General features: G+C 42.2%; 1 protein-coding gene across 1 annotated transcript; it reads right to left on the bottom strand.

Moving 5' to 3' along the window:
* Window positions 1-43,566: 43,566 nt before the first annotated feature.
* Window positions 43,567-70,895, bottom strand: LOC147604307 (rhomboid-like protein 20). Its single transcript, XM_086795322.1, has 8 exons — window positions 70,721-70,895; window positions 49,331-49,431; window positions 49,066-49,206; window positions 48,904-48,970; window positions 48,641-48,792; window positions 48,456-48,557; window positions 44,398-44,526; window positions 43,567-44,312 (listed from the first exon to the last, which is right to left on the bottom strand). The coding sequence occupies exons 1-8, from the start codon at window positions 70,743-70,745 to the stop codon at window positions 44,139-44,141; spliced, it is 891 nt and encodes a 296-aa protein (XP_086651448.1). The 5' UTR covers window positions 70,746-70,895; the 3' UTR covers window positions 43,567-44,138.
* Between the last annotated feature and the right edge of the window lie 1,194 nt (window positions 70,896-72,089).

The raw sequence follows: 72,089 nt of genomic DNA, 5'->3' as shown, positions 1-72,089 counted from the left end.
TCTTATCATAGTGGTTTCTGGTAGGGAATAGCAAAGGTGTCCCTTGAGCTACCCAGGCTCACGTGTAAGAACTACAAGAAAATGTGGTAAAAAAGTTAGAACAAAAAGGGGGGAGCTTGTGAGGCCCTTCTTTTGGACATCCATTAGCCTAGGTCCATACTACCCTCAATGATGGTAGGTGATTTTTAGGAAGGCCCTTCGACCAATCTCTCCATTCTACCATGAACAAAGAGATCGTGCACGGTAGAATGGTCCTTGAGACATTTTGGAAGCACAATGATCTCTAGAGTGGCCCTAGGCCCATTCTACCTCTTGTGTGAAGTTTAGACATAAGTACTCTCTCTCTCTCTCTCTCTCTCTCTCTCTCTCTCTCTCTCTCTCTCTCTCTCTCTCTCTCTCTCTCTCTCTCTCTCTCTCTCTCTAACCCTCCTCGGTCGTGACGAGAGAGGTAGTGCTTCTAGGACTACTTCCAAGATCCAAGCACCAAGATTTATTATTTTAATACATTAGTGATATTTGTTGTGATATTATTTTAATACATTAGTGATATTTGTTGTGATGTATGGTGCCCCATTCTATGGGCCGCCAGACTTGGGAGATACAAATCAAAAGATTACCAAGAAATTATGATGTTTGCATGCATGATTGTGAGTAAGCCATCGGTACCACATGAAATTGTGCTTTTTGAGTTGGAAGTCCCCATTGGTCCTTGATGGTATTTTCAAGACCATTAACTATAGCTATATATATCAGGAGATGGTGGTTGTCCGTTGAGTTTGGGGAAGTCCCCATTGGTCCTTGTTGATGCTATTTTCAAGACCATCAAAACAGACTCTTCCATAATCCATACCAATAAAAAAGCTAAAAAACGTAATAAAAAACCCCTAGTTAAAAAAATACATCATGATACTCTAGAACCTTACAGAGCAGGAGAGATATAGAGTAGAGATAGAGTAAGAGTAGAACCATCCATGATGGGCATCAGAATGGCATGAGGGCCATTTTGAAGCATAACAAGAAGGTAGAGAATGCCCTTAGGGCCATTCTTGTAAGCACAATGTACCTTAGAATGGTCTTAGGACCATTCTCTACTAGTGAATGCATGAAATATCAAAAATGGTAGAATGGCCCTATGTCCCCATTGTGCATGGTATAATCTTTCACGCCCATTGTGCATGGTAGAATGGCCCTATGGCCATCCTAAATCACATTGTGGATGGCAGAATGGCCCTAGGACCATTCTAAAGCACATCATGAATGGTAGAATGGTCCTAGGTATTGGCATGCACATTAAGAGATTTGCCCAAGGACCATTCTAAAATTTACGCGAGTAGTCGATAGAGGAAGTGGATAAGGGAGCTAGGTCCATTCTTGAAAGTCTTAATATTTTAATAATTTATGCAAGCACATGTAGAGATTGGACCTAAGACTATTCTAAAATTTACCAACAACTAATACAAGGGGGTAGAGAATGGCCCTAGGACCATTCTCAAACACATTGTGTAGGTAGAATGGTCCTAGGGCCATTCTTTCAAGCACATTGTGCAGGTAGAATGGCCCTAGGGCCATTCTATAATTCACCATTAGTTGACATAAGGGAGTAGAGAATAGCCCTAGAGATTGGCATGCACATCAAGAGGTTGGCCCAAGTACCATTCTAAAATTTATGAGTAGTTGACAGCATGAAGTGGAGAATGGAGCTAGGTCCATTCTTGCAAGTCTTAATATTTTAATAATTTAATCAAGCACATGTAGAGATTGGCCTAGGGACCATTTTAAAATTTACCAACAGTTGATACAAGGGAGTGGAGAATGGCCCTAGGGCCATTCTCAAGCATATTGTGTAGGTAGAATGGTCCTAGGGCCATTCTTTCAAGAACATTGTGTAGGTGGAATGGCCCTAGGGCGATTGCATAATTCACCATCAATTGACATAAGGGAGTAGATAATGGGCCTATGGATTGGCATGCACATCAAGAGATTGATCCAAGGACCAAATTCTAAAATTTATAAGTGGTTGACACAAGGGAGTAGAGAAGAACGAAGCTAGGTCTATTCTTGCAAGTCTTAATATTTTAATAATTTATGCAAGCACATGTGGAACATTCACAAGCACATTGTGTAGGTAGAATGGCCCTAGGGCCATTCTTTCAAGCACATTATGCAGGTAGAATGGCCCTAGGGACTCACCATCAGTTGGCATAAAGGAGTATGGCCTCAGGGATTGGCATGCACGTCAAGAGATTGGCCTAAGGACCAAATTCTAAAATTTACAAGTAGTTGACAACAGGGAGTGGAGAATGGAGCTAGTCCATTTTTGCAAGTCTTAATATTTTAATAATTTATGTAAGTACATGTAGAGATTGGTCCAAGGACCATTCTAAAATTTACCAATAGTTGATACAAGGGACTAGAGAATGGCCCTAGGGCCATTCTGAAGCACATTGTGTAGGTAGAATGGACCTAGGGCCATTCCAAAGCACATTCTTCTTGCAAGAATGTCCGAAGGGACATTCTACCATGCACAATCTTGATATTTTATGCATGCACATGTAGAGATTGGTCATAGGGCCATCCTAATATTCATAATCATGGATAGTAGAATGGAACTACGTCCAATCTTTCAAGCACACTATATTATACATGCATGTATAGAGATTGGCCTTAGGGACATTCTTCCATGGACAATCTTGATGTATTTTGTATGCATATGTAGAGATTTCTAAGAGATTGGCCCTAGGAAGTTGACATAGAGAGTGGAGAATGATGCTAGGGTCATTCTTCTTAGCACAATGTGCATTGGAATGGCCCTAAGGCCATTCCAGCATGCATAATGTGCTTGAAAGAATGGCCATAGGGCCATTCTAAAGCACATCATGGAAGGTAGAATGGTCATAGGTCCATTCTTTCAAGCACATTATGCAGGTAGAATAGCCCTAGGGCCATTCTATAATTCACTGTCAGTTGCCATAAGGGAGTAGAGAATGGCCATAGGTATTGGCATTCACATCAAGAGATTGGCCCAAGGACCATTTTAACATTTACCAGTAGTTGACACAAAGGGAGTGGATAATGGAGCTAGGACCATTCTTGCAAGTCTTAATATTTTAATATTTTATGGAAGCACAATGTGCTATAGAATGGTCCTAGGGCAATTCTACCTACACAATGTGCTTGGAAGAATGACCCTAGGGCCATTCTACCATCCATGATGTGCTTAGAATGGCCATTATTACCAGATGGTGCTTGCAAGAATGGCCCTATGTCCATTCAATCTTGATATTTTATATATGCACATGTAGATAATGGCCCTAAGGCATTCTATTATACACCATCTATTGGCATGAGAGGGTAGAAATCACATTTTGGATTGTAGAATGGTCCTAGGGCCATTCTCTACCCTCTTGTGCCAATAGAGCTGGTGAATTTTAGAATGATCCTAGGGCCATTCTTGCAAGAACAATGTGCTTTAGAATGGCCATTCTAACATACACAATGTGCTTTAGAATGGCCATTCTAACATACACAATGTGCTTAAGAGATTGGCCTTAAGGCCATTCTACCATCCATGATGCTCTTTAGAATGGCCCTAGGTCCATTATTTCAAGCACATTGTACATGGTATAGTGGCCTTAAGACCATTCTAAAGCACATTATGCTTCCAAGAATGGCCCTTGGGCCATTCTACCTGCACAATGTGCTTGGAAGAATGGCCCTAGGGCCATTCTACCATCCATGATGTGCTCAGAATGGCCATAAGGCTATTCTTACCACATTGTGCTTGCAAGAATGGCCCTATGTATATTCAATCTAGATATTTTATACATTCACATGTAGAGAATGGATCTAAATCCATCCTAATATACACTAGCATTTGGCGCACTAGAGGGTAAGAATGGCCTACCCTCTTGTGCCAATAGTTGGTGAATTTTAGAATGGTCCTGGAGCCATTCTAAAGAACATCATGGATGGTATAATGAACCTAGGTCCAATCTTTCAAGAACATTTTGCATGGTAGAATGGCCCTAGTGGCCCTACGGCCATTCTCTCAAGCAAATCATGGATGATAGAGATTGGCCATTCTCACAAGAACAATGTGCTTTAGAATGGCCCTAGGGCCATTCTACCATACACAATGTGCTTAAGAGATTAGCGTTAAGGCCATTATACCATCCTTGATGTTCTTTTGAATGGCCCTACCAGGTCCATTATTTCAAGCACATTGTGTGGCTCGGAGAGTGGCCTTAGGGCCATTCTTAGAATAGCCCTAAAAGGTCCATTGTTTCAAGCACATTGTGGCTAGTAGAGTGGTCTTGGGTCCATTCTAAAGTACACTGTGCTTCCAAGAATGGCACTAGGAACATTCTCTAGTCTCTTGATTATGAATTTTAGCATGGTTTGAGGGCCAATCTCTACATGTGCATGGATAAAACATCAACATGTTGATGGTAGAATGGGGAGCCATTTTGGTAAGCACAATTTGTTATAGAATGGCCCTAGGGTCATTCTACCTACACAATGTGCTTGAAAGAATAGCCTTAGGTCCATTTTACCATCCATGATGTGCTTAGAATGGCCCTAGGGCCATTCTTACCACATTGTGCTTGTAAGAATGGCCATATGTCCACTTAATCTTGATATTTTATATATGTACATGTAGAGAATGTCCCTAATGTCATTCTAATATACACCAACAGTTGGCATGAGAGGGTAGAGAATGGCCCTAGGGCCATTCAACCATCCATGATGTGCTTTTGAATGGCCCTAGGGCCATTCTACTATCCATAATGTGCTTTTGAATTCCCCTAAGGCCATTGTTGCAGTCACATTGTGCATGGTAGAATGACCATGTGGTCATCCTAAAACACTTTATACTTGCAAGGTTGGCCATAGGGCCATTCTACCATGCATAATCTTGATATATTAGGCATGGACATGTAGAGAAATATCTTTAAAAGCAATATCTTTAAAATAAATAATTTACATTTGAAACCATAATAAAACACACCATATAGAAGAGATAAATATGAAAACATATGACAATACTTTATTGTTTTAATTATCAATGTAGAATGTGCATACTATATGAGAAAATCATAGTCTGCAAATAGCTCCTCCCCGACATAAATGTCACATAAGGTTTCAACACATATGTAGCCATACTCAACTGAATTGACATTTATGTCTGCTATACACCAAGGTAGTAATTCTGGGACAAGAGTGTAACATACATTTGGTCTCATCTTCGTGCCATGAGAGCTATTTATATATCCTGCCGCCACACACTTCTATATTGTACAACATCACCAACAATATACACCATATCATCCTCTTGAAATGAGTACTTCAAAGTCCTAGGATACACCTTGCACAATGCCTTCCAATCATTGTGACAATACTTATCTCCTCTCTAGTGGAGAATAGTTACATCTCTTGTAAGAGGAGTGTGCACAAATAGCCCAAGATGAGCACCTTGTATAGTTGAATGCACATGGACCATAAATGCTACACTATTTATCTCAAACATCTTACCAATTCAAATAGGGAAGATGGGGGTCCCAAGAGGATCATTCTTTCTCACATATCATGCAACACATGCATTTAATAGACCTATTTGATTTCTTGGGGTGCAAAAACAAGCAGTCCAAGTGTCGTTAGAGGTGATGAAGGCCATGCAATCGATGCTATACCATACCCTTGCTACTAATGTTATCAAATCAAAATCAAAATATATTAAAAAGTACATTGTCTACTCCTAATATGCCTATTTGGAAGAATGGCCCTATGGCCATTCTATACCTCTCTGTGTGCCAATAGGTGAATGTTGAAATTTCCTTAGGGCTATACTCTACTTGTGCATGCATAAATTGTCAAGATTGTACATGGTATAGAGATATTCTTGTAGGCACAATGTGATTTAGCGTTGCTAAATTGTCAATATTGTGCATGGTAGGGATATTCTTGCAAGCACAATGTGATTTAGCATGGCCCTAGGGCCATTCTTGCAAGCACAATGTGATTTAGAATGTCCCTAGGGCCATTCTACCATGCACAATGTGCTATAAAGAATGGCCATAAGGCTATTCTAAAGCACATTATGGATGATAAGCTAGCCTAAAGCTCACTCTGCACGAAGGAACCATAGTCATGTTAGAAAGTCCCTAGGGCCATTCTATAACCCATTCTTCCATGCTAGAATTATTCCAGGACCATTCTCTACACCTTGCATGCATGGATTATCAAGATTATGCTTGGTAAAATGGTCATGTGGCCATTCTAGCATTAGGGAAATTTTGGACTCAAAATGGGCCCTTTAAGGATTCCTACACGTTCTCTCTCTACAAAAAATGGGCGCATGGTGAAATTTTTGTAAATCAACTCAAAAGTGAGTGGATTTTGGACATTTAGAATCTACTCTTCAAGACCTTTCCAATGATATATAGCATGGTAGGCAATTTTGCATGTTCAAGAACTCCCCAAATTTGGTGATGATATGGCACGAATGGTCATGGGACCATTCTAGCATTAGGGAAAATTTGGACTCAAACTGGGCCCTTTAAGGATTCCTACACGTTCTCTCTCTACAAAAATGGGTGCATAGTGAATTTTTTGTAAATCAGCTTAGAAGTGAGCAGATTTGGACATTTGGAATCTACTCTTAGAGACCTTTCCAATGATATATAGCATGGTGGGTAATTTTGCATGTTCAAGAAGTCCCTAAATTTGGTGATAATCTGGCACGTAACTCTACTCTTCGAGACCTTTCCAATGGTATATAGCATGGTGGTCAATTTTGCATGTTCAAGAAGTCCCCAAATTTGGTGATGATGTGGCACGTAACGTGCCAAACTCCACTCACTTCTGAGTAATGTGCCATGTCATCACCAAATTTGGGAACTTCTTGAATATGCAAAATTACCGATCATGCTATATATCATTGGAAAGGTCTCAAAAAGTAGATTCCAAATGTCTAAACTCCTCTCACTTCTGAGTTGATTTGTAAAAATTTCACCATGTACCCATTTTTGTAGAGAGAGAACGTGTAGAAATCCTTAAAGGGCCCATTTTGAGTCTAAATTTTCCCTAATGGGCCATTCTACTATGCACAATATGCTAGAAAGATGCCCCTAGGGCCATTCTAAAGCACATTATGGATGATATATTGGCCATAATGACATTATTTAGCACACTGTGCATTGAAGAATGGCCATAGGACCATTATGTAACCTTGTTTCAACTATTGGTGCAAGTTAGAATGGTCCACTGGGTCAATTCTAAAGCTCATTGTGCATAGAAGAATGGCCCTTGAGCTATTCTATAACCCCTAGAGCGTGTTAGAATGGTAGGAAGGCCATTCTCTACCCTCAAATGCCACAATGTGAATGTAAGAATTTCCCTAGGGCCATCTTGTGCTAACTATTACAATAGTCTTAGGGCCATACTCTACCCCATGCATGAATAAAATATAAAGAATGTGTTTGCTAGAATGGCCCCAAGGCCATTCTATAAGACCTTATATCAACTATTGGTGCATGGTAGAAAAAAGTCTCTTAATGAGTATATTAAATTAAGTTATGTTCACCGACAACCTTGAACCTTTGTGGCAAGAGTTTTCTTAAACTTTGGTATACTTTTGTGGTATTTCATTGGACTAGAATCTAAGTCGGTGTGCATGCTACTCTAAGGGGACTCCTTTGATTTCAATACAAGAGTTGTTTATAAAAGATTCAATGTAAATACAACAAAACCATATATCTTATTATATCAAGTCATGTAACACCATTTAAATCACCATTCATGATCGAGAGACAAAGTATGTAATGAATGCTTACTTGTCAAGAAACACAAAGATGCTTAATGGATATTTGTACATATATTTAAGGACTATACATCCGTCATGATTCTCTATAATTGTGTACTCATTTGAGACCATGCACAACTTTGGACACATTCTAACATGTTCTATGTGTCTTGTTTGCTTGCATAAGAGAATGGCCCAAGGGCACTTCGACACTCCTTGTGCTTCTCTACAAAATAGTGCCCATGGTAGAATGGCCCTATGGCTATTCTCGAACCCCTTGCACTTTACAAGAAAAACAATGCGCATGGTAAAGTGGCCCTAGGACCATTCCATCATCTCCTTTATGCTACATTCAAGAAAGAGTGTGCATGGTAGAATGGCCCTAGGGTCATTCAATAATCTGGCATACATGGTAGATGTAGAATGGGCCTAGTAGGGAAATTCTTAACATCCTATTATTATACTGATCTCACTCTTGATTATTCAAGTTCTTGTTTCAAACCAAATCTTGTTTGGTAATGTTCACCTTACTAGCCTAAGAGACAAGTACTATAAAAACATTGTTAATGTGAATATTTTTTTAACACACGATTCTATAGATTGAGCGGCTGTATTTCCAATTTCTTATTGGGAAAGAAGAAAAATTTTAAAAAAACTCAAAAAATGGACCAATCTGGGAATGTGATTGTTCCTGTTTGATCTAATATGGTGTTCGAGTTTGTCCAATGACGGGTGCTATTATTGTGGTAAACCAGGGCACATGGCAAAGGGCTACTTAAAAAAAGAAGAATGACATAAAAAATGGAAAGTTACAGAAGCAAGGCAACTATGCGTCATCTAGTAAACAAGGTGGTGATGACATAAGTGAGAAACTATTTGTGATGCAGCACATGCTTAGCTCCATAACAGGAGATGTGTCAAGATCTCAAGATATATGATATGTGGATTCTGGCACCTCTAATCACATAACCAGTCATGGTGAGTGGTTCAGAGACATGTAGAAAATGGAAAAACCAAGCTATGTAGAAATAGGTGATGATACTGCGCATCTCATTGCATATGTTAGTAAAGTTCCATGGTCTATGCAGGATAGCAAAATGAAGTACATGGTAGACATACTTCATGTTCCAAATATTACAACGAACCTGGTTTCTATTGGATAGATGGTTGAGCAGGGTCTACAAGTGAGGTTTAATCCTCAAGGATGTTTTGTGGAAGGCTTCAAAAATCAGTGTCGCTTGGTTGCAAAGGGTAACAGAAATAGCAAGATGTTTACTTTGGATGTGAACATACCTGAGGTAAAGACAACCATGTTTGTGCATGGAACAGGTGTCATTACAGATATTGACATATGACACAAGTGTATTGGTTATGTGAATATACAATGTATCAGGTCTATGTAGGTCAAAAATATTGTTACAGGTTTGCCAGAGTTTAAGGTTAATGGTATGCATAAAGTATGTGAAGCATGCTAGCTTCGTAGCTATAGCTATATATATAAGGAGATGGTGGTTGTCCGTTGAGTTTGGGGAAGTCCCCATTGGTCCTTGTTGATGATATTTTCAAGACCATCAACATACTCTTCCATAATCCGTACCAATACATAAGTTAAAAAATGCAATAAAAAACCCCTAGTTCAAAAATACATCATAATACTCTAGAACCTTTTAGAATGGGAGAGATATAGAGTAGAGAGAGAGAGAGAGAGTAAGAGTAGAACCATCCATGATGTCCATTTCGAAGCGTAACAAGAAGGTAGAGAATGCCCTTATGGCCATTCTTGTAAGCACAATGTAGCTTAGAATGGCCTTAGGATCATTCTCTACTAGTGCATGTATGAAATATCAAAAATGGTAGAATGGCCCTATGTTCCATAGTGCATGGTATAACCTTTCAGGGCCCATTGTGCATGTTCAACAACATCGTGCATGGTAGAATGACCCTATGGCCATTCTAAATCACATTGTGGATGGTAGAATGGCCCTAGGGACATTCTAAAACACATCATGAATGGTAGAATGGTCCTAGGTATTGGTATGCACATTAAGAGATTTGCCCAAGGACCATTCTAAAATTTACGCGAGTAGTTGATAGAGGGAGTGGAGAAGGGAGCTAGGTCCATTCTTGAAAGTATTAATATTTTAATAATTTATGCAAGCACATGTAGAGATATTTACCAACAGTTGATACAAGGGAGTGGAGAATGGCCCTAGGACCATTCTCAAGAACATTGTGTAGGTAGAATGGTTCTCGGGGGGGGGGGGGGGGGGGGGGGGGGGGGGGCCATTCTTTCAAGCACATTGTGCAGGTAGAATGGCCCTAGGGCCATTCTATAATTCATCATTAGTTGACATAAGGGAGTAGAGATTGGCATGCACATCAAGAGGTTGGCCTAAGGACCATTCTAAAATTTACCAACAAATTTGATACAAGGGAGTGCAGAATGGCCCTAGGGCCATTCTCAAAGCATATTGTGTAGGTAGAATGGCCCTTGGGCCATTCTTTCAAGAACATTGTGCGGGTGGAATGGCCCTAGCGATTGGCATGCACATCAAGAGATTGATCCAAGGACCAAATTCTAAAATTTACCGAGTGGTTTACATAAGAGATTGGAGAACGGAGCTAGGTCTATTCTTGCAAGTCTTAATATTTTAATAATTTATCCAAGCACAGGTAGAGATTGGCCCAATGACCATTCTAAAATTTAACAACAGCTGATACAAGGGAGTGGGGAATGGCCCTAGGGCCATTCTCAAGCACATTGTGTAGGTAGAATGGTCCTAGGGCCATTCTTTGAAGCACATTGTGCACATCATGGATGGTAGAATGGTCCTACGTGTTGGCATGCACATCAAGGATGGTAGAATGGTCCTAGGTGTTGGCATGCACATCAAGAGATTGGCCCAAGAAACATTCGAAAATTTACAAGTAGTTGACAGCAGGGAGTGAAGAACGGAGCTAGGTCCATTCTTAATATTTTAATAATTTATGCAAGCACATGTAAAGATTGGACCATTCTAAAATTTACATACATTTGATACAAGGGAGTGGAGAATGGCCCTAGGGCCATTCTATAATTCACAACCAGTTGACATAAGGGAGTAGAGAATGGCCCTAGGGATTGGCATGCACATCAAGAGATTGGCCTAAGGACCAAATTCTAAAATTTACCAGTACTTGACACAAGGGAGTGGAGAACAGAGGTAGGGATATTCTTGCAAGTCTTAATATTTTAATAATTTATGCAAGCACATGTAGAGATTGGCCTAGACACCATTCTAAAATTCACCAACAGTTGATACAAGGGAGTGGCAAATGGCCCTAGGGACATTCTCAAGCACATTATGTAGGTTGAAAGGTCCTAGGGCCATTCTTTCAAGCACATTGTGGAGGTAGAATGGCACTAGGGTGATTCTATAATTCACCCACGAGTTGACATACAGGAATAGAGAATGTCCCTAGGGATTGGCATGCACATCAAGAGATTAGCCCAAGGACCAAATTCTAAAATTTACGTGAGTAAGGGAGTGGAGAATGGAGCTAGATCCATTCTTGCAAGTTTTAATATTTTAATAATTTTTGCAAGCACATGTAGAGATTGGCCCAAGGGCCATTCTTGCAAGTTTTAATATTTTAATAATTTATGCAAGCACATGTAGAGATTGGCCTAAGGACCATTCTAAAATTTACCAACAGCTGATACAATGGAGTGTCCAGAATGGCCCTAGGGTCATTCTCAAGCACATTGTGTAGGTAGAATGGCCCTAGGGCCATTCTTTCAAGCACATTATGTAGGTAGAATGGCCCTAGGGCCATTGTATAATTCACCATTAGTCGACATAAGGGAGTATGGCCTTAGGGATTGGCATGCACATCAAGAGATTGGCCCAAGGAACAAATTCTAAAATTTACGAGTAGTTGAGAACAAGGAGTAGAGAACGGAGCTAGGTCCATTCTTGCAAGTCTTAATATTTTAATAATTTATGTAAGCACATGTAGAGATTGGTCCAAGGACCATTCTAAAATTTACCAACAATTGATACAAGGGAATGGAGAATGGCCCTACGGCCATTCTCAAGCACATTGTAGGTAGAATGGACCTAGGGCCATTCTAAAGCACATTGTGCTTGCAAGAATATCCCAAGGGACATTCTACCATGCACAATCTTGATATTTTATGCATGCGCATGTAGAGATCGGTCCTAGGGCGGTCCTAGGGCCATCCTAATATTCACAATCATGGATGGTAGAATGGAACTATGTCCAATCTTTCAAGGACACTGTATTATGCATGCATGTGTAGAGATTGGCCCTAGTGCCATTCTTCCATGGACAATTTTGATGTATTTTGCATGCATATGTAGAGATTGCTAAGAGATTAGACCTAGGAAGTTGACATAAGGGAGTGGAGAATGGTCCTAGGGCCATTCTTGTTAGCACAATGTGCATTGGAATGGCCCTAAGGCCATTCCACCATGCACAATGTGCTTGAGAGAATGGCCATAGGGACACTCTAAAGCACATCATGGATGGTAGAATGGTCATAAGTCCATTCTTCAAGCACATTGTGTATGTAGAATAGCCCTAGGGCCATTCTATAATTCACCATCAGTTGACATAAGGGAGTAGATAATGGCCATAGGGATTGGCATTCACATCAAGAGATTGGCCCAAGGACCATTTTAACATTTACCAGTAGTTGACACAAAGGGAGTGGACAATGGAGCTAGGACCATTCTTGCAAGTCTTGATATTTTAATATTTTATGGAAGCACAATGTGCTATAGAATGGTCCTAGGGCCATTCTACCTACACAATGTGCTTGGAAGAATGACCCTAGGGCCATTCTACCATCCATGATGTGCTTAGTATGGCCATTATTACCAGATGGTACTTGCAAGAATGGCCCTATGTCCATTCAATCTTGATATTTTATATATGCACATGTAGATAATGACCTTAAGCCATTCTAGTATACGCCATCTATTGGCATGAGAGGGTAGAAATTACATTGTGGATTGTAGAATGGCCCTAGGGCCATTCGCTACCCTCTTGTGCCAACAAAGCTGGTGAATTTTAGAATGGTCCTAGGGCCATTCTTGCAAGAACAATTTGCTTTAGAATGGCCATTCTAACATACACAATGTGCTTAAGAGATTGGCCCTAAGGCCATTCTACCATCCATGATGTTCTTTAGAATGGCCTTATGTCCATTATTTCAAGCACATTCTATATGGTACAATGGCCTTAAGACCATTCTAAAGCACATTATGCTTCCAAGAATGGCCCTTGGGCCATTCTACCATCTAGGATATCCTTAGAATGGCCATATTGCCATTCTTACCACATTATTGTGCTTGCAAGAATGGCCCTATGTATATTCAATCTAGATATTTTATACATGCACATGTAGAGAATGGACCTAAAGTCATTCTAATATACACTAGCATTTGGCACAAGAGGGTAAGAATGGCCCCAGGGCCATTATCTACCCTCTTGTGCCAACAACTGGTGAATTTTAGAATGGTCTTAGAGCCATTCTAAAGAACATCATGGATGGTATAATGAACCTAGGTTCAATCTTTCAAGAACATTGTGTATGGTAGAATGGCCCCAGGGCCATTCTCTTAAGCACATCATGGATGGTAGAGATTGGCCATTCTTGCAAGAAAAATGTGCTTTAGAATGGCCCTGGGGCCATTCTACCATACACAATGTGCTTAAGAGATTGGCCCTAAGGCCATTTTGCCATCCATGATGTTCTTTAGAATGGCCCTACCAGAATGGCCCTACCAGGTCCATTATTTCAAGCACATTGTGTGGCTGGTAGAGTGGCCTTAGCGCCATTCTTAGAATAGCCCTATCGGGTCCATTTTTTCAAGCACATTGTGGCTAGTAGAGTGGTCTTGGGTCCATTCTAAAGCACATTGTGCTTCCAAGAATGGCCCTAGGGCCATTCTCTAGTCTCTTGATCAACTAATTGTGAATTTTAGAATGGTCTGAGGACCAATCTCTACATGTGCATGGATAAAACATCAACATTTTGATGGTAGAACGGTGAGCCATTCTTGTGAGCACAATGTGTTATAGAATGGCCCTAGGGTCATTCTACATGCACAATGTGCTTGAAAGAATAGCCTTAGGTCCATTCTACCATCCATGATGTGCTTAGATTGGCCCTAGGGCTATTCTTACCATATTGTGCTTGTACAATTGGCCATATGTCCATTCAATATTGATATTTTATATATGCACATGTAGAGAATGGCCCTAAAGCCATTCTAATATACACCAACAGTGGGTAGAGAATGGCCCTAGGGCCATTCTACCATCCATGATGTGCTTTCGAATGGCCCTAAGGCCATTCTACCATCCATAATGTGCTTTATATTGGCCATAAGGCCATTGTTTCAGTAACATTGTGCATGCTAGAATGACCATGTGGTCATTCTAGCATTGTGCATGCTAGAATGACCATGTGGTCATTCTAAAACACATTGTACTTGCAAGGTTGGCCATAGGGCCATTATACCATGCATAATCTTGATATATTAGGCATGGACATGTAGAGAATGTTTTAGGAAAATCTTACATTAAAATGACGGATGGATTTTCAACCTGAAGTCAAGGTATACATGATGCTAGAAAACAAATGTGTTGGTTTTGGTTACATGTCTGAGTAGATCCGGCTTGTTTTTGCACAATGGTACAAAGATTGGGTAGGGGAATGTGTCTGTGTTTATGGAGGAGTGTGTGAAGAATGCACATCTTCCCTTTCCTACAGTGGATACAAGTGAGCTAAGAGAGAGGTGCAATGTAGAGTACTGTCTGATGGCCTAAGATGTTGTTAAGTCCTTTGGTGACTTTGTGAGTTTTGGAGGGCCTATTGAAAGTGAAGATGAACAAACAAAACTTATGGAATCTCCAATTATAGATACAATACCAGTAACATCTTTAGAGAATGATCTAAAAACTTGGGAATCTTGGAAGAACAAAAATGTCCTTTTATGGGGGATGAGAGCAAGACTCAGATGATGTACAAGGGGTTGATCTTGTATGTGTTTCCAGAACATTGTGTCAACTTTGGGAAACTTAGTGAAGATTGTGTGGGTGTGGCTATTGAAAGAGCACATGAGAGTACATCAAGCAACACTATACCCGATGTGGATAGCATCAGCTTAGTTAAGTGGCCCATTAAACAGACTACAATGCTAGACAACAGTCCATTACAATGCTATGTAGCCATTGAGGCCATTTAGGTTGATGGAGAGTAGACCACTAATGCGTTTCCAATGGTGGTTAATGATGCCCCAACATCAAAAAAAGGATTTACACTTTCATAATTATAATTCCAAAAAAAGAGCACCACCAACTTGCAGTTTTAATGTGTCAATTGAATTAGTACAAAGGGTTTCCACTATTGATTGTTGTCAGAGTAAATGTTGTCAGCTTGCGGACCATGACATGGTACTGAGCATACACCAAGAGTTTTGGGTACAGTCTCAAGAAACCCGTACAAACTATGTACATGATATGCTCTTCGTATCTTGGCTTAAAGACTTAAAAACTTAGAAGATTAAATATGAATTTAAGCTCAATGGGATGATTGTCTATTGTTGAGCATGGTATGAAGTGCATGAAATACCAAAGATATCCTTTTGCCAAAGTTTGAGGTTGGTGTTGTGCATCATGTACATGGAAACATAGGAATAATGAGAAGAATCCTAGAGCATACTGGTGTGGCTAGAGTAGTAGTTCAAGACTTTGTGGACATGAACTCAGAGCGGATGCCTAACAAAAGTTGCCTAACAAGAGTAGAACTATGCTGGATGGTTTAAGGGAGACTCAGTTAAAGATACCAAAAACATATAAGCAAGTGGACATACTAGATGAGATCAACACAACACTTGATCAATTGGGATATGAAAAAAAGCTATCCAAGTCTTCTTTTGGGAGATCTTGGAACCTGTGGCCTTGACAAAGACAAGTGAGTTCTCCAAGTGCATCTTGTGTAGTTCACTCAAGTTTAGAATGGGAGCCAAGCCAAGTACATAAGAAAGAGCAAGGATCAAGGAGGAAATGAACATTCACATAAATCAACAACAAAGTTGTAGAATCTTGTACTAAAGATGGCATGCATTTTTAGAAACACAACCAAACAAATATTTCCAAGACAAGACGGATCAAAAGAAGACAATCATTCCTAGACTACGGACGATACCAAAGGATACAAATTTGGCATGGCAAAATCCCTTTGTCCAAACCCCTTTGACTTATCATGAACATCAATTCCTTCCCACACAATCTCTATAGCTCCTCTATTAATGGGGCTAAGTACACATCCATGTTGTCTACATTGTACTTCCCAAGCACTATCAACGAGAGCAAAAGATGCCCCTTCTTTATTGCTAACCACTGTGGAAGATTGTAGTTCACAAGACAAATGGGCCATGTGCTCCATGTTGAACTTTTAAGACCAAATGAGTTCACACCATTCATAGCTAGCCCGAGCAAATGTTGCGAGGCTCCTAAGTTAAAGTCTGGCCACTTCTCTTCAATGTATCTCCATGGAGGGTAATCTGCAGCACACGCATAACATCATCATAGATCTGGTCCAATTCCAAGACATCATAGTGGTTCAATTCCAAGACATCATAGCTGCTATGGATTTACACTTGAACATTGTTTGAATCCGTAGAATGATAGGAAAGTGTTTGAGACTTTTACAGGAACCCTTTCTCCTTAGACATATTTCCTATATCTATATTCTCCACACCATGGACATTGTGTAATACCTACATGCTCGTGCCAATAGAGAACACAATCATTTGGACAAGCATGGTAATAATTGTAGTCCATACCAATGGATTGCAAGACGGATTTTGCATGCATACGGTTCTCAGGCATCTCGTTGCCCTCGGGAAATATTTGATCTCTCAATGACCTGTCATATTGGCCATGATGATTAGAAAAGGTAAAATAAAGAGATAAAAATGGAAAGGGTGATAAGTACTTACGCAAAAAAATTTGCTATGCTTGGACCATCCAAATATTAATTGCAAGTTTAGCATTATGAGGCATGTGCGCAAAACAGATATACGTGCACCGTGATAAAGAGGCGTACAAGCCAACCGACGTAACTCTTGCTCTTCTCTCAAGGCCTCCTCCATGCGTCAATGGACACCGACCATTTCATGTGTTATTTCTCGCTTGATATTCCCTGCATCATGTATGGTGTCTATCATATCATCCATGTCTTGATCCAAAGACGCTGGAGTTTCCACCTGTAGGTGGCATTGGTTGTTGATATGATCACCCATGGGCATAGGGAGGGTCATTATGGGCACTTTGCACTAAATACTTTTTGGCCGATTGACCCCAATCTCACACTTGGCTCCATTGCATTTTGTTTACATAACTTAGAGAGTATGGATAAGCAGTACCCTCTTGGGGATCTAGCAACAAAAGCAATGTTTCACTTCTTGATGCTTTGAACTCAAAGGAAGCTTTAGACTACCACATTATCATCGATGGTAAAGTGCCTATTATTAAATAGGTGTCAAGTGATAATGTGCATGCCACTTCCACAACTAGGTATCCCACACCACCTTTTGAAGCAGCTTATGCACGTTGTTCTACTTCCAATGCAGGGCCCATAGTATCAAGAGCACCAACTACACCAATTCCTGTGGACCAACCATTTGCAAATGAGGGTCTAGTGGGGCTTCCTCATTCCATAAGTTTCCAGAGAACTTGCTCCTACAGCTAGATAACTGTGTAGGTGAAAACAAAAATCAGTACTTGTTTGCATATTTGTCCCTTCTTGTTACAAGGGGTGTTTTCAAGGTTGTCCAATTGGGATTTTTAATGGTTGGAGACACACATGAGGACATAGATGAAATGTTTAGTAGGTTCTTTGAGAAACCGAGAGTTGGCCAGACCTTCACTTTACCACATTTGATGGATATATTAAGGACTAGCTCAACTTCCTCTCCAACACCCTTCTTGTTTACAAAAGTCCCTGACTTCAAGAGATATTGTGATGGATACCTTTGTGATGGGTAAGAAGCACTTATAGGCCACTTAAAGCCGCGTCAATTTCGGTTCCTCGTGAAGGGGGACACACTAGTAATGCAATATAAAGTGCATCTAGCAACAAATGATTGGAGACCTAGTGAGGGAGGTATCCCACTATGAAAGAAAGACAGTGAAGGCAAACCGATGCTACCACTAGGGAATCCACCTCTATTGCCAATGGCAGAGTATGTAAAGGGGCATGAAGACATGATATCAGGAATAAAATCTTACATAAAATTTTGGCAGAATCTTAGAAATGGTTCATAGGTGCCAAGATATTATAGGCGTGTGATAGATTATTGGAATAATGTAATCCAAGAGCTTGAGAAACCAATAGGATCAAAGGCTATATTATACACAAATTTTTAGCCAAAATCTTCTCAATAGCTGGATGATGTGGATGCTGAAAGATTCTTAGGTTATGAAGAGCACAATGATCATTAATGCTAATAAATTTATGGTAAACTTATGATTTAATTCCATAAATTGGATTTAAGTCTAAAAGATAGTTATTCTATCATAATTGCATCATTCTTCATTACCCTTAGAAATGTCATGTAATTTCTTTACAAGAGGAAGTCTACCTGTGTTGAATCTTAATTTGTGACCAGTTCACATTATACTCTTTCCAATAACCAACAACACCACTAACAAGGTTAAACCATTCATGGTCATTCGAACACTAGGGGCCATAACGGTTAGAGTCAATCACTCTACGTACATCCTTAGCATCATCAAGCTGCATCAAGTAAGGTAGTACTTCCCCTAGAAGAATGTTGTCATTCTTCTTATCTATATCAAACTTGGATGGGAAGATACAGTTACTAACAAGAGTAACACATCCTTTAGATGGAGAGTCATCAACAAGAACAGTCCTCCTGGGATTACATTCAAAGGATCTAGACATTCTCTCCACCAATAGCTTAAACATTACCCTCGACACCTAGACTATTTGGCCTAAACAGTTTCTTTTTCTCATTAGTGTAACAAGCCTGTTGACCCCAAACTGCAAAAAAGGAAAAAAATTTCCTGCTTTTTTTGCAAAGCTCTCACCATTTGAATAACATTTTTCTCCATTTCCATTGACCATATCCCAACATTATCTGTAAAAAATTTAGACATCCAGGTCGAAGTATAAAATATCTATTTGGGCCATACATAGTGGATCGATGCAACATTGATGGTTGAATACAACGCTTCAATAGCAATCCATTCAAATCCAACACCACTCTCAACATTTATTTCTTAGACATGTCTTGTATTGTACAACTCTCATTATCACCTGTAATAACTGACTCCTCAACAACTTCAGTAGCATTTTCATTCTGTAGGAATATCGTTGAAGCTTCTTAGCACTGATCTTTCATCATGAATGTCAGATGTTCCTATTGAATTAAAATCTTTATAATTTTCATATCATTAGCAACATTAAAACACCAGTGACACTTCATTATCACATATTAAAAAATCTAAACATCACACAAAATGTCAAGCTGAATGATCCCAGGGCCATTCTCTTCATGATCATGCATAAAACATCAAGAATGTGCATCGTAGAATGGCCCTAGGGCCACTCTTGCAATCACCATGTGTTATAGAATGGTCCTAGGGCCATTCTAAAATTCACCAACAATTGACACAAGAGAGTAGAGAATGTCCTTAGGTCCATTCTTTCAAGCACGTTGTGCATGGTAGGGTGGCCTTAGGTCCATTCTTTCAAGAACATTGTGCATGGTAGAGTGGTCTTAGGGCCATTCTAAAGCACATTATGCTTCCAAGAATGGCCCGAGGGACATTCTCTACTCTCGTGTGTCAACTACTGTTGGTAAATTTTAGAATGGTCTTAGGGCCAATCTCTACATGTGCATGCATAAACCATCAACATTGTGAATGGTAGAATGCCCTTGGGGCCATTCTACCTATATAATGTGCTTGAAAGAATGGCCCTTGGGCCATTCAACAATCCATCATGTGATTTATAATGGCCCTAGGGCCGTTCTCCACCCTCTTGTGTCAACATCTAGTGAATTCTAGAATGATCCTAGGACCATTCTCTACATGTGCATGCAAAAATGATCAATAAAGATTTTTCTCACACCTCTACTTTTTTTTCAAAGAAATATCTTTGAAATAAACAATTTACATTTGAAACCATAATAAAACACACCATATAGAAGAGATAAATATGAAAACATACGACAATAATTTATTCTTTCAATTATCAATGTAGAATGTACATAATGTTTGAGAAAATCATAGTTAGAAAATACCTCCTCCCCGACATAAATGTCACATAAGGTTTCAACACGTATGTAGCCATACTCAACTAAATTGACATTTATGTCTGCTATACACCAAGGTGGTAATTCTGGGACAAGAGTGTAACATACATTTGGTCTCATCTTCATGCCACCATGAGAGTTGTTTATATATCTTGCCACATTTCTATACTCTACATCACCAACAATATACACCATCCATAGTTTAAGTGAGTGTGAATACTTATGGCCATGTATATAAGTGAATATCTCTCATAATACAACATACTCTCCCATTGTGCAATTGAGTCTTGCTCTTGCTAATCTCTCTCCCTAATGCATGCTAGTGAGTGTGTGTGAGTGAAGTGAGGTGACTTACATGGCATACCTAATTAAATTGAAAAAAAGATAAAATTATTATAATAAATAACACTTTAGGTATACAAAAAATAAAGAAAAATACGAGCACCCATAGTGCAACGCGGCGGTGTGACAACGCTTGCGAGAGGTGTGGTGGAATTGCTTCTCACAGGAGTTGTAGAGCTTGGAGACCTCAAGGGTTATGAGCTTGGCCATTGGAAAGATCATCACAACAGTTGTGCGGTTCACCAGGTAATCTCTTATTGGATGTGTTTCAAGGAGGGTTAGGGTGAGCCATAACCATTTTGGCACCATTGTCGGGGAGCCATCCTTTGGATTTTTCCATCGTTTTTTCTCTAATATACGCATTAACCATTGCCCATTATCTTGATTAATGGTTTTCCATGAAAAAGATGTGGATTTGATGGTGATTTAGTGTAGAATAGCTCTCTTTTTTGTTTTTGTAAAGAATGTTTTTTGCTTAATTTTTAGCTTAATTTATTGTTATTATTGTGGTTTTTTCGTGTTCTTAGGATTTTCACATAGGTTATATTAGACTTAGCTTACATCCATTGCATCAAACAATGCAATAGAATGCAATTTTTAGTGAATGTTAGCTCTCTTAGTGTTAAAGGTAGAACTAAAATCATTAATTTTAGCTAAATTGTGTGTTTTTTGTTGGAATTGTTTGCTTTAGAGTGTTATCAAGCATTAGGAGTAGCTTAATCTTTCAAAAACTTTCTTAAAACCATTAAAAAACCCTTGAATTTGACTAATTTCTCTTAATGGACTGGTTTTTGTCATTAAGGATGATTAATCTTGTTCAAGAGATTAAAAAAATAAAAAATGTGTTAATTAGGGTCAAATTGGTCATATGAGTAGTCAAAATTAGTGTTTTTAAGTGTTTTGAGAGCATCCATATGCATCAAAATACCTAATTACATCAATTTCTTCATTAATTGAAAGAATTTGACTCTTTTTGCTTAATTTTACCTTAAAGGAGGAGACTAAAATTAAGAGTCTAACTAATCTTCTATTTTAGATTAATTTACACATTTGACAATGCACATAGATTAGCATTCCCTTGCTCTATCCAATGATGTGCTCAATTGTGTGACTTAATCAGAGATTAGTGATTAATTAGAGTCTTTCATTAATTTAAAAGAGAAAAAGATTAGTTAAAAGATTAATATTTGATTAATTATTAATCACTTTTTTATAACTCATTAAGGCTAATGAGCATTCAATGAGTAGATGCTCATGAGTTGTCAAATTGTCCATTTTGGGAGTCATTTATGTGAAGGGTGTAAGGGGTGTCATAAAAAGATTGACTTTTTGATTCCCACTTACCTTTTTGGAAAAATGCCCATATCTCCTTAATTTTAAATTCAAAAAATACCTCCCCCAAAAAAGAAAATTCGTATTTTCCACTAGACTCTACAAAAAAAAATAGTTCACGTCGTGAACCATTTCTGCACTTTCACGGCCTAAGGTTTCACGCCCTATGAGTCCGCGCTAGAAAAAACAAAATTTGGAAAATGGTTCACGCCGTCAACCATTTCTACACTTTCACGGCCTAAGGTTTCACGCCCTAGGAGTCCGCGCTAAAAAAAAAATCAAAAAATAGTTTACACCGTGAACCATTTCTGCACTTTCAAGGCCTAAGGTTTCACGCCCTAGGAGTCCACACCAAAAAAAAAAATCAAATTTAATTTTTCCATGAATTTTGCTTCACATCGTGAAACACTTCGTTCATACCCCAAAAAAATCAAATTTAATTTTTCCATGAAGTCCGCTTCACGGCGTGAAATCCTAAGCTTTCACAGCATGAAACACTTTGTTCACACCCAATAAAAATTTGAAATGGATAAAATTCATGAAGTTTGCTTCACGACGTGAACTCCACCCTGCTAGTTCATGATGTGAAAGGGGGTCCGTCGGCCAAAAAAAAAAGACTCTAGAAAATACCCCTGTTTTGAGACCTATATCTCCTAATGCGTATATCTAATGAAGGCGCTTTAGGGCTCATCAAAAAGCTGACATTGAGCTCTTCAACTTTGGACTTGGCCATCCGAAGTCAAAATCGACCATTTTGGCCTTCGACCAACAGCCTCAAAATTTGACCCAAAAATCGAGGTTAAAAACAACCCAAAAAGCATGGAAAATCATTTTTTAAAAAAACATCGCAAAAATGATGTCGAACTATATTCAAGCTACTTTTTGAGGGTCTAAACGACAAAATCAAAGACGAATCAAGGAAATAAAGTTGTAGTACTTCAAAAGTACTACAACTCTCTCATATAGAGTTTTTCAAAATTTTCTTTTTGAAACACCCTAAAAAAACATTGCGAAACTGGAAAAAAATTCTCGGATTTTTTTTTCATCTTGAGACAATGATAGAAAATAGGTTTCAAGACCTCCTCTTCTATCTAGGAAGTTACTAGCATGCACTTTTTCTGAAAAAATATCTCTAAGAGGTTCATGTGCGTATAGCGCCTAAGCTAATTAGGAAAAACGGACACTCATTTAACCCAACGAAGAGTACGCTAGGCTTCTTGAGGCTGTACGGCCAATGAGAAAATATTTAAAAAAAAACGTATGCTTGCTCATTAAGGAGCAAATAGGAAATCAGACATGGCAATGATAGAGGGATTGCCAAGGATCACACAAGGACTGAACCCAATGGTTGACATCTTCGAGCCATTGAGATCTATGTCCCAAATGCATCTCCCAACACCATTGGCCATGCCTATAAAACAAGTGTGTCATCAGGTTTTATACCCTTTGTCACTTTGATCCCACCGGGCTTTGGTCCCTTACACCTAACATCTCCACAAATCCTATAAGTACCAACTCTTTTTTGGATGCCCACACCTTGGACATAGTGACTCATCTAGAAAGGGGGGTAGCCCAAAGACTCAGTGAGTCTCTCCCAACAACAAGAGCACTCACATACGGTCTCAGTGACATACAAAAATACGACCGTATAAAATTTCCAAAATTATGGGCAAATACGACAGCACAATTGATCATGTTCAATTCATACAAATGTTTGAACAAAGATGTAAAGCCTTTGGAAACCCAAGCTGCCCCACCAAGGTACATGCATTGAACTTATGCTTAAAGGGAAAATCTAGTCAATGGTTCATCACATTGATGCCAACGACGATCAAGACCAACTTCACGACCTTAAAAATAGCCTTGATCCATAATTTTTCAAGACAAGGTGATCGGTGGAGTGTAGCAAAAGATCTCTATTCAATTGAGCGTAAACCAAACAAAACCATTACAAATTTTATCCTTCAGATAAAACTCTTGGACTCACGATGTGACTCATGGGAAAAATTAAATGATTTTCAATTAAAGAAATGTTTTATGATGGGCTTAAACAAAAACAGCTTACACAACTTGATCATTATATCCAACCCAGAAACATTCGATCAATGTTGTAAACAAGCAGTACGTTTAGATAACATGCTGGAAGATGATCATCTTACAAGTTGTTTCTCATCTAAACCAGGTGAAGCAATGGCAAAAGAACAACTAATCTCGGAATTGTCATTCCCTGAATTCTATGCAGCCTTGCTTAAAAGCTTTCAATCGACATCTCTAAGAGAGGATGAGCTCCTTCAAAACCAAACATCCTTAATGCCTGAGGAATGAAATGCCTTGTGTTAAGTGCAATCACTACAACCATCCCAATCCCCATTGTGCATACACGACACCTGTTTTCCTATACTACATATATTGCAAAACCTTTAACCATGATACTAAAAAGTGTCCCACTTTATCCACAATTGACTCAAAACCCCCATCTCCAGTGTACCAAACAAAAATATTCCAAAGGGTAGAAACTACTCAGAAAGTTGTTATAGAAACACTCCAGTGTTTCTATTATCGTGGACCTCACAAAGTTGCATACTGCACAGTTTGGAATACTTACATGCCCATAGTCACTAACACTTTACGACCCATGTGTGAATGATGGCATTGATCACATGTTCCAAGATTGCCCAAGATGAGTTGCTTTAATGAACCTGGTCCTACAAAATACAACTCTTAACATCTTAACTATACAAAACAGGCAATTGTTCACAATACCCTTGAATGTGCTTATATGCTTACAAGCCAAGGCACGAGAAATGGTCAAAAAGAACACAAAAGACATTACCTCAACATGGGTAGAAGAACATGCTTTAAAATAAGCAGAACCCAAAACAAAAAACAAAACCTTATAAACCCAAGAAACACAAGGAACAACAAACTATCAAAACCAAGGTTGAAGTAAAGGACAAGGAAAAAGAGCTTGTGGAGGACATAAACCCAAAAGAGCTAAAAGCCACACATGATACAAAAGCATCCACATCAAAGGCCACAACACAAACCACAAAACCGATATGTGCGACACAAGATATAAAAGCCCAAAATATTCGATCTCGTCGCATGGGCAAACATAATGAAAAACTGACAATCCAAAGAAAATCAGAAAATGAAACAAGTTCTAGTACGTCACTAAGTGAGGATGAAACAAGTTCTGACTCTTCACTCAATGAAACAAGTTCTGACTCTTCACTCAATGCACCTCATAGACGAATCAAGAAACTAGAACCCACCCAACCACCCCAAATTGAGAATCATGATCATATAACATATGTGGAATGCAAAAAGCAAGCTCAGGAGAGCATGCTTATCTTGGTTATGAAACAAGTTCTATTATGTCACTAAGTGAGGATGAAACAAGTTCTGACTCTTCACTCAATGCACCTCATAGACCAATCAAGAAACTAGAACCCACCCAACCACCCCAAATTGAGAATCATGATCATATAACATATGTGGAATGCAAAAAGCAAGCTCAAGAGAGCATGCTTATCTTGGTTGAATGTCTTACAGGATCACTGGTTGTGATTGAGCCTCATAATGCCAATCCTAAAAAAGCAACCAAAATACAAAGCCTAGAGGAGTACCACTTCCCCTTTCAAGAGGAAGACATACTCTCTACATAAGAGTCATTTGAGAGACAGATTGCACATGAGGAATTTGATAATTCTCTTACAAAATTAACACAGTCTCTCAAAACCTCATTTGGAGGAATGCTCTTCTCTCATGGTGAAGCCAGTATAACATCAACACTTGCACCTTTAAGGGCTCAACATGAGTTATACCAAGATATAAAGAGCTCCATAGAACAGGACTCTAAGGATTCGCAAGCTTCCAAACAGACCTCATTTAAAATTGTGCCAGTGTATACACTAGGTACTCTTGAAAAAACTGAGAGCCAAAAAGAGGATGAAAGTGAATGGGAATATGAAACAAAAACGGGATCTGAAGCTGACACAAAATGAAACATCCATGGTTCTTTTGGAAGATTCTATCATGGTATGGTTAGATTTTCCTACAGCAGGCAATGATGTTAAACGCAAACGCGCATTGATTAACCCTCGAGCTAGTCATAATATCATGACAATAGACACTTGTGTGTCATTGGGAAAACCTAGACTTATCCCTACAGACAATGGTCTTGCAAGAGGAGCCAATGGACAAAGCATTGAAGTTCTAGGTTCAGTATATGTAAGTTTTTGTTTTATCTCACTTAATATTTAAATTTTTATATTTTTACATGATATTTTCACATAAAAGTGAGAAACCCTCTCCGGTGAGAAACACTCTCTCTCATTTTTTTGCAATAAGCTTCATGTTTATGGTTTATGGTTCATGTGTTTGTAGGTCTTCTTTTTTTGGTGCAACACCTTACCTAAGCCCTTTCTATTGATTGTACACCCTCGCGTGCTATGGGAGTTTGTTTTTTCATGTTACTAGTATGTATAAAGGACTCTATGTTCTCTGTATAGGCAGTACTTGTTCTAACACAATCATCAGAGGTCTTCAAAGATATTACTAATTCACTCCTAGTGCTATAATTTGCTTCCCCTTTAGATTTCTTGGGATCAAAGGAAAACTTTATATTTAGTCAATTATTTAAAAAATCACTTTCTCTCTCTAAGTTATTACTCTCTCTCTAAAATTGATAATTTTAAAAGAATTTGGCCATACCTGTTGAGGGGTCAGGGAGGGATCTTACATCCTCCCCAATAAAAAATTTAAGATGGCCTCATCTCACAAACTAAGGATTAATCCCTTCAAATGATTGGTGATTATAGAGATTACAAGGAGGGCATCGGGGACACCACCACCACATTTTCCTTGCTTGGTCTATATTTTATCTCAAAATCAAACTCTTGAAGGGTTTGCATCCATCTCCTCTTATGATTATTAAGACTATCATGAGTAAGGATCCATTTTAAACTTTGATGATAGGGTGAACCTCTACCCTAGGAAATAGTGTCTCCTAAACTTTAATGTAAACCAAAGCAAGTAGTTCCAAGTCATGGACTATAAATTCTTTTCATGTGGTCTAAGTTTTCTAGATTCACAGCCGCTACATGACCTTAATGCATAAGAACAGCAAGTAGTTCCAAGTCATGGACTATAATCTCTTTTCATGTAGTCTGAGTTTTCTAGATTCATAGGCCACTACATGATCTTCCTGCATAAGGACCACATGGGAATAACAAGTAGTTCCAAGTCATGGACTATAATTTCTTTTCATGTAGTCTAAGTTTTCTAGATTCGTAGTAGGCAACTGCATAACCTTCCTACACATAAGAACTCCCCCTATGGCAAAGCCACTTGCATCAGTGAGGACTATTTCAAATGGTTTACTAAAGTCTAACAACTTAAGAACAAGTCTTGTTTACTAGAGTAACATTAAATTTGTCGAAATCACTCTGACATTTGGGGTTCCGTTTGAAAAGGGGAATTCTTCTTCAATAAGGCAGTTAAAGGAGAAGCTATTTTGGCATAACAGGGAATGAAGATTCTATGCCATCCTACCATAGAGATTTGGATTTTGGAGAATCAATCATTGTGCCTAGATTTTTATAGAGTCAGCATAGATCCCATCATTTGAGATAACAAATCCAAAGTACTCCACTCTATCTGTACAAAAGGTTTGCTTTCTCCTTTTGGCAAAGAGCTTATGTTTTCTTAGGGTTTTCAAAAAAAATTGTACATACATCTCATGATCACATGCCTTCTTTGAGTATACCAGGATATCATATCAAAGAAAACTAATACATAGTCATCTAGATGTTCTCTCAAGACTTCTTGTATGAGATGGTTGAAAGTGATAGGAGTATCGGTCCACCCAAATGGCATTACCATGAATTCATAATGCCTACATCTTGATACTAATTTGGTAGTATTTACATTTTAAGAAAAATCTTTGTGAAGACTTGGGCACCATAAAGTCTGTCCAAGAGCTCATCAATCCTTGGAATGGGGTACTTGCTCTTTATGGTTAGTTAGTTCATACCTCTATAGTCAATACATATTCTGAGTGTCCCATCATTCTTTTTTTTGAAAGAGAATAGGTCCCATAGTGGGGGGGCTCAGCAAAACCTTGTTCCAACAATTTTCTAAAATATTCTTTGAGCTCAGTGGCTTTAGGAATTGTCATTCTATAGACATGCTTGGTTGTCGGTTGGGCTACTCATCTCATGATCCACTTTTTCAAGTAGCATGAATTTTTTAGAGTTCAGGAAATAGATCAACTTATTCACTTAGCCATTATGGCTCTTTAGATTTAAAATCCTTGGTTCATGGGTTTAGTTTAGCTATGTAAATGGACTGCTTCTTTTTTTGAGCCCTTTTAGTAGCTTGGAATATTTGATTAACTATTAGCAATGGGGACCCAAATATTTTCATCCCTTGGAGTTTGGTTCCTTGTTGTACATCTAAGAAGGAGATGGTTCCTTTATAGCAATGGATGTCACCTTGATTTTTTGTAAGCCATGCCATACCAAGGATGCAATCGTAGACTTCTAAGGGTAACACCTTGAAATTATGGGAGATCTGCTTGTTCGGACCTTGGTGCTCCAATGGTTGCATAGATCAGGCCTCTCTCTTCTTCCATGAGATCATTTATATTGACTTTCTTGGAGGAAAGTGGTTTGGTAAAATTCTTCCTCTAAATTCCTCTGACTTTGAGGGGGTCCCTCTGTATTGAGGGAGTTGGTCTTTGGAATCTGGATCCTTGATTAGCTGAGGCCAGGAGAAAGGGTCTCGGTGTGTTGATTAAGACAATCCTTGATTTTGTGTCCAATTTGTTGACATCTAAAACATATGCCTTCACAATGGTGAAGTCTCTCCTATTGCTCATTTTGGAGATAAGACACTTAATGTGCTAAGAAGGTTGCATGCTACCATGCTTGTTACCCTTAGATATACACACTGGCGCATAGACTTTCTGACATGGTACAAAATAAGTGAAGACTTCATACACTCGCAATAGCACTATCGATTACTGAGGGACCCAAGGATAAATTTTTCCTTTTTTAGAACAAGGAGGAGGAGGAGACACATCGAATGAGGGATTATATGTGTCACTACTTTGTGAGTGACGAGTGGATGAGTATGTAGAGACTTTAGAGACCTCCATGCTAGAAGCTAGGTGAGCATGCTCGACATAAGAAATACCTCCATCAATGGCACATGAAGTCGATGAATATTTTGGCATGGATGAGACGATTGATGGCTTCTTTGAGCCCGAAACTACACTTTGCAAAAGATCAATTGTTTGCGAGACAAGCCGTAAGAGTACTTCACTATACGAGGGGTGTGCATACTCTACCCTTCATGCGACCTTGGAATCACTAAAATAGAAAATCATGTATGGATGGAGCAATGCTAATGTTATAAGCCTCTTTTGGTGAGTCCCTAATGTTTAGTAGTAATGAACATTTTTTTGTACCTTTTATAAATAATATTTGAAATCCATACATGTTCCCTTATGTGTATATAGACTCATGAAAAAGATTCTTCCTCCCAATAACAAGATGTCACGTAGGCTGTAACGCCTGTAACCGACGGCAGACCGGATGGCCAGACAGGGCTTTAGCGTCAACGTCTCGGTCGGAGCGTTGAGGACGTGGCCATCCGGGGTTCAGTGGGAGAGGACGCCCATGCGGAGTCATGGGCAGCCAGGCTAGTGTGGACGGCAGGCCACACACTATATAGCCTGGGGGATGAGGGGCAATCCTCATTCTTCCTCTATGGCTGGGTGGTGAGCCAGAGGCCATCCCCTCCTGTGGTAACGCCCGTATAGCGGCGTTACGGATATTTAACACTGGTATCAGAGCGTCGGTTCGATGGGGTCGTCAGGGTCCGCGCGTGACCGGGGGACCAGAGCCCACTCAATGGTTTTCAACCATTCATCTTCTCATCCTTATCTCCAATGGAGTGTGTGGAGGGAGGCGGCCAAGCCATTTTTGAAGGGAAGAACTCTCTCTCTCTCTCTCTCTCTCTCTCTCTCTCTCTCTCTCTCTCTCTCTCTCTCTCTCTCTCTCTCTCTCTCTCTCCCCGTCACACACAACAAGCGAAACGCAGGTAAGCAATTTTCTTTTTTTTTTTTTCTTTTTTGCATTGAATTTGGTAGATAGAGAAGTCGCCTATCTCTATACTGTGTGTGGGCGAGGGGGGGGCAAAGACCAGCCCCACGACTTGCTGTAGAACGCAACATATCAATGCAACGTTCTCTACTGTGTGTGGGGGAGAGGTGGGGCGAAGAGCACCCATGTGCGCCATTGTGTGCGCCGTTTGCGTGGGTGAAGAGTCTGCGTGAAAAAAATGGCTGGAGGAGACCGCTAGCCTGTGTTGTGCAGAGGGGGGGGCAAGACCACCGCTGGCCAACCCAGCGGCCAGCCCAGCGGGCGGCCAGCCCTTAGTCGGCCAGCCTAGGCGGCCAGCCCAGCGGCGGGCGGCCTGGCCACAGCGGGCGGCTACCCAGCGGGCGGCCTACCCAGCGCACAGCTGGCGGCGGCCAGCCAACCAGCAACGCGGCGGCGGCGGCCAGCCAAGCCGTATACAGCAGGCGCCACCAGAGCAGAGAAAAAGAAAAATAATAAAAATAAAAATCATTTATTTTTTTTATTTTAATTGTTCATTTTTAATAAAATTAAAAATGAAACTAAATTCAAACGGATCCTCTCTCTCAGCTCAGCTGGGGAGGGATAATCCCGGCAAGGGATAATCCGATGTTTCTGTTGTGTATTTCTGGTTTATTGCATTGTTTACATTGCAAGTAAATAAAAATGTATGCCCGTCCCAGTGTGTCTCCACCCACTAGTCCGGTAGGTTTTTCAGGACTTCTCTCCTCGGTCGCGGGCCTTACCCCGACCGAGATGGCTGGCCGTAGACGCTAGGCCATCTCTCATTCGGAGGGGCGCTCTCCGGGCACGTCTCGTGACCTGCAGGCGCCTTCCACGTCTCGTGACCCTGCCCTTGACCTTGGCATGCCCGCCGTAGAGGCCGCTGACCTGGCTGACCTCGCTCCGACCGATGAGCTGGATTATATGGACACTGACGTCGCCGAGGGGGACGATGACCTCTTGGCAGACCACAACTTTGACCAGTACCTTACTGACCCTGCCGACATCCTCACGGAGACGGAGCGCTCTAGTGGGATGTTTAGATATGTTAACACGCAATTGACGACCTTACAGAGGGTCCAGGATGACGTTGTCACGATGCTGCAAGGCATCTCCACACGCCTAGACGTGTTGTCCGCTATTTCGACATCTTCTCCTCTTCCTCGTGATAGACGCTTGCCTGCGACACGCGTCAACGCAGCCTCACCCGTGGTCCCAGGAGGACAGGTCGCAGTGCCTGCAAGGTCGCCCGTAGAGGCAGCCTCGGCGTTACTTAAAGATTTTAAGTTGCCTAGTTTTGGTAGCGAGGAACGAGAGCGTAATAAGGATTCTGTTAATATGTTCTTAGCAAAATGGTCGGACATTCATGAGCTGCGTAAGCAGCCTAGTCATGTGCAGCCCGTAGAGGCTAGTTTCTTATTATCTGGCAAGGCATACAAGTGGTGGATGAGTCTTACCACTCGCCCTACCACTTGGGCAGCTTTCGAAACAATGTGTCGAAAGGAGTTTTTGCTAAGCAATGAAGAAGAGAAAAGTTGGGATGCGTGGGACAAGTGTTCGATAGAACACAAGACCCTCACCCAGTACATCTCTGACTACAGAGAGCTCATACTCAAGTTGAAGGGAATCGATGCATTCCAAACATTGAGGGGCTTCAAACGAGGCCTAACAAATGATTATCTTGAGTATGTAGAGCCCTTGCAGCCTAAGGAGCTCTCTGAGGCCATCAAGTATGCACAAATTTATGACGACATCAAGCGTCGTGGTGCGCGAGATGGGGCAGGGAGATCAGTGGATAAAGAAAAAAAGGGGTCGGGGTTTAAAAGAAAGGGTTTCCGTAGTGAAAAATCAGAGGGGAGAGGACGGAGGGGAGTCAGGGGGTCGTTGGTCTAAAAAACCAAGACCCTTCAAGAAAAAACGAAGTTCTGAAACCCACAAAAAGGAGCAATACTTGCAAGCACAAAAGGAAAATCGTTGCTTCAACTGTAATGAAGTAGGGCACAACAAGGCTGATTGCCCAAAGTTAAAAGCAAGCACTAGTGGCAAGGCGCCTAAGAGTGATGGTAAATCCTCTAGGCAGTTGCACACGGTGCAGACGCTACCTCTCAGTGCCGGAGAGTTCAGAGAGGTTACGGTGAGTCATTGTGACGAGCGTCACGCTTGTTCAGTGACACCAGCTATGTGGCATGACATGGTGCGCATGTATGGCACCATAGGTGGCCGTAGAGTCACTGTCTTTATAGACGATGGGGCTAGCCATAACTTTTTAAACTATTCATTGGTCAAGAAGTTGAAATTAAAAGAGACCGCAAGTGATCATGAGTATACTGTTGGTTTGGCCAATGGTTATAATAAAAAGGTATGGAATACCGTGGTCTTGGGAGTCCCTTTGATCATGCAGGACTATGAGGCCGTGCTTGACTTCCAGGTCATGCATTTGGCTAGAGCAGATGATTACTTAGGTAGGGAGTGGCTGTATAGCCTCGGTCCTAGCCTAGTTCGGAGTTATTTACACAACACATTACAGTTTGAGTCTGGGGGTAATATCATCACCCGAGACCGTAGTGTCCCCTTTTCACCACTTATATCATCGCTCGAGTTATGCCACGCGATCCGCAGCGGCCAGGTAGCACAAGTATACGCTTGTTACCCTCTTGTAAATTCTGTTTCCGTAGAGCTGAAACTGAAAGTAATGTTTGCGTAGACAAACATGGAAAACAAAGCCTTGGAAGAGACCCACTGTTTTCTGAAAACCCTGTTTGGCATGCATGTGATGATGAAACAACAAAGTCCAAGGCAAAAGAGACTCTAAATCAAAGTACGTAGATGCTTTGAAAAGTTTATGCAAGAATTTCAAGATGTCTTTCCTATAGAGCTTCCAGATGGTTTACCACCATCAAGGGAAGTAGACCATGGCATCGAAGTTATGCCTCGGTCCAAACCAATAAGCAAGCCTGCTTATAGGTTGAGCCACTCCAAGGCACAGGAGGTGGAAAAGCACTTGACTGAATACTTAGAGAAAGGGTTTATTCACCCTAGTTCGAGTCCTTGGGCATCACCGATTCTTTTGGTAAAGAAGAAAGACGGTTCTATGCGCATGTGCATAGATTATCGGGCTCTTAATCAAGTCACGATTAAGAATAAGTACCCTATGCCACATATGGACGAGTTGTTTGATCAACTCTATGGGTCGAAATATTTCTCTAAGATAGACCTGAGATCTGGGTATCATCAGGTTAGAATTAAGGTCGAGGATGTTGCGAAGACAGCATTCAAAACACGATTCGGTCATTTTGAGTTTTTGGTTATGCCATTTGGGCTAACCAATGCTCCAGCGACATTTATGACACTGATGGACAGTATTTTACGTCCATATCTGGGAAAATTCGTAGTAGTTTTCCTAGATGATATTCTTGTGTACAGTAAGACACACAGAAAGAACACATAGAGCATTTGCGTCTAGTGTCGAGTTGTTGCGAGAGCACAAACTATTTGCAAAGAAGAGCAAATGTGAATTTTTTGAAACAGAAATTCACTACCTTAGCCATATTATATCCGTCGATGGTACGCGGATGGAGCCAGAAAAAGTAGAGGCTATTCTTAAATGGCCAGCGCTGAAGAATCTCGAGGAACTGCAGATTTTTCTTGGCATGTCGAGGTTCTACCGACAGTATGTGAAGGACTACGCAAAGATCGCAGTCCCGTTGACTGACCAGTTATTACGGTCAAAAACTAAAAACATTAGTTGGGGGGAAGCCCAACAGAAGAGCTTTGATAAGCTCAAGGTGACCGTAGTAGCAGCTGCACCTGTTTTGACTATTGTCGATCCAAATGAGCCTCAATACTTAAAGTACTTACAGAATCAATATAACATTCAGAATCAGTATAACATTAAAGTATTAATACTTTATAAATCAAAAAGCACATAAATACTTGCAAATGTTCTTAAAGTATTTGCAGAAACCCAAAGTACTTGTAGAAGTACTCAAAGTGCTTTGCAGAAGCAAGTACTTGCGCAAGTACTCAAAGTACTACTCAATATTTATAAAAAAAACCTATAGTATTTTCTTAAGAACTCAAAGTACTTGCTTAAGAACTCAAAGTACTTGCTTAAGAACTCAAAGTACTTGCTTAAGGACTCAAAAGACTTGCAGAAGAACTCAAAGTACTTGAAGATATACTCAAAGTCCTTGGGGAAGTACTCAAAGTACTTGCAAAACTTCTCAAAGTACTCAAAAGACTTGCAGTAGTACTTAAAGTACTTACAAAAGTATTCAAAGTACTTGCCGAAGTATTCAAAGTTTTTGCAGAAGTACTCAAAGTACTTGCAAAAAAACTAGAAGTACTTGAGAAATTACTCAAAGTACTTGCAAAAGATTTTAAAGAACTTTCTGAAGTACTTAAAGCACTTGCAAAAGTTTTTAAAGTTCCTTACAAAATTATTAAAGTTCTTGAAAAAGTACTCGAAGCACTTGCAAAATTACTCAAAGTATTTGCAAAAGTACTCAAAGATCTTGCATAAGTATTCAAATTTCATGCAAAAGTACTCACAGTACGTGCAAAAGTAATCATAAAAACTTCTGAAAGTCCTCAAAATACTTGCAAAAGTACTCAAAACACTTACAAAAATACTCAAAGTGCTTTCATAAACATATAAATTAAGTATTTCAAAATTACTTTGAATTCCTCTACATGTAGTAACTCCACAACAGCCTTCTGCGTTGATAAATCATCCATCATGGCCGATAGTGTCTCCACATCAACCCCATAGAATTGCAATTCAATTTTACCTTCGATTTTCCCAATCTCTACCACATCCACCAGCACAGTCGCCTCTTTCAAGCCTACAAGTTGCATTTCCAAAGACTCCATCTCAACCAAGACCTTTGCAACAAGATCGGAAGCCCCTTTGGCTCGGCAACCTATCCCTCTTTTCAAACTAATCTTTTGTTGCCCCCCCTGCCAGCTCCAATGCTATACCTGCCACCGTTTCCTTGGTCTGGGAAGCCATGGCCTCCATGAGCTTGATATGTGTAGAGCAAGGTGCATGTCTTACCCCTTTTTCTTTCTATTTTTCCTAATATATGCGCCCCCGACTACCCAAAGCACCCTACAAAGACACCATGCTCTTGGCTGCTGCTTCAACATTGCTCGAGTCATTCGCATTTCTCCAATTGTTCATCTTCCTCTCGAGGCCTCCTTTGGATTACATGTAGTCCTATAACACATTTTTCCCAAACTTTGCCCAAACAATCCAGTGCTTGTTTGGGTCACTTTGAGCTACTTTGCATCTCTCATATGCAAAGCAACAAGTAAACTTTATAGTGATTTCACTATTAGGGGGAGATGCTTGGTACACCTTCAGATATAGTAAGTGGCACTCAGACTGAAATTCCTCTCGTAGCATGTGGACATAGAGCTTGGAGTTCTTCTAGAAGGGTGACTTGAATACTGACAGCCACTCCTATTTAGGAAGGTCATTAGCCCACTAATAACTGCCGACGGAAGCATCCCTTCCAAGCTAAGCCCGTATTCTGCATGCGAGTCCTTCTTTGTCATACAAAATCATGAGGGCACTGGCATGTCTTTTTCCAAAAATGCTTTTGGACCACTTCCTGTGTGCAAAGGGCTATGTCTTAAACTGCATGCACATGCCTCACTACTAGCAAACACTAATGCATGAACAATGACACCAAAGAAAATAATTTAGTGCATGGTTCACCTTTGATAGAGCACTTCGACAAGGATTTCATTGTGGGCACACTTTCAAGGAGGTGTCTTCATGCCTGTATATAAAGAAACACATGAGTATCATGCACATTCACCAAAGAAATGAGCAATGGGCATGTACAAAGAGAGAGAGAGAGAGAGAGAGAGAGAGAGAGAGAGAGAGAGAGAGAGAGAAATGTAAGTGGGCAAGAGCTGTTATGTAGCTCCAAATTTACTAGGAAATACTTGCGAGGCGTCTATCGTAAAGAAAGAAGGCAAGGGGGGGAGAGGGAGTGCAATGAGTTTTTTTGCACAAAACGAAAAGCATGAGAGAGAGAGAGAGAGAGAGAGAGAGAGAGAGAGAGAGAGAGAGAGAGAGAGAGAGATGTGGTACCTATAGAGCTAGGTTAGCATTCCACAACAGAGCAAAGGGGTATGGTGTACCCTCGCCTCCAACAATGAGGTGAAACAGGCTGGATGTTTGAAAATACTTTTTGCAAGTTTGGTGAATTTTCACCTAAACATGATTGCATTATTTCCCCCACCTTTCAACCATGCAATTCAAACTTGGAGTGAGTTCCCTTCTACTACAACTAATTCACTCAAAGTAAATATTTTCCCTCCACAAGAAGTTCATCCACAAAAACCACTTAAGAAAACCCCCCCCCCAAAAAAAAGGAGAATAGTGGAGCCACCAATCCATGCTTTCACTGTTAATGAGTTTCCACAATTTATTTGTCCAAAAGGTTATGGTTGGGATCTTAGTTTTATTCTAAAAGTAGGAAACCCTTAATACAATCTATCCACGCATAAAGTAGAAGGGGGATAATCAAGGAATTATAATAAGAACTAGATAAGCATTATGAAGGAACAATAGGCAAACAAGACCATGGCAACTCCACATATGTAGGAGATCACACATTAAATATCATCCTTTGGGTTAACCTTTCGATTAAGATCATCTTCACTATCCATACTTATTGTAAAGTGTATAGTCGATGAGCTGCTTTTTTACATGCCACCTCATGCGTAGTACCAACTCTTATGATAGCTTTTGTGTTGCCTCATTTACCTCATCATGTTGCCTCATTTTCCACCTTAACAACACATGAACAATCTAGAATCAAGGAATCTTCCAACTTTTGATGAGGACCTCTAATGAAAAGGAAAAATGAAGATCTTGATGTAATCTATGCATTGAGTATTGAAATCCTACCTAATCTGAAAAAATATATATTACTGTACATCCTACCTAATCCGAAAAATGAAGATCTTGATGTAATCTATGCATTGATTACTGTACATACTACGTAATCTGAAAGAATATATATTAATGTACATCCTGCGTGATCCAAAAGAATATATAATGTAATATGTCCTATGTCCTATTTACAAGGCACAAAAGTTATGGATCAAGGCATTGGATTTAGAAAGCTATAAAAGAAGAAATGGAGCCCCTTGTATCATCATACTTAGAAGGATCACTCAAAATTGAGATCTTGGCTTCAAGAAGCTATGATGACAAAGGAATTCAGAGAAGCTATGAGCTTGTTTATAACCATTTTTGGCATGTGCATGGTAGGTTCAATTCTAGCACCAAGAAGAGATGTCACAACTCCAACATAAATTTGATATGTAGAAGCTGATAATTTGGCAATATATCTATAGGTACAAGGGAAAATTGATGAAAATGCAAGAAAGAAAGATAGCCATCCATCACCTTGAAAACTCATGCATAGGTGTGCATACACCACACGATAGGAATCAACTCTCACAAGCTAAAAGAATTGAGTGGAGGATCAAGTTTATGTTCCTTATTTCTTGCCAATGGATTGGTCTTTTATTGTTTATGTGTAGCATATATGCACACTCATACTTCATCAATCTAAATATGTTAGCACTCTTCCCATACCTTCTACCTTCCTTAACCCCCTACTGACAAGGTTACCATCTATATATGTTAGCACTCTTCCCATACCTTTTACCTTCCTTAACCCTCTATTCACAAGGCTATCATCTTATGCCTGAGGGTGGTGGTGCCACAAGTATTTTTCTTGTGGTGGGTGGCAATGGAAGGTAAAATAGATTACTATAAGTATGCAACATGCCTTGCTCAAGGGATATGATGTAAGGTTCCACTTTCTTTTATAGATGACCAATAGTTGTGAGATGACATTTACGTATTTCTTGCTAATTGATTGGTCTTTTATTGCCAATGGATTAGTCTTTTATTATATATGTGTAGTATATATGCACACCCAAAATTCATGAATCTGTATATATTAGCACTATTTTCATACCTTCTACCTTTCTACCCCTCTATTCATAGGGTTACCATCTTGTGCCTAAGGATGGTGGTGCCACAAGTATTCTTCTTCATGGAAGGTAAAATAGCTAGGTCATGCAACAGCAAGTCATGCTCAAGGGATATGATTTGGTCCCACTTTCTTTTGTAGATGGCCAGTTTAAGAAGACATTAGGGGACCTAGTGGAACAACAAGTTCATTTTCCATATTCGATGGCTTTCTAAGCGTATTTTTAGTTTGGAGCTACCTTTTAGTGCAACTATGTACTCACATTAAGTGTTGCAACTAACCAAAAATTATCTAGCTAGTTGGTAGAGATAAGCCTTGCAAATTTCCTTGCAGTAGTCCTTGAAAATTTTCAAAGCTAATGACAAGGGTTAAAAATTTAAAAAAAGCCTCATAAATAAACCTTGGAATAAGCCTAACATTTTTAACTCTTATTTTGAGGTTTATTGTGGCAAGTGCATAGCAAGGGTTATACTGAGGCTTTGATGTTGTCTAGTTTTTTTTCTAAGGATTGTTACAAAATTTAATTACAAGGCTTATTTAGGGGCTAATTACATTATAAGGCTTAGTTATAAGCCTTATTTACGAGGCTTATTCTCTATCCAGTTGCAAGATAGGGCTTGCAAATATCTTTGCAATAATCCTCTCAAGTTTGCAAGGCTAATTACAAGGGTTTAAAAATAAAAAATAAAGCCTTGTAACTAAGCTTTAAAATAATTTTCAACCCTTATTTCAAGGTTTATTGCGGCAAGTGCATAGCAAGGGTTATACTGAGGCTTTGAAGTTGCCATAATATTTTTCTAAGTGTATTACTCTTGCAATAAGAACCTTTCTATGGCCTAGGTTATAGTGAGGCTTTGAAGCATATGTAAGATCCCTCTTCCCTAATGCAGCTGATAATCTGTGGATGTATATTTTAGTGAGAGAAAATCAGATTTAATAAGATGAGAATTTTAATGAGAAACCTAAAAGCCTTAGACATTGAGAAATTAGAAAATAAGAGCCTTGCTATGGCCTAGGTTATAGTCTTCGAAGCACTTATAAGATCCTTCTTCCCTAATGTAGCCGAGATATTAATTTGTGGATGTATATTCTAGTGAGAGAATATGAGATTTTACTAAGATGAGTATTTTGAACATTGAAGCCTGAGAAAATAAAATTTAAGGTGAATAATCAAGTTGCCATGTGCATGAATATTAATTGGGGTTTTCTATGTCCACATGTGCATATATGCATCCCCTACACATTGGAGTGAGGAAGAGCAAGAAAATAATAAAAATAATATTAATTTTTTTCCAAAAGAAATCAAAGAAATCTTTTTGAGAAAATCAAATACTAAGAATTATTCATAAATTATGCTAGGGAGTGTGTCCTCAGTAAAAATTGTATACAGAGTGCACATTTTAATTAATTCAAGGTTGGATGGATAAAAGATTAAAAGTCTAAGGTTAGAAAGTGAGTGAAAAATCCTTAGGGATGGTTTTTGGAAAGAAAAATCATAATTAATGTGGAGATACACATGGCGAACTAATAGATAACCCTATCCATGCATAAATGTGGGAGTTGACTAGATGTATGGGTAGATGCATGTAGGAGTGGTTGAGTGCATGAGAAAATGGGTAGAAGGTTGATCTACATGAGATATGGTGGGTTACCAACTTGAGTGAATTAATGGTACATGTAGAGAGTGTAGCTATCATTTTCAAGTATAAAAAGGGTCTCTACCTCATGAGAAATCCATGAATTTTTCCCTACAAAAAGGAGAGTACTTTCTACTTGGTTTTACGTGCATCACATGTCCATTGATCATATGTTAGCTTTACCAAGGCTATAAGCAATCATTTGGAGTGTAAGAGGGTGATTATTAGAGTTGTACAAGGCCTTGGGATGTGCAGAGAAATTTGTTGGATATTGAAGAGGAGAGAAGCTCGTTTCTTTATCCACTAGGTACAACAAGTCTCTTACAAGTCAAAATATTCAAGATACAATTGCCCCTTTGCTTATTTTACATTTTCGTATTCTTTTGTAAATAAATTAGCTATTTTTGGCAATTCTAATTTAAATCAAATTAGAAAAACAAAATCATGTTCTCTGCACATTTCTCAAAACCACAGACCCTTAAAGTCTAATTTTGACCCTTTACTCTTAGGCATAAATTAGATATTGCACATAACCTTTATAGGAAACATTATTAAATTGAGTGAACCTCCTTATTGCCTAGAACCTTTGTAGGAAACCTTATTAAATTAAGTGAACCTCCTTACTACCTAGAAACTTAGGGAAATTAAAGATTTCAATAGACTATTCTTAAACTTGGGAAAAGTTTCATATTTACTAAGCCTGAGATTAATTTAATTTTGAAAGAGAGAAAACTAGTCTAGATACTCTAAATTAGGAGAACTTGTCTAGACAAGTTTTGATGAGGATTAATTAATTAGATTTAAATTATGAAATTAGAGTTAGTCCTATGTCTAGAGAGAGAAATTAGGGTTTAAAATGTAGAGAGAGAAAGATAGTAGAAAGGTGGGAGATTATCCTAGTTTAATGGAAGAAAGATTAGAAATTGTCAAGATTCAAATTAGAATTCCTTTTTGGAAAATTATTGGTATACGTAGAACTAAGAATTCCAAAGAGTGAATTCTAGAAAGAGAAAGAGAAATTGTTAAAATGCATGGGTAAGATTAAGGCCAAGACCAAACCAAGACCCTAGATTTAACTTTAGAAAGAGAAATTGTTTAAAAGGCATGGGTAAGATTAAGGTCAAGTGCAGACCAAGACCCTGATTTGAATCTAGAAAGAGAAATTGTGTAGATATGGATTTCTCCAAAGAAAACATCTCTTTCCTACCTTATTGTCTTTAATCAAGTGCAAAGTTATATCTTATAAGGAAATTCTTGAGTTTATTAGAGACCAAATTAAATGACCCTTAGTAATGAATAAGAAGTAGGATTAACATCCAAGTTAGGAAAAGCAATGAGTGGATGTGCTGAGTGGATGTGCTCAATTCAAAGAGGCCAATTGTGAAGGACCGATAACAAGGGAAATAGATCCAATCAAGAGAAGAAATCAAGGTTGGGATATTTTCTAAGAAACCTTCAAGGAAGGTGAAGACCTTTAAAATGACCAAAGATCCTTAGAGATTTTCAATATTAAGATAAGTTCCGAATAAGAGAAGTAGATAGGGAACCTTAGAAAGGCCTTATTTGTATGCAAAGGACTTTAATTAAAGTTGAATGGAATGACTTATGGAATCAAGACTTGGAAATTATTCCAATGGAAAATTCTTGAGAAGACCTCGCGAGGATATGTGTGGCTGGAGGGATTCGACTTGCTTGGAGTTTCAACTAGAGAGTTGTGAGCTTGCGATGGTTTACACTGCTCCAGATATGAATATGATGTATATTGTTTGGAATTATGCATTATTGTTTGGATGAACTGTATTCATGTGATGCATATGTATTTGCTTGTGGAAGCCTGTGAAGGTGCCACACATGTATATGGATTGCTATGAGTATCATCCACGAGGTGCATCACATGAAGATGGCCATTTAAGAACTTGACCTCTCTTTGCCAAACGTAGGTGTGCTCCTAGCATGATTGGTGTGCGAAGTGGCTCCGGAGTGAAACAAGCAAGGTAGTGCCTAGTGACTAAGTATGCATGTTGGTATATTAGACATACGTGGCTCCTGGCGCCGGTACTTGGAGTGTCTATGCTTTTGGGATAGGTGATGACTAATATCTAGGATTAGTTGGCACTCGTGTTGAGGTGGATGTGAGACATGCAGGGCTCCTCCGGCCATCACAGTGGTCTAGGAATATTCGGGCTCATTCGTGCGTACCGTCATGGTCTAAGGATCACGGTTGTGGTACAAGGATATTTATGATAATGATGTGACACTGATGTGCTACTTACGATGTGACACTGATGTGCTGCTTTTTAAATGCACAGAAGAGATAGAGAGCTAGAATGTAACTAGAAAATATATGGCAATACCTATATTTTGATAATAATAATGCCAAAGTTTTTTTAAATGTGCAAAGGGGATAGACACATAGAATGTACTAGAAAATACATGATAAAACAACAAAATTCTCTCATATTATTTTCATTTGCCATCTCCCATCTTTGTAGACAGATTTGTGCATAATTTCCAAAAAAAAATGATTGCATGCATATAAATAAAAATGAAGATTAATGAGCTTCATTGCATGACACAAATCGAGTACTACATTATTGTGACCAAGGATCGATGCTATTTAGGCAATTGAAATCTTATTTCTCCTTTTTGAATTAATTAGCTTCACTCTCACCCACCAAAAGAGGTAAGGGTTTCAAGACATTGCAAGAGGTAGAAAGAGAAACTGCTTTGGATGGTGCAATGGATACAACGTTTCAGGTTGGTTGTGACAACCTTCGATTTAAAAGTTTTGAACCTTAAATGTGAATAAGTTAATCTCCAAGCTCCTATTATGGTATTGAAACCTTAGGCTTTCTATTACCATAGAGACTAGAGTGCCAATGCCTCCGCCTTCACCCTCTCCTACTCCATGGGATCCTATTTCAAGCAATTTCTAAATTTCCTTGAGATGAGGTGACTCATGATATATGTATGTATGTATGCATGTATGTATAGAGAGAGAGGGAGTACCTTTGCAAAGAGAGGAGAGAGAGAGAGAGAGAGAAACATGCAACAAAGAGAGAGAGAGAGAGAGAGAGAGAGAGAGAGAGAGGTCAACGCTCGAAAAAGGGTGCAGAGCTTCTTAGGGTTCCATAGAACTCGATTAAGCAACGAGAGAGAGAGAGAGAGAGAGAGAGAGAGAGAGAGAGAGAGAGAATTGGACAAGCCAAGTTACAGCAGCCTCATCATGTGAAGCACAAGGGCGTACATACTTCTTGCCATCCTCCTTTGCAAGTGCAATCTTATGTTTCCAATACTTAAACCTAGGTAAGGAGGTTTCATGACAATCCTTGGCTCATGGCTTTGACTGTGCAACAATTACCATACAACATGGGGTTGAGAGATGAGTTTGTTATTGTCAAATGAAAGTTTGGGAGGCCATGTAAAGCACCTTCAATACATCCAATTCAATGTTAACTTTTCTTTTGTAATGGACAATCTTTTGTGATTATGTAAAGATCAAATACGAGATTACAACAAAATTCAAAACGTTCTGAACGAAGGTGACAGGAAACTCTGTTTCTCTTAAGGGCTAGCTGGAATGCCATTGAGGTGAAAGCAGGACCAGAAGTGCAGTGTGTGCCAAAGCCCTTTCTCAAAGCTCACTTCTTGACATTATTTTATGGCTAGAGCCAACCATCATGTGAAATCCCTTTCCTTTCTACTCAATATTAAGTAGACTAACATCAACAAACAGTTACTGAACCAAAAGGATGAGGATGGAAAACACTACTTTCAAATAGCATCATGCTGCCTAGAAGCACTCGTGAATTTGCACCCTACACTTGAGTACATACTACGTAACCCACGACCAAAAAAACATATGAGATTTAAAGGTTGCAAATTTAGGACTTCAAAAGTAGTTCACACCAAAACAATTAGGCCAATTGTTAGGTACTTTGGATGAATCAAGCCATAAAATGGTATATCTAAAGATCAGTAGCATTCAATTATAATATACAAGGAGATCGTCAAGCATGGGGCTAACCATATTCTAGTTCCCATGAGAGCTTTCACGTGGTGTAATGTCTGAACTACAATGGCTTTCGAAACGAGTTCAACCGTGAACTGTGTAATATTATATCATCAATTTGAGGCTTCTCCACAAAATAGTCCCAGCTACACAAAATGCTTGATGGCAGCTGGCCTATTATGAAGTCCAACAACTCCCCCCGACACCACAAGGTGAAGAAGTATCCGTGACGTAACTCTGTGTTGTTCATAAATCTGTTCCATGGACAAACACTAAAGAGCTGTGAACTGTGTGACAGGGTGCAAACACATTTGATCGTCATATGCTGCAAAGTAAGGGTGCATGATCCCTAAACACTAAGCTTTTACAAAAGTTAATGAAAAAGGCTGCATGATCCCTAAACACTAAGCTTTTACAAAAGTTAATGAAAGGATTAGACACTTCAGTGCCTTATGAATACAAACACCATTGACAACATAGCTCATGATTGACTTTCAAGTAGCAAGTTTGTGGCCATCGCCACATCATTCCTTGCTTGTGCAAGCGCTTGCAAGGCTCGATTCCTGTCGAATCCCATGGATACTAGCATGGCAACAGACTCTTCAGCAGGTGGGAGTAAGACGGGCGCAGGGGGGGCTGAAGCAGGAACACGACCCTGCTTTCAACATCAAGACAAGACACCTAAGAAAACAGAGCCCCTATAAAAGCTACATGACAATGTACTGTAAATTTGAGCCAACCTGTAATCCAGTAACATATTGTGCATTTGGAGCTCTCCGAGCACCTGTCCTTGAGCTGGATGGAGAAGTAGTTCTTGGAAACAAGGGTGCAAAAACACGACCTGCTGCTGAAGCCAGTCCTTCAGGAAACTGCAAGAAACCAACACACTCAGCAAGCCACACTGCATGAAAGAGGGAACGTACAGAACTCAAAGTGATTGTAAAGATAGTCACATCACCAATGTTACATGCAAGCAAGCTATATAATGAAGGGTAGCGTGTCAATGTGCCTGAAATCCGATCACCCTCACCCTCTGTAAGGTGCAGCCACTGAAATCATCCAGAGGGGGCTCTGATATCTCAAATCTGCCATGGGGTCCAATAGAAAGAGTGAGCAGAGCAAAGCTCTCCGTGCCATGGACTGCCAAGAGAATATCATGCCTACTAAACATGCCCAGCCACTGCGGAGGTGCCGCGGGGGGGGGGGGGGGGGGGGGTGGGGGGGTGGATTCTCTGGAATAGGTGTCAGCCACTCTTGCGGAATAGCAAAGTTGATGTCAAGGCTGAGTCTGTCTCTACCCCTGAGATCCCAGCCAGCCCTCTTTCTTGAGCCTCCGGGGGAAGTTGTCTTAATGCAAGCCAGTCTTCAAGGGACCTGCCAGGTCCTATGCTCAATGCTCCACGTGATACATGAGGTCGGGCCCCCAACATGTGGCCACTTGGTAAATGGATATGAGGGTTCCAGATCAGGAGCTGCCGAAGACACTCCTAGGCTACTGGAGCCAACTGCTGCTGAAGGGCCGGCCTGAGGTGGTCCCAAGCTCGGAGGAGGCTGGCTGCAAACTATCCTCAAAAGCTGGGCTAAAGCCGTGGGCCCACATCTCTGTGAAGATCCATCTGGTGCTCTGCGGCTAGGGGCCCCCCAAGCTCGGAGCACAGCTGAAATCCGGGCCAAGAGGAAGTCCTTCCAAGGCTCACCACCTGAAAGAAGTCCTCTAAGAATCAACTTGCCCAGCAGGCTGCGGCTATGAATGGGGGGGGTCAATGATGCCTACGCTACCTCTGCGTCACGACTGAATGATCACTTTCCAGGCCACCTTGGCCCAAACAGGCCCTCCATCACTGCCGGCCCACAAGAAGTTCCGAATCAACCGTTGTACCTGACCATTGCATGCTCGGGAGAAGGCCCAACAAGAAGTAATGTACCACATGGTGGCAAGGACGACCTGGTTCACCACTACCACTCGGCCGGCAAAGGAAAACCTCGCAGAATTCCACTACAAAAGCTTATTCCGAATGCTCTGAAGAAGAGGGGCGAGCTGCTACTCCGGGGAGATATCGATGCCCACCTGGCATCCCAAATAGTGGACTGGAGTGCCCCTCGGGATCCACTAGAAAGCGTCAACTGGACGCCGAGTCGGGGTGGGTGTAGAGCCTACCCAAACACCACACGACTTCTGCCAATTGATATGCGAGTAGCGATCGAGATGCGCAACAAAAGATTTCGATTGCCTCTACAAATCTCTGGAGATTCCCCACATCTCCAGATAGGTATGCTGCTGTGTCATCTGCAAACTCGAGTCCATCAGCTCCTCTTGGGTACAGATGGGGAGACGCAATCCCTACAGCCCCGTCTCTTGAGCCTAGAGAAAACTGCTCATGGCCTCTGCAACATATAGGAAGAGGTAAGGTGCCAGGACAGCCCTACCGGACCGAGTGAGAAAGGGAGAATATGTCACCTCGCACTCCCTGAATGAGAACCTTACTCGGCCCAAAACACCACAGATCCACTCCACTGGGAACCCCATCCGGTACATCATGCCCTCTAGAAAGCTCTAGTCAACTCTATCATAGGCTTTCTCTAAGTCTAGGAGGAGCACAATGAGGTCCTACTACCGCATCCTGGCTGAAGCCATTGCCTCCGAGAAAGTGAAGATGTCCAAATTCTCCGATCCTGAACAAAACCTATCTGAGTGTCGTGGATCAAGTCAAGGAGGAAAGGGTCATCACTACCGGGTCCGAGAATCGGTGAATCAAACCGCAAACGGAGCTCGCCAGCTGCCTCCGCTCCGGATCAGGCACTGCCGGAGGGCGACGAGAATGCTTGAGAGAGGCAGAGGGAGGGGGAAGTGCAGGCTTAGAAGAAGACAGGGCAAGGGTGACTGCTCCGGAGAGAGTCAGAGGCGAGGATGGAGGATGAGGAGGGGAGGGAGGAGGCGGCGGCGGCGGAGGGGGGTGGGGGTGGGGGTGGGGGTGGGGGTGGGGGGGGCGGGGAAGAGGGAGATGGAAGCGGTTGTGAGTGATCCACCGGAGAGGGAGGTGCGGGGAGGGACTCGCCAGGGGCTCAGTGGAGCCAGCTAGCCTCACTGGAATCTGAGAACCTAAGGAGTCTCGGCAGGGTGACGGCCGCCAAATCAGAGGGACCAGAGGTGGGACCCTCACAGTGACCAGGGGATGGGGCATCGCCGACGGGTGGGTGCTCAGATAAATGCTTGAATCCGTTCTCTGACAGAACCGAAACCTCCTGTACTTTGCCAGCTTGGCATGCATGGCGACACCGCTCAACTCTAGAAGTTGACTGGCAGCCCTAGCGAGGACCAACGGTCTGCCACTCTCCAGCAACAAAGTCGTCCGCGGTCAAGCCCTCTCTCTCTACCCCCTAATGATGACCTGAGCTCGGACCCCGGATTTTTTTTTTTTGGGAAGGGGGGGGGGGGGGCTGCAGCCTCCTAGACTAGCGCCGAGGATAAGCTCTAGCTAGGTGTCCCATCTGCCTGCCAATGAAGCATTGACCAGGGAGGCCTAAATACTCCACTCTCTGTAGGATAGGGTCTCCCCGAAGGCAAGGAAGGGATATGATGTGAGGCACTATCTCTAGCGAGGCAATACAGATGCAAAGGGATGGAATCCCGACCGCCTCTGCCAAGGACGAAGCGGCAGTTTGCGGGGGGAGGGGTGGGGGGAGAGAGAGATTCCATCAAATCCCAATGGCTCCACCAATCACCGGGAGACGAGGAAGGTATTCCTTCCTGAGGTCTGGCAAGCAAACCGTGGAGGGAAAAGGGAGGAGGGGGGAGACGGAGGCGAGCAAGGGGGGGGAGCAAGCTGCAGGAAGACGGCCCGGGGGGATCGGCGGGGGTGAACAGAGGGCGGGGCAGCGAAGGAGGAGGCGCTGAAGAGGGAGAATGCGGGAGGACAGGGGGGCAGCACGCTGGAAAGGAGGGGGGGGGGGGGTGTGCGGCCAGTGAAAGCACCAAGGGTGAAAAGGGAGGAGGAGGGGGGTGAGCAAGGCGCAGGAAGACGGGCAAAGGGGGGGGGGTGGTGAACTGGGGGGAGGAAAGGATGGCAAGCAGGTACAGTCGAAGGGTACTTTATACACGTTATACATAGAGAATGGGCAGGACCGTGTTCACTCCAAACAAAAGTTCCCAAAATACACTGTTCTCCTGGTCCAACACCACTTGGTACAGCTTGGTTGACGCAACTGGAGCAATGGTACAAATGTCCAGATTCACTTTGCCATTCTTGGAGTGCTGCTCCAATTCTTCAGGCAGTCTTGCCACTTAGATTAGCTGAATCACAATAAAAACACTAGTGACTTTTTGTCTGCCAGCTCTTCTTTGAAGGCATTGCTAGGTCAAGCTGGGACTCCATTGCTTTGAGCCGACATAATGCTGCATGCGCAGCGATGTGCAGCACCCGCATCTTGTCCTAACTACTTCATTAGGATGATCGTCCATGACCTGTTGGTTGAATAGCTGAAGTTGCCAACTGATAGCGATAAACATGGTGCTTGCTACTGCATTGTGTCGGGCAAGAGGAAAGCTTCTGCCAACGCATACTGCCTCCCTATATGAAGTTTGAGCACGTTAGTCATGAACTCCTACCTGCCCCTGCCTACCCTAATCTCTCTCTTCTGTAGGCTGATGGCTGGTGAGAATCCTTATGCTCGGCCTGCACTGTTTGATGTGTGCCACACTCTGCACATGCCTTAATACGAAAACAGCTACTGAAGGCACTAAAGTGATCTCAAACCAAACCATTTAAACAGAAAAGATTAGAAATTTATAAAAACTTACTTTGACCCGTCGGATCCCAAACACATTCATGCGATAAGCAGCACCAGCCAGCAAGCCACATATACCAGGTATAAAGGATCGTTTCCATGCAGAAAGTAGAAGCTGGAGGAGCACTCACGCATTAGATGACCTACTATGACCAAACCAGAAAACTGATCTTTACAGAAGAAAGCAATCAGGTGCACCTGTAGGCCAGCAAGGTAGACGAAGGACTTGTCTGAAAAGCGAGCTCCAAACAATTGAAAGCGAGTGGAGGTGGGAATATCAAAAAAGAACTGAACAAAGGATGCAAACACAAGCCCGTATGGTCCAGGTGACAATCCCAATGGAGATGAATCTGAAATGCACATCACAAGTTAGTCCAGATTGCTTTACAACTGTACAAGCACACATACATACAAACTACATGACAACCATACTACTTAGATGAGTAGGCCCAAATACATACCTTTTGCTACCCAGATAGCTGCTAAATTCAACATTGTCGTCACTACACTAGAGAACATCAAAAACACCTAGAGAGAAAAAAAGAAAGCAAATCAAACGATATAATTGAGAAGAATCCATGGCCATACCCTCTAGAGAGAAGAAAGCTTCATAGTAGACATACCGTATACTTGTTGGAGCCAATTTGTCTCTCAAAAACTCGAAAGAAGTACACAAGATAAAGGCCGAATATGAGCTCGGGTGTTGATGAGAAGACGCATGTTGATGTCAATACCCGCCAAAACTGGAATTTCTTCACTATAGCCTGATTTTTTTCCCCAAAAATTAAGGTCAGTTTCAAGCGATGGCATATTATATCCACAATTTACATGTGCAAACAGCCCCTTACAAAAATTAAATAAAAGCTTAAGATTGAAAACAATAGTCACCTGGTACGAAAGGCTGCAAGCCTTGGCCCCTCCTTGTGTGCCTACCAATACTGAGGCGATGCCACATACTAGCACCACCACCTTTGTCACAGGGGCATTGTCTGCCATCAACAACTAGATAGGTGAGATTCATGAGCAAAGAAAGGGTCTCAAAAACAACCACCACCACCCCATCGATAGATGAAATAGAGCGCTAGAAAAAACATGACCCTTATCCCACCTGAGTTGGTCCATCAGTAAGCCACTCATGCTGTAACCCTAGTGCACGATTTCAAATCCCACCACCCGCAAAAGATGATGTTTAGTGAAAGACAAATATTTTCACCCATGGGTGTGCACTGTGGCTGGTCACAATCAAACCACAGTTCAAACTATGGCTTGTCAACAGTGGTGGTGGCCTAGCAAGGAAGGAAAGGTAACTGCTAGTTTCTCATGGCTGGAACCAAATCAGAGCAAGGACAGGCTGAGAGTAAGTCTCGGATGTCTGGAACGGGGTTGATATACCCCTGACCCAGAATGGGAAGCAATGAAAAAATATGCAAAAAGGTGGTTGGAAAAATACCAAAAAACCACGGCCTTCAAAAGATCTCTTTACTGTGAACACATTTTGTGATAGTTGTGGTTTGTATTTGAAGAGTTTGGCCCTCATAATTTGTTGCTCATATGAGGGTCTACTAGGCATGTGCACCAGTTAATCAATGGAGTGCCACATGGACATAGTTCTCAGTATTAACTGGCTTAAGGGCAGAATAGGCACTATCCACATAGCACAATGACTGCAAAAGAGCCAAAACCAAGCGTCAAAGTATAGAGCCATTTGGAGGTACCTTTGTGGGGATGTGTGCTACCCACTAACCCTAGACCATCCGACCAAGAGTTATGCACCTATTTAAGGACAGTCGAGTTCAATCTCAGGCAACCAATGCAAATTCTGCAATGCCAAGTCCCAAAGCAGCAGAGGTAGGGGACAGCAGTGCAACCTTTTGGTCATGCACTGTAGCTCAACGCTAGCATGGAAGCAGCAGAGGTAGGGGACAGCAGTGCAACCTTTTGGTCATGCACTGTAGCTCAATGCTAGCATGGAAGAAGTCCAAACCAGAACTTTGAGCATTGTAATCATTGTACATATTCATTGAAAGATTATGCATAGTAGAGTATGTGGATCTCCCCTCTGCTCTGTGTGTTTTTTTTATTTGCGGATTAACTTGGGTGGATACGGATGGTGTTGAAGAGGTAGAATTACTGAGGGATTGCTCTACAGATTGGAAGTTCCCAAGTTATCCTCTAGCACCGACGCTTCCTCTTGGTGACTTTGTCATGATTTGTGACTAATCTCTCTTAATTACAACCTAATTTTGATTATTAGTTAAGAGACACTATTCAAAGGTTGAGTCCTGTTGCAAGGGTTATAATGAAGAGGCATGTCTTATCTAAAGGATATGACCCTTTGCCCTATAGACACACCTGTTCACTCAAAAGACATAACTCTTTGATCAAGAGCCATACCCCTGCACTTGGGATGTGATTCTTCACTTGTACCTCTCGGGCCCTGTATAAGAATGGCCCCTATCTCAATGCAACGACACTCAGCTTTCCACTCTATTGTCATAACTTTCAGTATTAAGTCTTTAATCATGTTTTTTTTAATATCATTGGACTAGAAACTCCTTATAGTGGTACCAGAGCTCTTAAGTTCTGCCGTATGAGATGCCCACAACCTAGGGCTCGCACTTCTAGAGAGCATTAAAAGTCCTAAAACCAGCCATTGTCTGAGTTGTAACAAAGAAAGAGAAAGAATGAAAACCCTAATTGCTTGCTTTTTCCTACCTAATTCAAGGCTACGGTGATTGTTTCATCCCTGCGCAATTGAGGAAGGGTGGTGTGGGCAGGGAAGCCAGGGATGCCCAGACAACGATTTTGTTCTTACGCATCCCTCCAGCAGCACATTCACCAACCAGCATGATTGTTGGGCACCAACAAGCATGATCGTTGGGTTGAATCGTCATTTTTGGTGTCTTTTACAAAGAGGTGCAACTCTTCCCATTTACACACCTAAGGTTATAACCTTAGCCTAATATTCAGCCCATTAAATGCTTCAAACATTAAACCAAAAACATATCATGGTTTTGAAGATTAACCCCTATGTAGCTTATTTGGCCAGCTCATTTACACACAAAACAAGAACTTACGACGTTTCCTGCATATCTACTAAGAAATCTCTAGCTGCATCAATATGAATACCCATAAGTCCAACTGTTACTAAACATCCAAGTCTGTATCCGTACATCAACATAAACACACACTAACCAATAGCCACATGCTTAGGACTATTATAGGCAAACTCAGTCATCGGGATGTACTTCTCCCAATCTGACGGTCTCTTGGATACATATGCATAAAGCATATTATATACCTAGATGAATCCAGGAACATGCCCAAATTCACCTTTTAGGAACGTGCATGTTATATACTCATGGTAGTCAACCCACAAGACTATATAACTATCAACTCCATTATGCATAGTATGGACTAGATACTACGACATCCCCACTAACGTCATCAATGCCCAATAGTGGGTGTAGAACTCTATATCAAGATATGCTCTCACACACGCACTCCACACACACACACATAAGAGCATATATAGCTATCAACTCCATTATACATAGTATGGACTAGATACTATGAAGCATATTCTCCAAAACGTGATTCACCCTCTCTATTTGCCCATCAGACTGAGGGTGATCAAAGGAACTCATACTCAGCGTAGTCTCCAATCTCTGGAGAACTAGCTGCCATAAATGTCTAGAAATCTTCGAGTCCCTAACACCGACTATGTCAAAAGGCAATCCATACAACTTGAAAAGCTGCTCAACAAACTGTTGCACCAATTCGGTTGCATTCACTGTCACTTTTGTAGGTAAAAATCATGCTAACTTCGTCAATCTGTCTACCACCACCTAGATAGCATCATGCTCTCAACTGGTCCGTGACAAAGGATATCAACTGGTCCATGACAAAGGATATAACATACCTCTGCCAAAATGCGTTCAACCTTATTCACTTGACATTGACGACAATTTATGTAATTCCACCAGTCACTGTGGAATGCTTGATTGAACGCAATGCTAATCAGTACACTTAAATACACTAAGATTTAATGGACAACAAGTACAATATAAGATGTAATTTACTGAATTGACAAGAGACGCACAATGAACTGGAATGGCCCGCCCCTCCCTCAAATAATATTTATTGATCTTGGAACAATATGGCCTAGAAACACTCTTGAAGGCTTGGTGTAGGAAAGGAGAAAGTGCAGAAAATACAGCCATAGAGCCTCTAAAGGGGAACGCCAACTTCTAGAGAGAGGGGAGACGAGACAGATGATGAGATGTCCACTCTTGAGTGTTAGGCATAGAGCCTCCGGAAGGGGGTGCCAACTTCTAGAGAGAGGAGAGAAGAGAGATGATGAGTTGTCCACTCTGGATATCAAGCAAAGAGGGAAAGTGAGTTGGGGTCCAAGCTGGGATTGACACATAGCTCGATGCTCTCTTTAAACAAAGGCGATAAGGTCTAGGCGGTAGACATTGAGCTTTGTCCACCTCGTTACATCAGTGTGTACGGCTAGTCATAATTTATAAGTGAATTTTGGTCACCCAAAAGTGTGTACACACCCACTTATAAATTAATGCTAGATCCTAAGGCTTAGCTATGACCAATACTTACCACCTACCACATGCCACATAACCATGTCAGCAGATAGTTTCACACACACTTCCCTTACCCGGAACTACACATTGGTCAAGCAAGCATGAAAACAGCATGCAAATTCAATTTGCAAGCAAGCACATAAAGATGCTATGCAATGCAACATTAGTATGAACAACCCCCATTCAAGAGACTATACCAAAATATAGACAAGTTCCACGTAAGAACACGAGGTACCAAACCCAATGGAACACCGATCCTCCAAGCATTTCCGGGCCTATACACACAAGCACAAGTCCCAACGGAAAGCCAAATCCACAATATCACATGACTCGCATCAATCCTTTGCATAACAACCATGGATGCCATTCCAATGTATATACATAGTGAGAAAGCAAGGGTGGACCATTTGGGTGGCCAAACGGTGACACTTTACCACATAGTCCGAAACATATGACTTCATCTAAGGCCAGTAAAACTTTCGTTTTACTAAATCATCGGTTCGATGTACCCCTAGATGAACTGTTGTAGAAGCGTCATGACATTTATATAGGATCATCATCCTGATGTCAGCATTATCCGATACACAAACCTTCTCATTCCCAAACAGCAATCCATTCCGGAACTCACCGCCTGCCACACTTACAGATGGCATGACTCTTGAGTCTCGGTCTAAATCTATGGAACTCCCTGCTTGGACCTGCTACCAATACCGACTAAAATGACTATCGATCTCACAAAGTCCTCTCAGAGAATCATAAAGATCCCTAATCTCGGTGAAGCTCAAAGAGTTCATGTGACATGCGAGGGATTGATTGTAGTGAAACAACCTTAGGCTTAACTAAACTTCACTTAGAAACACTTAAGAGAAAGAGAATGGTTTCAATGCAAATGCAATGTAACTATATTAAATGTGATGGTTACAATGAGATCTATGGATAGATCTATGCCTGTCCTAAATGAGTATCCTTCTCAAGAGGAGAGAGATATGCTGAATGATGCTGATGACTCACTGTTCCTTTCTCCAATGCTCAAGTCCACCCTTTGGATGTTGGTTTTCCTTGATGTAGGAGGCAGGAGATGAACTAAATGCTAACTGTATGCTAACTATGCTGCTGATTCCCTTGCTCCTTAGGCTGGAAACGATGAGAAGAAGGAGATAACTGAAACGAATGATGCGCTTTTTTATTTATATGGAATGATGTTGCTGGTCGGCCAGGCTTATGCTTTCGGCTTGCATGTCTGGATCTTCACGACTTCATATATGCCCCATAGCTGCCGTCGGCTTGCCTCGACGCAATGTGATGCATGTCCTAAATGTTGTTGATGCCTTGTGTACTGCTGTAGGTGCTGCAACAGTCCCATACAATGCTGCACATGCTGTAACTACTGTGATCTAAGCTTGTTAACATTGATTTAGCTGCTTGGTAAATGTTGGATTAATGCTTGAATGCCTAGAATGCCATGTCACATGTACACCAAATGGGTGTGCACGTGACAGTTCACCTCTCCAATTCTACTCAAGGCATCCGCCACTCTATTTAGGCTACCCTTCCAATACTTTATTTCCATATCAAAATCTTGCATTAACTCAACCCACCATGCCTTCCTCCCCCTCAACTCAGGTCTATCACATATGTACTTAATCAACAAGATAAAGATAAATGTCACCAAGTTTTCAAAGCGAGTGCAACCGCATACAGCTCTTTCTCTTGAGTGTGCCATCTAGCCTGGGTATCGTTAAGCTTCTTGCTTTCAAATAACACAAGTCGGCCAAATTAGAACAATGCTGCACCTATCGCAAAAACACCAGCATTTGTCTCGATCACAAATGGTCTACTAGGATCCGGCAAGGCCAATACAAGAGCTTCCTTCACCTTAAGCTTGAGAGATTTAGGAGCCCTATGTTAAACAGACATAATTAGCATTATGATTATAGTTGTTTCTATATGGCGCACGACTCCATATCATATGGAATACTATACGGTACAATGCCGTTTAGTATCATACGCACTCGTACGGGTTTTTCGAGAGATTTTTTTTCCCATTTTTTCAAAAAAAAAATTTGGATAATGGTCTTGTTTTTGCTTGTCTACGGCTGTTGAAGCTTCCTCTATACTATGATGCTTCCCTCCTTTTTAAAATACTCCATATCTCGAAATTGGAAATACCTAAGTTTATAAGTATTTTTTTAAAACACCGTATTTTATCATACGATAAGAAAAAAATTTATATCATACCATATTTTCTCGTACGGTATCGTACCTGACAACTATGATTATGATGAGCATAAAAATCACCAACAAAAACACAAAGAGAGAGAGAGAGAGAGAGAGAGAGAGAGAGAGACATTGCAAGATAGCAAATTAGCTACTCCTTTACCTGGTAGGACACGTGCAACATGCACGTTCTCATCATGCATCTTCTTCTTCTTTTGTGGATCATGCTCTCGTTGCCAATATTTGCGATGAGGAGGATGTTGGAATGTAGCCTTGCCCTCTTGCTCCTCACGCTACCATGTGGCAGTGTAATATCCCACATAGTTGGTCTCCCCTCATCCCCCACCTTTATGGTGGTTCACGGGATCTTCAGTGGAGCCAATTGTTGGTCTCCGTCCGCATGCTACACCTCCACTCTGCGCGTAGTGCTTGATGGGGAGAAACAGTTAGGGTTAGGTTATGTGGGAGACATACACAGAGAAGCAAGGGAGAGAGAGAGAGAGAGAGAGAGTTGTGGGGATAAGTCAACTCATGAGGCATGAGTGTGTGACTCCCCTATCACACATGTATATTGCACTAGTACACATAGTGCACTTAGTACATTAAATGTACTAAGTGTACTATGTACTATAACTTATGGGCTTGTACACACTATAAGGGTGGGCATAACGCCTTTACCCCAACAACCTCCCACTTAAAGGCAAAGTGCCCTTAAGTAAAGGAAAAGAAAAAATCAGCATGTACATGATAATATACAAGGCCATATCAAGGCTGAAACTGGCCTCATCCAATACCCATCAAGTGTCTGCAATGAGCAAACCGCTCCGGAGGCAAACTCTTTGTCAACAGATCAGCCGGGTTGTCATCCGTATGAATCTTAACAAGCTGAATTTGCTTGTTCTCTATCACCTCTCTGATAAAGTGATATTTCACATCCACATGCTTCGTCTTTGCATGAAAGACAGGGTTCTTTGCCAACTGGATGGCACTCTGACTGTCACAATGCAACAATGGAATATCCCCTGTATATCCCAAATCAACCACTAACCGAGATAGCCATAATGCCTCCTTGCAAGCCTCTGTGGCTGCAATATACTCGGCCTCTGTAGTAGATAAGGCAGTGCACTTCTGCATCCTGGATATCCATGACACAGCACCTCCTGTGAATGTAAACACATAACCGGTAGTAGACTTCCGGTTATCCGGATGACCGGCATAATCCGAATCCGTGTAACCATGCACTAATGCATCCTGTTTGCCAAAGCAAATGCACAAATCCTGTGTGCCCTTCAGGTATCTCATGATACCTTTCACTGCTTCCCAATGCTTCTTGCCAGGGTTGGCCATGTATCTAGAAACCACTCCCACTGCAAATGCAATGTCCGGCCTAGTAGCAACCATGGCATACATGAGACTGCCACATGCTGAAGCATACGGAATCTTGGCCATATCAGCCCTGTCTCTATCTGACTGTGGGCTGTCCATAGCACTGAGTTTCACATATGGAGGCAAAGGAGTACTAGTCTTCTTCCCCCACTGTGAACTGGGATAGTGGATGTATCCCCAGTAAGAATGTGACCAGAATACTTACAAAGATCTTGTAAATCAGAACGAGAAGGAGTCATGTGCCTGGAAGCACCACTGTCTAGAATCCACTCCCGAGTATCCGTTGCGGAGAATCCTCCAACCTCCTCCCTGCCTGAAGAAAATGAAACATCGGTGTACATCACCTCCAGGTGCACAAAAGCCGGAGTCTTCATGATTGCTGCTACTAAGGAATTTTCACCCTTCTCCGTCTTCCGCTTGCGACACTGCCTCCAATAGTGGCCTTTCTTGCCACAATCATTACAGGTCCTCTCTACCTTTAGTTTCGCGCGGTCGGTAACGGACTTCTTCTCAGAAGACTTCTCCGATGAAGCCTTCCCTTTGCCCGTGTTACGGCCTTTCGATTGTTGGCCAATTAAGGCCTCCGAACCTCCACCCTGAGGAGGGTTTGTGAATCGTTCCTCCTGGTCCAAGACCATGGACACAAGCTCCTCCCACGTGATGGTGTTAAGCCTGCCACCACTGGTAATCAAAGACGAGTAAAATGCTGAGTACTGAGAGAGCAAGTGCGACAGCAACGTTATGGCCGTGTCCTCTGACGATATCTCCTTCCCAGCCTGTTGGCCGACAGGACACAAAAACCCCACGACTGCTAAAATGCACAGTCGGCCAACAGCAGGGGGGGTCGGCCAGCATCAGGGAGGTCCACGACCTGTGCAAAGCAGTCGGCCACCTCTAGAGTCTCCACAGATGCAGTCGGCCAGGTTCAAGGTCCTCCTGCCACTACAAGACTGCCTCCTATGCCACTGAAAAATAGGAAAAAATGGGGGGAAAATACGAGGAGTGAGGAAAAATGATAAGACACTTACAAAGGGCGGGCACACCCACAACAAAGGCCCTGGTGTATATGTATAGACAGGAGATGACTTCTAACATAAATGACTGGTAAACTTGGTATCTTGATCTGACGCTATGGTCCTACGGCTTCCGCCAATCGGGTACCAATGTCGAATGAACAAATGGGCAACATCTTCGGTAGTCACATTGGCCCCGCAAGGAATAAGCATAACAAATTTGCTAAATCTATCAACAATAGTTCAACACTATGTATTATACTTACCCGAACTAGGAGGCAGATTTGTGACAAAGTCCATCAATATATCTTGAAAAGGTCCTTCGGGAATCGATAAAGGCTCTAATAACCTTAGCTTCTTCCCACGAGGAGCTTTCACTTTCTAACAAATATCACACTGTTGCACATGAGTGAACATATCGCGCCTCATTCTTGACCAATAATATTGCCTTTCTAGCTTCTCCAAAGTCAAATTCATGCCCCAGTGACCACTAGTGATGGCGTCATGGACGTCATGGAGAAGAGCTGCCCTGAACAACTTCATGACACAAAGTCAGCCTTTGTAGAAAAGCCAACCATCTCGTTTAAAAAGTGGCATGGTCCTGTGGCATCCAATGTCTGCTCCCATTGTGTACTGAATTCCTCGGAATCCGCATACGTGTGCTTCATGTCATCTAGTCTCGTACCAACAAGGTCGAGTCTAGTGGTCTGAATCAACGTCATTGTTCCCTTCTTGCTCAAAGCATCGGCCACTAGGTTTGCCTTTCCTAGAAGGTACTCGATCATACCACCAAATTGCTAGAAGATTTGGCTCCAGCGATGCTGACGTCCACTCCGCTATGCTCTTAGCATTGTCTAAATCCAGCGCAATGGTTGATGGTCAGTGTGAACCTCAAATTCACGGCCATAAAGAAAATGCTTCCAATGTTTCAAGGCATGAATAACTGCTAGGAGTTTTCGATCGTAGACCAAGTAATTCTTTTCTGCAGACAGTAACTTCCAGAACATGTAAGATATTGGATGGCCATTCTGTTGTAACAGCTCCAATCGCGATGTTACTCACATTGGTGATTCATTTACTTCAAACTTTAAAGAGTTGAGAGAGAGATATGAACACTGTACACCAGATTGGGTCCCGAATTACCCACTGAAGGGCCCCCTATCCCGATAACGAGATAGTATTTGCTTTATTACTTTAGAGAGAATGACTTTGGACTGTAGATAAGCCAAACGCAAGATCTCGGAGGATCGGAGAGCGGCTGATCTGTACACTGCTGTAGAAACACCTCAATGACTTGATCTCGAGCCTATGCACTCCTCCCAAGGGCATGAGGAAGGGCTGCACACCTGAGGCTCAAAGAAGAAGAAGGTGGACTGTTCTACACACTGTTAGAATGCTGAAAACACATATGAATGCTGTGTTACCTTCACCAGATGACTGCTGAATGTGTTGATGATGCACAGAATGCTGGACACTGATGCAAACAACTGTTTCAAGGCTGGAAACTGCTGTAGACTGTTGCTTCAGGGCTGGATTCTGCTGTGGACAGAAACGCAGGTGACTAGGAGTGTTGATGGACTGAAACGCAGCAGCAACAGATGATTTCAGGGCTGGAAACTGTACGGCTGGAGCAAACGCAGCACTGCTGCTCTGCTGGACCAGAAAACGCAGGTATGCAGGCTGAATGCTGCTGGTTTTCAGGCGTGGAACTGAGCTGAATCTGGGGGACTGTAAGGGACTGAATCAGGGCTGCTTTTGTGCTGAAAACAGGCTGATTAGAGGCTGAGGACAAACACCTAGGGCTGGACTGAAGCTATGGTTCTCAAGGGCTGGAGAAGGAAGCTTATGGGCACTAGGGCTGGATTAGTCTTAGGCTGAAAGCAAGAGAGAGGAGAGCTCTTAGCACAATGAAGACTGAATGAGCAAAAGAGACTCTAGGCAAGCCTATTTATACTAACTGGAGGTTGGTCATTTAATAAACTTAATATTTATAAATGCCCAATAATGCAAATAATGATAAATAAATACTAATAAATATGGGAAAAATACCAGATAAATCCCAGTAAATTCCCTAAGGCTTTGGGGATGTTCTAAATGATGCACAGGCATATGTATGCATATTATGCAAGATGCAGAGTGCTTTCTGATGCAAACCCTAAGGCTTCTACTGACTCTACATGCATGAATGATTCTCTCCAAGTGGGTTAAGGGACTTGACTGACTGACTGACCCACTAAGGCTGAGGAATGACCTACGTAGCTCGTGCCTGACTTATCCTGGACTGAGGATGTACAATGGGGTCACGGCGTACCACAAATATCATCCTACTGGGTTCTAAAACTGTACAAATGCTGCACTTCTGATGATGAGCCATCTTGTCACCATGCACTTAGTGCAGAGTGCATGTGACATTCCCTCCTGATTAGCTTGGCGGCAGGTTCATGGCTTCCAAGTAGTCCGCCAATAACTGGGGGTACTCCTGGAAGAACTCCTCGTCGAGCCATACGGCTTCGTGGGTGCCTCGATCTCGGAATTTCGTATAGAACTGACGAATCCGTCGACCGGAACCATGCTTCCATCGATGAAGAAGGATCTGCTCAGACTCAATAACTTCTGCCTCGTCTACCACGTCTGGCTGCTGTTCATCTGAAACATCAAACACTTCTGGACCAACATATGGTTTTAGCCAAGAAACATGGAAAACATCATGCATTGTCCAACTGGCAGGCAACTTTAACTTCATTGAGACATCACTTATCTTCTTAACTATTGGAAAAGGGCCAAAACTACGGAATGAAAGCTTGGGACAACGTTTGCCCACTTGTTTCAATCGCTGCTTCATGATACGCAAATAGACCCAATCCCCTTCCTTGAAGTGGACATCTCGTCTAGATTTATTTGCCTGTCTGCTATATGCTTCCTGAGCTTTGGTCAAGCGGTCTTTGACTGACTCAATGATCTCGGAAAATGCTTCCGTGGTTTTATTAGCCTCTAAAGATGGAGACACCATTCTCGTCAAAAGAGAAGAAAAACGGCGACCAAAGGCTGCTTCATATGGAGTCCGTCCGACACTGGATGAATGCGTGTCGTTCAAGATAGCTTGGACCAACGGAAGATAGTGCTCCCATTTGGACTGCTGGTCATGACAGTATGACTTGAGGACATCAAAGGCCAACTGATTATAAATTTCTGTCTGGCCATCTGTCTGGGGATGGAATGCACTAGACAACTGCAACTTAGTTCCAAAGTTTTCAAATAATGCCCTCCAGAAATGCGAGGTAAACTTGGAATCTCTGTGTGATGTTATGGTGCTAGGCAAACCACAAATTGGATACCAATGCTTGAGAAACAGACGGGCTACGTCCTCGGCTGTGGCCGTATGCTTGCATGGGATGAGCATGCAGAACTTACTAAAGCGATCCACAATGGTAAAACACTGAGTGTTACGGGATCCAGTGGATGCTGGTAGAGGCCCTACAAAGTCCATAGATATGTCGATAAAAGGTCCGTCGGGGATAGGCAAAGGTTGAAGTAAACCTGCCTTCTTTGTATGGGGAACCTTGACTTTTTGACAAATCTTACAGGCTTGTACATGTGCATAGACATCACGCCTCATCTTTGGCCAATAAAAGGACCGTTCTAATTTCTCGAGGGTACTGTTGATACCCCTATGTCCTCCAACTAAGGAGTCATGGGCATCATGGAGAAGAGCAAAACGCTTTTCTCGAGTAACACAGAGACGGTTCTTGTAGAACAACCAACCGTTCTGTACTGAATAGTGGCCAGGCTCAGAAGTGAGGGCCAAACTATACTGAGTACCAAACTCAGGGGAGTCGACATATTGGTCTTTCATACTATCCAAGTCCTTCCCCGTGATTTCGAGAATGGTAGCTTCTTGGACTGCCTGGATGCTGGACTTTCGACTGAGAGCATCTGCTACTGGGTTATGCTTACCAGGGATGTATTCAATCATACCTCCAAACTGTTGGAAGATTTGACTCCACCTGGCTTGTCGATCACTCCACTGGGCACTTGGCATAGTCTGAAGCCACTTAAGTGCTTGGTGGTCTGTTTTCACTGTGAAAGCCTGTCCATAAAGAAAAGGCTTCCAATGTTTGAGCGCTGTGATCACACCCAAAAGCTCTTTGTCATATACCGAATAATTCTTTCCGGCGACATCCAACTTTCTGCTGTAATATGCCACGGGTCTATTGTCCTGCTGGAGGACTGCACCTATGGCTACATTGCTGGCATCGGTGATGACCTCGAAAGGTTCGTCCCATGATGCTAACTTTAATACAGGTGCTTCTGAGGCAGCTTTCTGGAGTGCACGGAATGCATCAAGTGCCTTACCTATAACTGAGACTTTCTGCTTGCGAGTCTTTACCCCCTTGAGCAATTCGGTAAGAGGTGCTACAAGGTTGGAAAACTGATGGACATGTGTGCTATAGGCCTGACAAAGACCTATGAATGAACGGATTTCTTGGGCGGTCTTAGGAATATCCCAATCTAAGATCTCTTGAACCTTTGAGGGGTCCAGTCGAATCCCATCGGAACCGATGATGTAGCCCAAATACTGAACTTCCTTAACACCAAAGATAGACTTTTTGGCGTTTATGTAGAGGTGATTATCTCGCAAAAGTTGCAAGACTTTCTCCACATCTTTCTCATGCTGCTCCGCAGTGGCTAAGAAGACTAGTATGTCATCAAGGAATATGAAAACACACTTCCCAATGTGGACTGCGAAAATCCTAGACATCATCTTATTGAACGTTGCTGGTGCATTTGTAAGCCCAAAAGGCATGACTACGAACTCGTAGTGACCACGCTCTGTCCTGAAGCTGTTTTTGGAATGTCAGCTTCAAAAATGCGGACCTGATGGTAACCACTCTTGAGGTCGATCTTAGTGAAAAACTTAGCACCGTCTAAACGCTCCAAAATGTACTCTATCCTGGGCATAGGAAACTTATTCTTGATAGTGAGTTTGTTTAATGCCCTGTAGTCTACACAAAGGCGTGCAGACTTGTCCTTCTTTTGGACAAATAGGATAGGTGCAGCAAATGGGGAGGAAGAAGGCCGAATAAATCCGGCTCGGAGAAGCTCAGATAACTGCTTTTCCAACTCGCCCTCTAAAGTCTTGGAAAGACGATAGGGAAACCTGCTAGGAGGGTCTAATCCAGGGACCAAATCAATGTGATGGTCCTCAAGGCGAGAGGGTGGGAGACTGGGTGGGAGATCGTCCCTAAGCATAATGTCCTGGTGTCTGGATAGGAGGTCTGCTAACTGAGGGACTGAAGATGTAAGGGATGCTACTAATGAGGGAGGGGCTGTTTGAGCACGAACATAAAGGAGTGCTCCTTCTGCTCCCTTGCGGATAGCTCGTCTGGCCTGGAGATGTAAAATCAATGGGATGCCAAGAATGCTTCTATCCCCACGAATCATGACAGGCTCAGGAAAACCTTTACAAATAGTAAAAGTGTCCTGCCCCCAATCGGGAATAGGCTCATACTGACGGAACCACTGAATTCCTAAAATCATGTCACACCCTAACAAAGGGGAGACGATGAAATCTCGTTGAAATGAGGCCTTCTGAACTTCAAAGGCAAACTGCTGTGCCTTCTGGGAAATGTGGGTGCGAAGACCAGGTGTAAACCCGTCCACATCCAAATGATATGGGACTAAAGTACAGTTCAATTTATTAGCCAACTGGGGAGAGATAGCGTCTTCAGAACTACCCATATCGAAAAGGACTACAAACTGTCGGCCCTGGGCAGAGCCATAAGCTCGGATAAGGCTCTTCTGAGCAGCATCGCTCTCACCCTCCTACTTAGCATCAAATACCACGGATGGTATAGGATGCATGGAAGGTAAAAGTTGAACTGCATTTGAGGTAGTAGGCGGGGCTGGAGGAGCTGGGGAAGCTGTGGCAATTGTGGCAGAAGGAGCTTTGGCAGCTTGTGCCGCTTGCCATTTGTGGCAATCCTTCTTACCATGCCCTATAATATGACAGAAAAAACATCTATTTTCTCACTGATACTTCTTTTGCTCCTCTGGAGGAAGATAACCTCCAGTAATGCCTGCTTTAGCCTTTTCATCAGGGGTTTTCTTAGGTTCTTTATCCTTCTTACCCCCTGAACTGGAGCTATTACTGCTGTCCTTCTTAGCATCTTTAGAAGATGTGTTACCTTTCCCTGACTGTGCAGCTGATTGCTGCTGCTGGGGTTTGGTACTGGACTGAGATGTCTGCTTGGGCTTGCCCCCGTTGAGCTTCATTTCTTCGTTCTGAGCGAGAGTCAGAGCCCGGTGATATGTACTTGGTTCAAAGTTACGAACTGTGAACCGAATGTTGGAGTCCAATCCACGAATGAATTGCTCCATCTTGGCCTGCTCAGATAACCCTAACTGCTGTGCTAAAGTAATAACCTTACCGGAAAACTGAAGCACTGGGGAACCGTTCTGTCTGAGTCCATAGAACTCGTCTTTCAGACCGGTCATGTACTGGGGCGGGAGAAATCTGGTCTTCAGGTCATGGACAAAGATGTCCCAGTCAAAGGCTGTGACACCTGTGGCCTGGTCAGTATGAATACTAGACCAATGCTGCCACCAAGTGACTGCCTCACCAGTGAGATGGGGAGCCGCTAAGTGGACTTTGTCTTGTGGGTCTGTGATCCTAGCTAATGGAAAATGAGCATTAAATTGATGAACAAATTGATTAATTGAAGAATGATCACACTTACCATCATACTTGCTGAAATTCGGTTGACTGCGAATGATGGTGGTTGCTGCTGCTGCGGGATGCTGGCTGGTGACACCTATGACTGGGGAGACTGAGGAGAGCTGCTGATACCTCAAGTGTATGGCCTCCTTTTCCCGTTGGTGTTCGAGTAGCATACGTTCTCGATCAAGCTCACGTTGGTGTTCCCGAGCGGCGAGTTCAGCCTGACGCCGGTCTTCGTCGATCCTGCGTTGGGCTTCCTCATAGTCCCGTCTTTCTTCTTTTTCTCTTCGCCTTCGGGCCTCGTCCTCTCTCCTTTGTTGTTCCATCTGAAAGAAGAGGGAGATGTAGTCGGGTGCTGCTGGAGGTGTAGAAGGACGTGCTGCTGCTGCCTCCAAGAGTTGGAGACGCTCCATGAGTAGCTGGTTCTGAGCTCTTAGAAGAGCTATGGTGTCTGCTGTAGGCGGAAGAGCAAGGTCTCCTTCGGGGGAGACGTCTTCCGGCAGATGAGTACTCTCTCGTGTAGACATGATGCTGAAGTCGGTGGTCGTGCCGGAACGCAATCTAACCATCCGAGGATGCCCCCACGCTAGGATACGGTGTGTGTGGACTATCTGAATCTGATACCAATGTGATATGCAGCGGAAGTCTTTGTATTGGTTGATCCTGTCACACAATATGCTCACACCGTCTTCTGTATCCTGAGTTTCGTGAGTTTAGCAATCCATTTCATTTACTTCAAACTTTAAAGAGTTGAGAGAGAGATATGAACACTGTACACCAGATTGGGTCCCGAATTACCCACTGAAGGGCCCCCTATCCCGATAACGAGATAGTATTTGCTTTATTACTTTAGAGAGAATGACTTTGGACTGTAGATAAGCCAAACGCAAGATCTCGGAGGATCGGAGAGCGGCTGATCTGTACACTGCTGTAGAAACACCTCAATGACTTGATCTCGAGCCTATGCACTCCTCCCAAGGGCATGAGGAAGGGCTGCACACCTGAGGCTCAAAGAAGAAGAAGGTGGACTGTTCTACACACTGTTAGAATGCTGAAAACACATATGAATGCTGTGTTACCTTCACCAGATGACTGCTGAATGTGTTGATGATGCACAGAATGCTGGACACTGATGCAAACAACTGTTTCAAGGCTGGAAACTGCTGTAGACTGTTGCTTCAGGGCTGGATTCTACTGTAGACTGTTGCTTCAGGGCTGGATTCTGCTGTGGACAGAAACGCAGGTGACTAGGAGTGTTGATGGACTGAAACGCAGCAGCAACAGATGATTTCAGGGCTGGAAACTGTACGGCTGGAGCAAACGCAGCACTGCTGCTCTGCTGGACCAGAAAACGCAGGTATGCAGGCTGAATGCTGCTGGTTTTCAGGCGTGGAACTGAGCTGAATCTGGGGGACTGTAAGGGACTGAATCAGGGCTGCTTTTGTGCTGAAAACAGGCTGATTAGAGGCTGAGGACAAACACCTAGGGCTGGACTGAAGCTATGGTTCTCAAGGGCTGGAGAAGGAAGCTTATGGGCACTAGGGCTGGATTAGTCTTAGGCTGAAAGCAAGAGAGAGGAGAGCTCTTAGCACAATGAAGACTGAATGAGCAAAAGAGACTCTAGGCAAGCCTATTTATACTAACTGGAGGTTGGTCATTTAATAAACTTAATATTTATAAATGCCCAATAATGCAAATAATGATAAATAAATACTAATAAATATGGGAAAAATACCAGATAAATCCCAGTAAATTCCCTAAGGCTTTGGGGATGTTCTAAATGATGCACAGGCATATGTATGCATATTATGCAAGATGCAGAGTGCTTTCTGATGCAAACCCTAAGGCTTCTACTGACTCTACATGCATGAATGATTCTCTCCAAGTGGGTTAAGGGACTTGACTGACTGACTGACCCACTAAGGCTGAGGAATGACCTACGTAGCTCGTGCCTGACTTATCCTGGACTGAGGATGTACAATGGGGTCACGGCGTACCACAAATATCATCCTACTGGGTTCTAAAACTGTACAAATGCTGCACTTCTGATGATGAGCCATCTTGTCACCATGCACTTAGTGCAGAGTGCATGTGACATCTTCATACAGTTGAATGTGGCTGGGGCGTTCGTCAAGCCAAAAGACATGACCACAAATTCATAGTGAGCCCATTCCGTACACGGAAGGCTGTCTTGGGGATGTTCCCCTCAACAATCCTAACCTGGTGGTATCTACTCTTCAAATCCAATTTCAAGAACACCGTGGCCCCATTCAACCTCTCGAGAATATAATCTATTCAAAGCATCAAGAACTTACTCTTGATAGTCAGCTTATTGAGTGCGCAATAATTGACACACAATCGGGAAGACCCATCTTTCTTCCCGACGAACAGGATCATTGCTGCAAATGGCGACACACTGGGGCGTATGAAGCCAAATTGCAACAGTACTTAGAGTTGGCGGTCCAACTCCGATTCCATTGCCTTGGATAGACAGTATGAAAACTTGCTCGGGGGATCCGAGCCTGGGAGGAGGTCTATCTTGTGGTCCTTCGGTTTAGACAGGGGGAGCTAGGGAGGGAGATTATCTCGAAGAAAAATCTTCTGGAACTTTTCATGGAGAACCTGGTACTTCTCTGAAGCCCAGACCACCGTCTGGGCAGTCTAGATATAGATCATTGCACATTGTGCGCCTTTCTTGATTTCTCGTTTAGCCTGCATTTGGCTTATGAGAGGAAAGTTCAGGATTCTTGGCTCACACTTAATGGTCATGGTCACAAGGGCTTTGGACACATTCCGGATAATCTGAAAAGTGTGCCTGTCTCAGTCAATATCTAGCTGGAAATTGTGAAATCATTGAATTCCCAAAATTATGTCTATGCCTTGAATCACTAATTTAGCACCTTGAGCTTCATACTTGATGCTCGTCGTCATTCCTGTGCTAAATCTCTCAACCTTCTTATCTACCGAAGTCAAGACAAAACGGGCTCACCGAGCGGCCTGTTCCATGACCACATCCTCTATGTTGCAGCTGTCAAACAAGACGACTACTTTCTAGCCACCTATGTAGCCAAAGGTCTTGAGTAATTCGTTGCACTCATACTCTTAGTCTTGGGCGCCCTTTTGCTTATCTTCGAGCTCCTAGCTAACGATTGCACCAATTGAAGAACTGGGATCCGAAGAACTAGGGACAACTGCTTGGGTCTTTGTGGGAGCTCGGCTCACCACAAAAACCGTGGAGGCTAAGGTGGTCATCTGTGGAGTGGTAGTCTTCTCTGGACAATCATTAAAAGTGTGTCCTTTTGTGTCACAAAAGAAACACCTACCCTCCTTGTAATGAGCTGTCTCCTCAGCACCCAGTTTCCAACCGGTCTTGCCTGCCTGAGCTTTATGGTCTGGAGTAAGCTTGGGTACGTTAATCCAGTTCTTGGAGCCAAAGGCTCCCATGCTCTGTCGTGGGAAAGACCCCGTCTGGTTCTAGCCTTGTTTCCTCGAGGAGGATGCCTTGGGAGTGGAAGGCTGGGAAGTCTTGGGCTTTCCACCGCCATTGTACTTCATTTCAAACTCTGCACAAGCGAGAGTGCATCCTCGAAGGTGGCTGGCCTAAACATACACACTTCCCACTAGATTTGCGTGTCAAGGCCATAAGGGAACTGCCCTTTCTTGTCCTTGTCAGATAGATGACTCGAGGATGCAGCTGGTGTCGCTCTTGCGTCCAAAGTTGCAAGGAATCTTGTGTGTTCCACGCGTCGCCTGGTGTCTTCTTACGCAGCAGCACGGGATACTGCCGCATGGTCTTCTATCAATCGAATCTCCATTGCTCGCATCTACCACTCGAGGATCGAACTCGGCTACGGTCATAATCGTTCAAAAGGGTCATTCGGTAGAGGATCTACTATCAGAATCTATGAAACAGAAGGAGAGGGAGGAGGAGACGCAGAAAAAGGGGCTGGAAAACGGGTGCGCTCTTCCGGGGCCAAGATCTGCGCCTTCTACTCTTCCAATTTGGTGCTCTGGTCTCGACTGCTTGCATCGTCTGCTGGAGCCTGGAACATGTCATGCACACTCATGTCTGCCGCCCTCGAAGGACTACCTCGTGCTCTTTGTTCCGAAGTTCGTCGTTCTCTCTCTTCGTCGAAGCTCGCCATAGCAAGAATATGCACTCCTTTCCGGAACATAATCTGGCCATCCACTATGCGTGTGGGAGACTTTCGGGAGGCTTCTAAAGGCTAAAAACCAACCGTCCTTCTAGGGACAGGAGTCACACCGAAAGGGGTGGTCCTCCGGAGTCTAGAAACCAACCACACAAGCGAGAAAAAAAAATCTTTCTTTTCTTCTGGTTTTCTGGCTGAATCTTCACACCTGAAGAAGGCTCTAATACCAATGTAACATGCGGAAGCTCGGTAAGCAAAGTGGCACTAGAGTGTAACATGCGAAAGCTCGATAAGCAAAGTGGCACTAGAGTGTGCTGAATAGAGAGTGCAAGAGAGAGAGAGAGATATGGAGCAACTATGCAGAATATACTGAAGCAAAACAGTCCCAAGCAAGAGACAATAGAAGTCTCATAAGTGAGGGAGCAAAATATGTACAAGACTGAATGAGAAATGAGAGGCCAACACCACCTATTTATAGGTTAGGTATGCTGGCCGACTGGGAATGCATATGCTGGCCGACTGGAGCATATGTGCTGGCCGACTAGTAAAATACCAAAACAGCTGGGAAAAATCCCAGAAAAATATGGAAAAAAGGAGGTGGCCAGCCCACAATCAAGGGCCATACAAAAGGGACCAAATGGGCACCAGAAATGGGCAGAAACTAGGGATAAATGTGCTGACACTTCCCCCAGTGAATGCGGTGATTGGAATGCTTTAGGACAAGCTAGATCTCTGACTCTTCTCCTATTGAGTCAGCTTTTTCAGCCAAAGGGAAGCCCAAGTGGCAACCCAAATGTTTAATGAAGTAATAAAAATGGCGATAAATCCAAGGAGGAGTCTACTTCAAGCTCCAAGGATAAAGATAAAGGAAAAGAAAAGGGCAAATCTATGGAGAGAAAATGCCACTATTGTGACAAGGCTGGTCATCTTTGGCCCGATTGCTTCAAGAAGAAGAGAGACGAGAAGAAAAGGTCAGAAGGACTCCGACGAGAAAGAATCCAAACCCATGGACAAAGATGTGGCCCTTGTTCTAGTTGAAGAGTGCACCTCATCCATTGAGGCGCGAACTACTACCTCTCGAGGACTAGATTGTGGATTCCGGGGCTGCTTCTAATATGACTCACAGCAAGGATATCTTGGAGGACTCACTCTGTCTTTATACAAGTCCAACTTGCGAACAATTAGCCTGTTGATACACCAATTATGGGTAATATTCCTCTGGTCACTCCCTCAGGGAGGCCCCAGTACCTAGAGAATGTTCTTTATGTTCCAAAGTTATCCAAAAACTTACTTTCTGACTCCAAGATAGCCCAGAAAGGCTACGGTTTATACTTCGATGATCAGGGTTTGGAGATCATTCACAGAGATTCTCACAGAATTATCGCTCAGGGCATACAAGAGGGTGGTCTCTACAAAATCACCAGTTTTCAGGAGGAACCTAATCTTGATAACTCTCATCTGTTCCAACTTCTAGCCTCTCATCAAGCTCTTCTTACAGAGGAGGATACTACTCTTTGGCATGCACGCTATGGGCATCTTCCCTTCTCTTCGGTTCTGATTATTGTGGTACGTCCATAAGTGTGGAATATCACTAATTGGTCTATGTATATAAGTTAATTGCTCATTTAAGTGGTAGACCCCTCACAATGATTGTCCCAAGGCTTGGGGCTTTGTTAGGCCCGAAGGTCTCTAGCTTGGTGGTGAGACGCCAATGTGGTGGTCCTTGTTAGTTCTTGGCGGTTTTGTAGGATTGAAGCTACAAGGAGTCCAAAGGTATGGAATTAGCTACCCTGTCCTTAGGTGCATGTTTCAAGAGTCGAGAGTGCATCCATTCACCTCTTGGTCGATTGTGGCTGCCTTCTTAAGACTCAACCATGCCATATTCAGGCATTTTTCTAGTCGCATTTCTGCTCTTATCAATCATCCAGCAGGCAAAGAGATGCCTTCAGTTAACCCACTACACATCCAGGCTGCAAGACAAATGGTTTTGGAGCGAAAAGCGATGCAAGGCATTTTGGCAAGCTGGAAACCTAGTTCACGGAAGCCCCTGTTCATTTAACCTAGTGAAGTTGATTCCATGCCTAGGGTTTCAAAAATCTCTCTCTCACACACACACAGCGCCCCCCCCCAAACCCCAACCAAAAAAATACACACACCCACAACAAATACTTGAAAGAAATGCAGAGACTTACTGAATCCGGATGGCCCAGCGTTCATGTCGACAAAATTGGTTGATTATTACTTGGGTGATATGCAAGAGAGCCTTCTGATCATCGACTGTGAGAGTTCAGGAATGACAGCAACAGCACCAACAGCAAGAAACCTTAGATATGGATCTCTCCTTTGCTTTCTTTGCTGTTCTCTCTGCGCGCACGACGGAAATTTACTTGTGGCATTTTCACATGCGCTTGTGGCCTGCCCGGACATTGAAATGGGCGGCGGCGGGACCAATTCTCCATTCTTCTACAACATGAAATTATTTCACCCAAAGATGGTGGGCCAACCAAAAAATCCATTATGAGGGACAATGACATTAGGGACTGTTTGACCCATTCAATCGTCTATTTTTACTCGAGTAGCGCGTAAGAGACGAACGAAAAAAAGCAAGCTCCCAAAATTAATCAAGTGGCAAGTCGAGAGTGCGGTGGCTGCTCTCGATCCATTAAGCGATCCCTACTTGGTTAAGAGGTGGATGATCATTAACGCGATGGGATTCCAAGCCTTGATTGTTCTTCTTTTCTCTTGAGACCACAATCATGAGACGTCATGGGCGAAGAGAGGAAGAAAGACCTTGTGACCTCGACGCCTGTAAAATACCAATTAAAAGGGAACGGCACCATAGCCGGTATCGAGTAAATCTGCCGCTATTTCTCATGAGGTCACTGGTTGAAAGCATACAAAAACTTTGGATCTTTGCTTTAAGCTTAACTTCTCGACACATAGCTTGTCTATTCACTTGGGGTGATGGGCGGTTATTTCATGCCATCTTTCAACACCACGTCCAACTAGTCATGTCTACATCAAACATGGATCCTAGGCCCATCACAACACCTACCTTCGAGTCTCACTTCACCTTCATGTTTGGGAAGCCAGCTCCATGAAAAGAATTCAGGGAATAACCCAATGTCATGGGGCTTTTCTCAACTGCACTCAAGAGCACAAACAGCTCAATCGAGAAACCAATTTACTATGGCCTAGTGCACAAATGCACAGTCGGGGTGTGTCACTCACCTTGTGAAAGCCAGCTGCCTCGGATTCTCGTAGGTAGCGTTATTGCAGCGCAGCCGCACCCAAAATCTCCGCTCTGCCGCCGTCACACCACACTCCAATGGAAGCTCGACCCTCCTCACAACTCAATCTCACACACTTACTCTCCCACACAAGCAAGCAAGCAAACAGCATAAGATAGTAGACGAGAAGAGCACTCTATTGAATTAGCATAAGAGAATGAGTGGTGAGAGTTAAATCTTGCCTTTTATGTGAGGCTTCTAGGGTTTCCACTCTTGGGCAGCCAAAGTTAAAAATTAGGTCCTAGGGCTTATTCCACCACTCTAGCTTATA

The sequence above is a fragment of the Cibotium barometz genome, chromosome 62 (assembly GCF_041138505.1).
Source record: "Cibotium barometz isolate CiBa-2024 chromosome 62, ASM4113850v1, whole genome shotgun sequence".
Lineage (NCBI taxonomy): Eukaryota > Viridiplantae > Streptophyta > Polypodiopsida > Cyatheales > Cibotiaceae > Cibotium > Cibotium barometz.
Note: the sequence above shows the minus strand (reverse complement) of the source record. Positions and strands in the feature narration are given on the sequence as shown.

Bases quoted from the DNA above. Each gene is read 5' to 3' on its own strand.
- LOC147604307 (XM_086795322.1), bottom strand. From the start codon at position 70,745: ATGAACGCTGGGCCATCCGGATTCA. The intron at 49,207-49,330 runs GTGACTATTGTT...GAAAAAAATCAG, and splicing joins CTTGCAGCCTTTCGTACCAG to GCTATAGTGAAGAAATTCCA. The intron at 44,313-44,397 runs GTTGGCTCAAAT...TGTTGAAAGCAG, and splicing joins AATATGTTACTGGATTACAG to GGTCGTGTTCCTGCTTCAGC.